General features: G+C 51.2%; 3 protein-coding genes and 1 long non-coding RNA gene across 4 annotated transcripts in view; all 4 read right to left on the reverse strand.

Moving 5' to 3' along the window:
• Nucleotides 1-2,762, reverse strand: part of LOC119094678 (zinc finger protein 2) — a gene marked incomplete in the record, with an annotated part of 30,365 nt that extends 27,603 nt beyond the window's left edge. Inside the window, 3 exon segments of the mRNA XM_037217736.1 lie at nucleotides 1,032-1,156; nucleotides 1,848-2,034; nucleotides 2,544-2,762. Of these exon segments, the coding sequence (XP_037073631.1) occupies nucleotides 1,032-1,156; nucleotides 1,848-1,982 (260 nt within the window).
• A 6,169-nt stretch (nucleotides 2,763-8,931) lies between these two features.
• On the reverse strand, nucleotides 8,932-15,302 carry LOC119090858 (uncharacterized). The gene is made up of 2 exons (XR_005093315.1): nucleotides 15,244-15,302; nucleotides 8,932-9,418 (listed from the first exon to the last, which is right to left on the reverse strand). It is a non-coding gene; the product is annotated as an uncharacterized LOC119090858 (long non-coding RNA).
• On the reverse strand, nucleotides 9,317-31,370 carry LOC119093222 (mucin-5AC). Its single transcript, XM_037216140.1, has 12 exons — nucleotides 31,162-31,370; nucleotides 27,460-27,556; nucleotides 26,954-27,030; nucleotides 26,498-26,595; nucleotides 25,975-26,052; nucleotides 25,415-25,483; nucleotides 25,096-25,149; nucleotides 19,287-20,654; nucleotides 18,470-18,622; nucleotides 17,650-17,709; nucleotides 15,244-15,383; nucleotides 9,317-9,418 (listed from the first exon to the last, which is right to left on the reverse strand). Exons 2-12 carry the CDS (start codon nucleotides 27,526-27,528, stop codon nucleotides 9,317-9,319), a joined length of 2,268 nt encoding a protein of 755 aa, XP_037072035.1. The 5' UTR covers nucleotides 27,529-27,556; nucleotides 31,162-31,370.
• Nucleotides 31,371-32,994: 1,624 nt separating this feature from the next.
• Nucleotides 32,995-53,979, reverse strand: LOC119091647 (fibroblast growth factor receptor 2). Its single transcript, XM_037214462.1, has 11 exons — nucleotides 52,184-53,979; nucleotides 50,873-50,986; nucleotides 43,220-43,270; nucleotides 42,987-43,028; nucleotides 41,803-41,901; nucleotides 41,097-41,181; nucleotides 38,710-38,891; nucleotides 37,874-38,002; nucleotides 37,275-37,386; nucleotides 35,006-35,181; nucleotides 32,995-33,615 (listed from the first exon to the last, which is right to left on the reverse strand). Exons 1-11 carry the CDS (start codon nucleotides 53,111-53,113, stop codon nucleotides 33,517-33,519), a joined length of 2,019 nt encoding a protein of 672 aa, XP_037070357.1. The 5' UTR covers nucleotides 53,114-53,979; the 3' UTR covers nucleotides 32,995-33,516.
• Between the last annotated feature and the right edge of the window lie 12,430 nt (nucleotides 53,980-66,409).

Here is a 66,409-nt window from a genome sequence, read left to right on the forward strand (position 1 = left end):
CAGGGGAACAATACAAAATTTCCACTTTTCAAGCTTCATTACATTCACCAACGCACGAAGTGGCGCTCGTAACAAAGCCCTGATCCCTCAAGTTCACCATTTAGGTCAAGTTAAAGCTCAAATGGTTGTGAGCTACATCCCACCAAAAAAATACCCGGTCAATTTTGATTTTCAAGCACCACAACAATCCAGAGAGGTTGGACAGAACAATGATTGAGAGTCAATTGACGGCCGTTGTCTGGAAGTGGCGCTCACGAACGCCAGATGTGAACGCCTCGGCAATTATATTTTTAATGGCCTTTACCGGCACATGACTAGAAATGACAGGATTTGAGTGACGCTATGGAGGCATCATGAATGCCAAGGTGACTTTAAAATACCCTCTCTGAAATACTCCCGCACATTTTTGCAGGCGCGTGGCTCGGAAATTACAAGGGTTTAAGACCTTTCAGACGTCTGTTTGACTTCAAAACTGCACATTTTTTTAGAACTCCCTTTATGCGCTATTGATCATTCTGGTGCTTAAAAGTCCGAAATCAGTTGGTAATTTGAAAGTCACAACGAGCCTCCCGACGTTTAAGCGTTAATTTGACCATGAAAAAGTCCTGAGCGTTGGGTCCTTTGAACGGACACTGGGCCTTGAGCTGTTAAGTAGCCTAATACTTAAAAACAGTTACCATCAAATTCTGAATTTTCAAACATTAGAATGTGCACCAAAGCAGCGAACGGCGTCACCCAGTTATTTTCGGTGTTCTTGTCCCGTATCTGATCACCAGACCCGTTTTCAGTGAAATGAGAACTTGTCACTGAAAAATGAGCTGAAAAAAATCGCCAACTTCACAGACATGCACAACATGCACACATTGTTTCTGGTTCAGCAATGAGGTTTTTGCATTCCTCAGTTTTTCTGTTTTTTCTGTTTCTCTGTTTTTGCATTACATTGAAATCGTGGTCTGATCCTACATCTTTTCACCATTGCCACTTTTCAAAAGGGAATAAACAGAAAAAGGAGCAGTATGATTTTTACTCACTTAAAGATTTCCTGGCTTTTGAATCCTGGAAAGTCATATGGTGGTGAAGGTGGGCGATCACAAAGATGTGTTGCTTCTTGGGCATTTAGACAGTGGGCAGCACAGCTTCTCCATGATGCAGTCTCCTGTGGAAAAGCAACCATTCTGAGAGTAATTGGGGGGCAATGAACATGTGGTGAGCCCACAAACCATGCTTACCTTCGCACACCCTGCATTTGTCATAATGATCCTTATTTTTAGAGACCCTGCTTGGTGCAATGCTGAAATATTTTGAATATAATAGATAAATAATATAAATATATGAACAAAAAATATAAAAAACAAATTACAAAAAATAAAAAATTCATGAGCATGGTACATTTTGTATTTGATGTTACCTATCTATTGGTGTGCAACATCTTTCCTTGCATGGTCATCATACATACATGGGAATTCTCTGACATACATGAAAGTGCTGGAGCCTCCAGCCTGGACAATAATTATAAATAAGAAGACACAAACAACAACATGTGTGTCATTGCGAAATGTTTAGGATGTATGCAGTGCATCGATGATATACTCTCAGGTAGATGAACTGAAAGCATCAATAATACCAGTGTTGACTGCAGTTCAATGATATCTTGCTTGCCTGAATTACCTATCCTAAAAGCACATCATATAAAACTAAGATTTACACCCTGGACAAAAGCAATGCATCATTATTTTCTAAGAATCAGTTTTTCATATTTCAAAATATTCTTACAGCAAATCTCCAGACACATACCAAACAGTGTGAAGTATTCCACACAAAATATCTGGCACAAAAGTACAACACACCTTTAGACACATGGACGCTGGCAATGGTGTGAGCACCACTGAGCATCTCTTGATCTGACTGGTGCCTGTATATTGGCCTGTATGCTGGGCACGGTTCTTCAAGCGTGGCTTGCTCAGGTCCTCGGAGCCAGCCATTCCCTTGAACTCTTGTCGATCAGTGCCTAACTTCAAAACTTTTCAACCATAGCTGGATCAAGCAGACAATTTGTCAATATTCCATTCAACCACACTCAGTTGACAGTCGCATACCCATGTGCACCTCCACACACAAGAGGCATGAAGAAGTATCTTTTATTTAAAGTCCAACCAATATAATTGCCAGAGCTGGCTTTTGTGAATGCAAACTTATACACCTCATAGTTAGGGTGATGGAACATAACCATAAGCACTGGGGCAAAAGGAAGCAGAAGCCATGCTACATAGTGTTATGCTGAGAAAAACGGAACTACATGAAAGATGCACTGATAATGGCTGCTGTGAAGTCCTTCAGCATTTGGCCACTTCGGTGGGAGATGTGTCAAGTACTTTCTTCATGTTTTTACACTCCTGACTTGAGGTTTACTGCCTGTAGACACTGCCTCTCGGTCAGGGTGTACTTTCCTACCTCATGTTACAAAAGAGCATTGTACATCAATCGTTGTTTTCAAGGCAGAAAATATCATAATTAATCGTAAAACAGATCATCTATACTCTTACCTTGGAACTTAACCAATTACGACACCGAACATCCAACCGCCGCAAACACACAGCACCCGCGACACCGGCGCCATTACTGTGCGCGGTCACATTACTGCGCATCAAGCAGCATCAAGAACCATAAAAATGTACGGGGCCAAGGTAAAAAGAATCACGGCACTCGGCGAAAGAATTCAGTCATATCTCCGAAGCACCAGACGGACTGAAAACTACACCCACAGATCACCACTTTTTTGCATGAAGGCTGCCGCTATCCGCGGAATTTACCCCAATCGAGGCTTTCGAGCTTTTGGGCCCCAGTAGGCACTTAGACTGGGCTCCGGCCCGGGTGATCGCATGACAGGAAAAAATGATCGCCTCAGGGTAGCCTAGGACGGTGAACCGAAGCTAGCGCGTTTACATCTCTCACTTACCTGACTGAGGTATCTTTGAGGAACGGTCGGGTAAAACAGCGCAGGAAGCTAAGGTCCTCAAGCTCCTCGGCCGGGGCTCCCGATCAAAACATGGCCAGGCTCATTCACGCGGCTCCACCTAACAGGAACAGTCAAGTCAATGCACACTGAGGCCAGGCCACTTACCAGAGTTCGGCTCATCACAAGCCTTCACAGAGCGGTAAAGACATGGTCAGATTAAACAGAAACAGATTTCTCTTTTGTTTAACATGAACATATTTATGTTCAAATCGAGCTGAATCATGACTCGGCTGACGAGTCAATCGCTTTGTGGAGCTGCGTCGATCACCAGGAAAAAATTCGCTTTGTGTTATGAACAGAATCACATGCCTCGTAAGTTTCATGGATTGAATCAAGAGCCGATCTAACAACGTTGCGTCAGTGAGCCCTATCGCCCGTACAAAAATGGTAGCACGAGGGAGCACAGCAAACCCCAGATAAATTGCTACAGACAGTTTCAAATTTTAAAAAGAGCGGCATCCAACATTCCTTATAAAGCTTTTTGGCAACCTTAGCTTTAAGTTTGCTAGTGCAGTTTCTAAACAAGAACCACAATATTGCTGATCCGAAACGAAAGCTTGCCATATTTCAGCCATGAATCAGAGGCGTGTATATAAAAGCTAGATATATGCATATACATATAAGCTATATATATATATATGCATATATATATATATATATATATATATATATATACATATATATATATATATATATATATATATATATCAATATCCCTTTCTAGTTAAGCCAGTTTGAAATTAGATGTAATAGATGTAGTAAATTAATACTCAAAGTCAACGCTGTTATCGTTGCCACCGTTTCACCCTTACGACGTCGCAGAACGCGTTCATTTGGCTACACCACTGCTCGTAGATCGTGCAAATTTACGTTCATTCATGGTCATCATGGCGCCTCACATGATATGTCAGATCGCTTAGGCACGTTTGCTAAAATTACTAGCATTTCCACTAGGGTAGCGATTCACACTTCCACAAGTACTTAAGAACATTGACACGGCGTTCGCATCCGCATCACTGCTAGATGCTGCGCAGGTGAAACACTGGATGCATCACGGCTATACCGCGATTTATTTTGCCACCTCACCGTTACAGGTCACCACCAGAAACCAGGTGACCAAAGCTAACTATGAGTGCACTCATGTCGTTTCAGCCTGCCTCATTAAGTAATCGATCACTTACGCTGTGCAGTGGTAGCAGAAACGATACTGCTACGCCAACGTTACGGCAGGTTTTATGTTTTATTTCTTGCGAAACACGCAAACGGATTCCACACGCGCTGCGCCCACCGCGGACATTCAGAGCAGAATGTACACAAAGTAGCCTTGACACGCGATCGGGCGGGGGTCAAATTGACCCCCCCCCCCCGAAGGCTTTCCAGAATGGTTTCCGAACGGCGCGGCGTAGCCGCGCCAAATTTTGCATGGCTGTAGACAATTGAATAGTAGATCGTTCGGTACAAAATGTATAATTTCGGGCGAATGAGAAGAATCCGGAGAAGGTCCCTGATTAACAGGGGCGCCTCGGCAAGCTAGCAGGAAGAACCTAGTAACAGTGCAGGACCCTCCGAGCAAATGCAAAAAATTAGGTGCAACGCGGAAGGCTTTTGAACGACCGCATTGACCTTGCCAGCGGGCATATATTCTTACCCGGAAACAGCGTAGGAGCCTTTGAACAACCTACTGAGCCTCAAAATCTCCCAACGATCACCCTCCCAATTAGTAAATTATTATTTTTGTCTGCTCGTGGGCCATTCACTTTCGCCTGCGACTGTTCTTGGTCGCCTCGGAGTACAAAAACAAACAATTTTGTTGTATTTTGTGCTAAAAGACTGCGTCTGGTCGGCCGGCTTTGGACGGCTTCGGCTTGGGCGGCCCTATGGACTCCTACGGCACCCAAGGGGGAGCATGACGCCGTGCCACCTCCCCCCCCCCCTCCGGATCCCCCTGGTTTTGCGAATTAGGAAAAGCTGGTACCAGAAACCTAGAGCTGTTCCCAATAATATCTGATATGTTCAATACATATCTGACTTCCAATACATGTCTGATATAGTCAAGTTTGGATATTTGAGAGTGCCCTTGAATAAATGTCCTGAGAAAAAACCGAGAGCGTTAATTTCAGGCATATTTTTGCGTTTAAGGTTTCCGAAATGTTCTAGATGCACTCGAAGTTGCAGGTGTTTCAAGTGGTTCATGGTGGATCATATGCTGAAGCATGTTAGGTAATGCAGAACCATAGCTTAGGGATAAGACCTGCCCCATTTGGTGCCAGATTCAGGATGTCTTTATGCTTAAGATCTCGCTGACATCTTTGCCATGGCTTGTAGAGTGGTCGAGTGCTTGGAAGCAATTACACTCGGTAGATTGAGATGGTTTTTCATAAAAAGAAAGCCATATGCATTCTTTGGTAAGCCATTTCGGTACAATGTGGATACCCGGAGCATGTGACATCAACATACCATTGGGGTGTTGCGTATATGAGGAAGAGGGTGGTCTGCCACACGCTTTTTCAGTGGCATAAATAACAGGAAACCCTCGGAACCATTCGATTCTGTAGTAGTATCATAGGGTTATTGACTGACATAATCAGGAAATGCAGTTTAATTCCCCAACAAGGCCATGATACAGTTATTACAAGTTTGCCATACAAGGTCATGAGGAGCGTGCCAACTGTCTGAATGTGTGTTTTGCTCGTAAGTTTTTCGACCCTGACGTTCGTATATTGCCTGACCCACCTCTACTCGATGCGCCTGGACTAGACAGCTTTGCCGTACCACATGGCCGTATAGCACGTTTGTTACGCAATATCAGTACACACAAGGTCTGTGGTCCTGACGGGCTCAGTGCCCGGATTCTCAGGGAAATGTGCCGAGGAGCTGTTCCGGTAGAAATAATATGCAAGCTTTCTGTGAACACTGGCGTCTTCCCCGCCATGTGGAAGCAAGCGATTGAGATACCGGTGCATAAGAAGGGGTCCACGTGAACATTCTTTTGATGAATTTATGTACGACTTTGTGTGATGTGTATGTGTGTGTTTGTGTGTGTGTGTGTGTGTGTGTGTGCGTGTGTGTGCGTGTGTGTGTGTGTGTGCGTGTGTGTGTGTGTGTGTGTGTGTGTGTGTGTGTGTGTGGTGTGTGTGTGTGTGTGTGTGTGTGTGTGTGTGTGTGTGTGTGTGTGTGTGTGTGTGTGTGTGTGTGTGTGTGTGCGTGTGTGTGTGTGTGTGTTTGATTAGGTTTTTGTTTGTGTGTGTATCGTAAATTTATTGGTTTCAAAACTCGACTACTTCCGTAATTGGGCTTTCGCCTGTGGAATGCTTATGTCCCAAATAAACATTAAACAATAAACGAAATCTAGGATGTACTTGAATATAAAAATCAACGAGCTGCACACATGAGATCTGGCTTGCTTTTTCTGGGTACAAGTCATAGTAACCCTCGACTTGGTAAGGGGAGGAGGTGACCCAACATCCTTGTAAGATTTTTTGAAGGATATCTTGCAATTGCTTCCAAACATTTTGCAGTCTACGGGACGTCCATTGCCCGTGTTTTGTCACAAGAAACGTGCTCGTGGCTTTATGGTTTCGGGGCAGTGGCGGTTTGTGCGGAACACTGCACGGCGACCTACGGGCGGCGTGGGCGGCGGGCGGCAACCGACCATACCGCGGAACGCGGGCGGGCCGGCACTGTTACAAGAGTGAAGCATTTATCATATATATATTTTCAAAAAAAAATATACTGTTGTACTTAGAATTATACAAGGAAAATGCCTGTTTCAATTTCGTTAACCTACACGGCACGGTCCTGTAGGCATGCTGAAAAGCTAAAAAAGTACCATTTTCTGGAAAATTCGCCCTTTTGATACGCCATAATGGGGTCAACTATTGAACTAACAACATGAGAGCTGCTACCAATCGCGAGAACTCATCGACGCAAACCTGCCAGTGGTTTCCGCTAAGCCATGTGTTCATTAATTTGAAAACGCCAGGAGGTGGGGTTGCATTGCCTCTCTCTTTATCAGTCCGCGTCATGGAAAATGGCGAATCAGGGTAACTGTTAAGGGGGCAGATCAGGCCAGTTATGACCAGATCAGACCAGTAATGACGAGATCAGGCGAGTTATGACCAGATCAGACCAGTTATGAACAGATCAGGCCAGTTATGTTTTGTGGGAGACAGGCGCAAACCTTTTGACCCCTGCACGCGGGGACTCATCTGTGCTGTACATGTGGGGCCCAGTCGGGGCCCTCTCTTGGGGGCCTCTCGGCCCACTTGCGACAGGCGTATGCAGCCTACCGCGTACAAGCGGGGCGTCGCGGAGATTCAGGATAAAGCAAGAGAGGATACAAGGGTCGAATCGGCCAAAGGCGCCACATAACGACCAGAACGGTCCTGATCAGCTGTCATTATCACTTTTTACGTCAGATGCGGTACAACGGTCTCATCACGAGCACAACAGGGCCAAGGTCTGCCCCAGGGAAGTGTAAGGTGTGGTATTTTTGTTTGATGAATGCGTAGACTGTGGCGTTCACTCTTTGCGCCCCCCCCCCCCCGGGAGTGTACACTCGCCATCACTACTCCTCACCATGATCAACAGCATGTTCAAGGACTGTGCCACCAAACGCCTTAATTACTTACTTTTCGCGGACGATGTGGCCATTTGGCCATATTTGGCTGCCCTATCAGGGCTGAAAGAATGGTACAGAAAGGCCTTGAGCACACTGAATCGCGGTGACAACAGCGGGGCTTCGCCTCGTCCACAGGCAAATCCGCCACAACCGCTTACCCCAAGTCGACCGTCCAGCACCGTCGTCTTCAAACCAACGATAAAGCTACGAAGCAGCTTAAAAGCTTTGAACTCAGATTCAACACTGACGTCAGAGAAGTCTCCGCCGGGTGAGAAAAACGCACCAACATCCTCCGTACACTCGGCGCCGTGGACTGGGGAGGCGGCCGCAAAACGGTTCTTCAGCTCTACACGGCAGCCATCAGGTGGGTTATATCCCGTACAACTTTGCTTCTGCAACGGCGAATAATCAAGCAACGAAAATGTGAACACCCCACATCATTTCTCCCGCAAGTATAGATGATAAGGACAGCGGCAGTCCTCCGGCCTCTCGTAACCCACCCTCGGGAACAGTCCGGCGCACTCGTCGGGGGTGCGGCTCCAGGCAACCGACCGAAGATCAGAAACCTGAGCCCGGGTGCAGCAGCGCACTTTGCGAACTTGCTGTTCGGTTTGTACAGCGTCATCCACTCCTTTGCTGTTTGGCCGCTGTCACTGCCCTGTAGCCCACCTCCGCATCTTGTGTGAACACTTAATGTCACGTAAACAACTGACTTGCTTACAATATGATACACCTAACGTGAAGTGCTCACTTACCGCTCAAGCACATAGGATGTAGACTAAACAATCTTATCTTCTTTACAGGTGGCTGAAATGACTGATGGTCTGGAACGCCTTAACGCCTTAACGCCTGATACAGGCACCCACACATACGCACACGTCACCGTTTATATTCAAAGTTTCGGTCGACTTGAAAACGTGAGATCACTGTTGGCGTATGCGTTGACACTGATGTGGAGTGGGTGTTGGTGTGCATGCCACGTGTGTTCACTACTGGCAAACAGGAGCTCTAGCCTGACAAGATTTATCTTGGCTTGACTCGCAAGGAGACTGACACGGATGGGACTGATTTATCTTGGCTTGACTCGCAAGGAGACTGGCACGGATGGGACTGCTTTGAGTAACACTGCGACGCAACCAGTTGGCAGTCTGCTCCAGATATACCAAAGGTCGAAAACTCAGCACAAGAACTCTGAACCCACAGTTGCTCTCCTAGCCCAACCACTGATCGTTCTGACCGTGTTGCCACGCTTCACGGCTGTAGTTCACACCAGTGCAGTTCACACCGAGGCAGATGAAGAATCGCCGGCATATCTGGCCGTGTATTTCGAAAATTCGTGCCCTGCACTGTCCTAAAGTCTTTCCTGTTTAGATGACAAATGCAGATTCAGTTGTCGATGCAGAGAGGATAAAGAGATACGGTAAGCCAGTTTTCTCCCGCAATTCACGGACTTGATGAACTTTCACAATGCCACAATTTTACGACTTGAAGGAAGCCGGAGCAACGTTTATGTGCCATGCGCAGCGCTTACGTCTGCTCTTTGAAGCGGCGCCTGCGAACAGCCCCGTCTCGCCCTTCTTCTGATGGACCAGTGGCAGCACGCCACCCACGGCTGAACTCGCCGCTGATTGGCTGCCCGCAGGCTGGGGGCTGACGCAGCAGGGGGGCTCAGCTGGCCTTCACGAGCGTGACGTATGAGCGTACGCAGGTGCCTTGCAGACGAACGGCCGCTTCACCCTCTCGCAGTCGATGTCGTTCCACTCACCGAAACCGAACACCACCTGTCGGTAGAGCGGAGAATCAAAGGGAATGTTTCACGTTCGAAGATATTAAAGCAACCATCAGATATGATGAAACAAGGTCACTTATAACTATTGGCAACTTTTTAAGTGAAAACTGCTTTAGACAGCACAATTCTCTTTTTTGGAAACATGCTCCCAAATGCGTCATGATTTGATTGCGTCATCGTACCTTGCACAACATTGATTAAGAGCCAATTGACGCAAACATCAGGTATAAACGCCCCGACAGTTATACTTTTCTTGGCCTTGATCACCGTATGGCTTATGACATGGCAGAACCCGAATGACGTTGTTATGACGCCACGAATGCCAAAGTGACTTTAACATGCTCCCCCCGATATACCTCTCTCCATTTTGCTGGCACGTAGCTCAGAAACTAGATGGGCTTTGGTGTTAAGAAGGACCTGATTACCCACAGCGCCGAAAGGTCATTCAAGATGACTAATTTAGTTCAAAGCACCATATGAGTGTGGAACACGCCCTTTAATGCTGCCCAGTTGTCCTAGTGCCTTCCCACACATCAGTGGCACTATGTAGCGCACCAATCCTCTCGAGGGGTATTTCATGGGCCTGTCGGGAGTGAGGATGAGAGCAGACAAATGTCCCCCTGCGGCTCCCCAACACTCACGAAATTGTCTCTGCATGTGGCATGTCAGTGAGCAAGCTTTAACTGCGCTTTACTTGACTGAGAATGGTGCTTGACTGTTCGCCCCTCCCTCATCTCAGGAAATCTTGCCCTGATTCACGTCACGTCATACTGACGTGAATCAGGACAAGTGACGTCACGTACATACAGACATAATGACGTCACGGCATACTGCAGTGTGAGGCACCAGATCCTGCGTAAAGTCGGGAGTGTCTGGGGAAAACGTAGATCCTGCGTAAAGTCACGCGTGTCTGGGGAAAACGCAGATCCTATGTAAAGTCACGCGTGTCTGGGGAAAACGTAGAGCCTGCGCAAAGTCACGTGTGTCTGGGGAAAACACAGATCCTGCGTAAAGTCAAGCGTGTCTGGGGAAGACGCAGTGACAGCGATTCCAAGAGAGAAAGAAACACCCGTGTGAGTTAGAAGTGCTGTTTTCGGGAAGTCCAGTCCCGAAGTCAAAATACGGCCGCGTTGTCCGTTCAAAAAGTGCTTAAGGAACCAGGCTATGCAACAGTTCCCACGTCAGAAACAACTACTAGCTATGACTTACAACCTCAGCCGCTATCAGCGCCGCCGTAACTCAATCAAAACAATCGACAATCAGTCGAACAAAATAAAAACAAATCAAAATGATCGTAGTTCAGGTGTGTATCACAGGTTTGTGTGGAACATTTGCAAGTACGATTCACATCGATATCCGCTAATCTTGGCATCACTAAGCGCGACGAAGGCCACCTGGTCGGATGGTAAGCGGAAACGAATTGCAACATGGTAACTCATGAGCATCGCAGGGTCGTCTGAAGACTTTTACATCGATTCCCTTTCAATCTTCTATCGATGTTTTGCAGGATAGAAACTTTCTATCTCATGTTTGAAAAAGTACTTTCTGGTGTGCTCCATCAACAGCCTGTTAATGTTCCAGAATTAAGCTTTTTTTTAAATCTGCGCCCGGTTGGGAGTTTGAGACAACTACGTCCGGCCGGGGGGGGGGGGGGGGGGGGGGGGTTGATTTCCCGCTGGGATCTCCCACTTCTAGACGTTGTACGGGAAAACACAAAGATAGTCGACCGTAAGTGCACCAGAAGTCACAAAAGGAAAACAGGTTGTCCTGAAAGATGAAGTTAAACATATGTTAAAGGAAATGTTTTACATTTGAAGATATTACAGGAAGGGTAAAGTATGATGCAACAACCTCCTTTATAACTATTAGTATACTTTAAGTGGAAAAGGTTGCTCTTGACAACACAATTTCTCTTTCGTAGATATCCTCCCCGATACGTCACTGTTTGATTGCATCATCGTACCTTGCACAGCAGTGATTGATATTCGGTTGGCGGTCGTTAGATCTCGAAATCGTGCCCACCAAGCAAGATATGAATGACTAGACCACTATTTTTCATCATCTTGATCGTCGCATGGCTTGTGGAATTGAAAGATTTGAATGCCATAATTATGACGTCATTAATGTCAATATGACCTTGAGATACCCCCCTCGAAACAGTCTCCCCATCTTCGCGGCGTGCGGCTCAGAACCCAGTGGGGTTAAGGTCTTAAGAAGGGCCGTTAACGTTCTTAACGGCACGTTAACGTTCGTAACGGCACGAACCGAACGGCGGTGAACTGCACCAAATGATCTTCCAAATGGCCACATATCATTTCAAAACCCAGTAAAAGTGTGGAACACTTCCTTTAATGCGTCAAGACGGATACTGAAGGCACATAAGTTAGCGTTAATAATGTGGGGGTCCGTTTTGGCGCTTTTCGTTCCTCACAGTGGTCAGGTCAAGTTACGCCATCGTTCAAAACCGACAAACAAGCCAAACAGTGCCATGAAACGGGACAAATGTACGAGCGACAGCGGTAGGATGTTCCCCGCTCGTAACGCGGAGTCGGACGGCGATGGGGTCATATCCGCATAGCGAATGTAGCCACGTTTTGTGTTGACACTCATATTGAATCATTCATTTCCAGCAGCGTATAACTACATTTGACTCATACTGAGCAAGACACGCTTTCAGAAACGCGTGGAATGTGGGTCAAAATTCGCCAGCTCTCTTGCCTGAGCTATGCAAAAACGAATATTCAGTTCGGCAGCTAACGCTGATGGTGCAACCGTATCTATATAACCCATGTACGCGCTTACCTGGAATTAATTTTTAACAAGCATTGACGTAGAAAAAGCACGTCTTCGAGTGAGGGTCAATTTGACCTACAAATGTTTTTTTCCGAAAGAACTTCTGCACTAAAACCTTATCCAGCTTTGGACAATTTAATCGCTGGTCTTTTGACAAAAAATCATCGATATGTTCTTGGCCTATAGGTGGTCAGTTAGGTTTTTCCGGAAGGAAATTTCTATGGAAACTCACCATATGATGCGACAAAGAACTGTTAGACGAGTTCATGCAACTTTGGAATGTTTTCTTACGCAATGAAACAGTTACTGTTGATTGAGGTCATAGCTCTTTATCAATATGACACATATTTTTATACGCAACTAACCCCTCTTGTAGATCTTTGCAATACTGATCGATGCACCATCGTTACCTGACATCCATGTTCTGACAGTGACCTGCAACGAAACCAACTCCTTTTCTGGAGCCCGAGTTCAAATCTTGCACGAAGCGTAACTGTTTCAGTGGAGCTGTTGTGAACGGGAGTGTTCAACATTTGTATGAGGTTTTTAATGGAAATAGCCATCTTGAAGAACATTCGGTGTACTTCGAAGCCCTGCCCTTCTCAAGAACTAAAATCCCCCGGTTTCTGAACTACAAGCCTGCGAAAATATGCAGACAATTTCAAATTCACTTAGACATGCATAACACCGCATAATCATCCTTCAAATACTGCCATCCCATTCCGCACGCATCGCTCAAGGCTAAGAAGAATATAATCTCGAGTCATTCATGTCTGACGTTCGTGATCGCGCTTTACCAGATATAACAAACTTTAAATGGATCTCGATCAATGTTGTGCAGGCAATGCAGTTCAAACACGAATCAGTCACGGTACAGATTTAAACAGCACGTTTTGCACTACATGATAAAGATGTTACGGAAATACGACTTGAAATCGAACAAGAATAACGCCATAAGCGTGTATGTGAACATAAGCAGAAATTCAAACTCCCCGGCAAGTTTTCAAGAACACAACGAGGGCCAAAACACGAGCCCATAACGATACTTGTTTCAGCAAACACGTTCAGCACCACCACTGCCATCTCGTGGTGAGCTAAAATGCTACGAGTGAGTGTTAGGGTGGCAATTTTGCACGGCCAGTTTGGCCGTACCCCTGATATTATGCAAACGTTCCGTGACGCGATCAAACGATGATGGATTAAGAGGCATATTTGCTAAATGGAGAAATTATGTAGCTTAGAGCAGTCTTTCCCACCTCCAGGTATACCTATGGTTAGGAGTGGGCTCAGTTCATCAAATATGATGCTTTCTTCAATGAAATCAAATGTTGAATATTCCCTTTAAGACCGATGTGCGAGATCGACACGAAAATGACCTGTTGCAGCAATACAAATTACCCTTGAATATCTGTCTGAATTACCTGATGAATGACATCTGAACTGAACTGAACTGAATGCTTACCTGAACTGACCCGACGTCAGCCCACTCACTATCAGCCCATCAGCCCAGGTGCCATCCACCGCCGCTATCAGCCCATTAGGCCAGCGACCATCACCATCACCGCGACGTAAGCCCAGTACGCCCATCCATATCATATCATCCTACCGCATTCACCCAATCACCTACCGTCTGATCTATACACCAATCACCTGGTCATCTACCGTCTGATCTAAGCACCAATCACCCGATCACCTACCGTCTGATCTATACACCAATCACCTGGTCATTTACCGTCTGATCTATACACCAATCAGCCGATCACCTACCGTCTGATTTAAACACCAATCAGCCGATCACCTACCGTCTGATCTAAACACCAATCACCCGGTCACCTACCGTCTGATCTATACGCTAATCACCTGATCACCTACCGTCTGATCTGAACACCCATCACCCGATCACCTACCGTCTGATCTATACACCAATCACCTGATCACCTACCTTCTGATTTAAACACCAATCAGCGGATCACCTACCGTCTGATCTAAACACCAATCACCTGATCCCCTACCCTCTGATCTATACACCAATAACTCGATCACCTACCGTATGATCTATACACCAATCACCTGATCACCTACCGTCTGAATTAAACACCAATCAGCGGATCACCTACCGTCTGATCTAAACACCAATCACCTGATCCCCTATCCTCTGATCTATACACCAACAACTCGATCACCTACCGTCTGATCCATGCACCAATCACATGGCCTGTAAGTTACGTGCCAATGGCCTATACCTTTGGGGCACCGGTTGCCTGAACTCCCAGCGCAGATGACCTGAGTTGCGGTCGCGCCTGCCCTGAGCTCGGTGACCTGAGATGAGGCCACGCCTGCCCTGAGCGCGGTGACCTGAGGTGCAGCAGCGCCTGCTCTGAGCTCGGTGACCTGAGATGAGGCCGCACCTGCCCTGAGCTCGGTGACCTGAGATGAGGCCGCGCCTGCCCTGAGCTCGGTGACCTGAGATGCAGCCGCGCCTGCCCTGAGCTCGGTGACCTGAGGTGCAGCAGCGCCTGCCGTGAGCTCGGTGACCTGAGGTGCAGCAGCGCCTGCCCTGAGCTCGGTGACCTGAGGTGCAGCAGCGCCTACCCTGAGCTCGGTGACCTGAGGTGCAGCAGCGCCTGCCCTGAGCTCGGTGACCTGAGGTGCAGCAGCGCCTGCCCTGAGCTCGGTGACCTGAGATGCAGCCGCGCCTGCCCTGAGCTCGGTGACCTGAGATGCAGCAGCGCCTGCCCTGAGCTCGGTGACCTGAGGTGCAGCAGCGCCTGCCCTGAGCTCGGTGACCTGAGGTGCAGCCGCGCCTGCCCTGAGCTCGGTGACCTGAGGTGCAGCCGCGCCCACCCTGAGCTCGGTGACCTGAGATGCAGCAGCGCCTGCCCTGAGCTCGGTGACCTGAGATGCAGCAGCGCCTACCCTGAGCTCGGTGACCTGAGGTGCAGCAGCGCCTACCCTGAGCTCGGTGACCTGAGGTGCAGCCGCGCCTGCCCTGAGCTCGGTGACCTGAGGTGCAGCAGCGCCTACCCTGAGCTCGGCGCAGTCCTCGCCGTCCGGACCGCCGTAGAGGACCGAGTTGGTGGGCTCGCCAAGGCTCCACTTGACCAGGTTCAGTGGAGTGCCATCCGTCCAGACGAACTGACCCTCATGCGCCTTGTCGGTCAGCCCTGCTCGTGCAACCGGGAGACGGATACGGACAGAACGCACGCCGACAGAGAAAGCAGGGACCGACACTGCCAAGTCACTGGGTACAAGATCAAGAAAGTGAAGGGGCAAAGGAGTTAACGGATATCCGGGCAACGACCGTTACATCATGAGAAACTAGCGAGGGATGGACGAACCAGCAGACTAGTGGGCAAAAGAACAGAGCGTGAATAGTACAGACAGGCGCACGAACAGCACAGAAGCTCACAAAGAGCGAATGAACGACAAAACAGTGGGTCACAGGAGGTGGAGGAGAAAAGAGGACAAACGCACGGCGATTGATAAGAAGCGGGAACAACATCTGAGCAGGGACAACACAACGAAAAACAAATGTTACGTTTTGAATGATGAAGATGAGGAAAATCAGTATCGAGAAGCTCAAGAGGCGCGTCTGAGCCTGAACGACTTCATGAACTGGGAATGAACACGGACAACTGTAGAAAGAATAGAACTGCAAAAAGAAAGGCATTTATTAGATAAGGTGATGACATTGCAATAGCCGGAGTAGCCGGAGCATGCTTAATGGAGCATGCTTCGAGAGGACGTGCATCGCGTTATGGCCCCTACGCCAGCACAACAGAGCGCCCTTGAAGGCTTTTCTGAAGTCCGCTTTGCTTAAGTCGGCTTACTCGTCTGAAGTCGGCTTACTAGTCTGAAGTCGGCTTACTCGTGCTGGGTCCAGAGTAAGCTGAGCTCAAGCGCCGATAGCACACCATTGTGTTTCAGTGAAGCTGAGGCATGCATGTGCGGCTGTGCAGGTGGAAGCCCGGGCATGGTTATAAATTACGTATTGGTGCCGAAGCAATCAACCCCAACGGCTGGCTCCATTCATTTCGCAAGTGGCCGTAACGCTGGGCGTAAGTGGCAGTGGTTTCTAGGCCTGTATATAAAGCACGCAGAGCGATAATGTTCATGATTGGAGCATGCATTAATGAATCCCGACCATTGGTTAGTGGTAGGCGCCAGTGACAGCTAGAGTCTCTGGCACGATTGCATCTCTGTTATTTACGGCCATTTTGTCTGGCACGTATTATCAGTCACTTTCCATTTGATACATTTTGCGGGGCCGTATTGACCCTTCTTAGGGGCGTCGATTTGTGTTCTTTTGTTAGGGCCCTGTCCACATGTCGGTCTGTGGCACCCAGTGTTGGTTTGGGCTCTTCAACGTTGGCTTGCGGGCTCCAGTGTTGCTTTGCGCCCTCGACATCTTCATGGAATATTACAAAAAAGGATGGAGGAATCTTAACATCGCTCAAGGTCTACGCTCGTTAGACACTTTCTGCTAGCCATGACCACTTTGCTGACGCGATCACGTCAGGGTAAAATACCTCTTCACCGTGATTATTCGTGATTCAGCTCTGATTACAGTCTCCGTAGAGAATTACCTTGTAGACCAGATTAAACGCCGAAAATCACCTTTCTAGCTTTAGCTGGCCCTAACGTGCCCTAACCAATTCGGGTCTTAGTCGGCAAGTTTAGCTAGGACTCACGCGCTTAAACATCCGGCAAGCTTCGTTTTCTACTTGGAGTCACACAAATCATAAATTGGTATCTTTAACCTTTGTTTAAGGTGACGAAAGTCGCTGTTTTGTCTTCCATTGTTTTTGATGCTATTACCACTTACCGACCCGGGGCCCTTGCTACTCAATACTCAGGTCCTCTACGGTAAGAAGGTGGATGTGGTATTGCTTAAGTATTCGAACAAGGCCGGAAAGCCTAGAATGAAGCAGACGAAGCAGGGATGTTGATTGGTTTCCTGTTAATGAGAGCCATGGTGCATGCAATGCGCGTACTGGCTTCCGAAAGTCTTATTTTTGCACTGTTTTCTGCCTGTTTTAACAAATAAACTCATGTGAACACGAAAACTAAGGTATGCAACAGATGCTGAACGGGGACTATGAAAGTTGGCCTAAAATAACATCATGACAGTTATCATATCTGTATGCACCTGTTTCTCTCTATTTGGTTACTCAACTAACTGTACCAAACAAAAACTTCAAAGCTGTTCTTGGCCAAAATGAAGTATGCTGCATCCATAGAAACCCTACTTTGGACAAAAGTCAGTTGTCGGAATATCGGCTTGTCTCTCTCCCCCTTCCCCCGAATTATTTACACGAAACGACGCTCCTGATCATGCCCATGTCTGTCCCTGGCACTGTTCACCTGCGCATGGTCCTAAAGCGTCTTGTTCATAACAGAACATGCCCACAGCATTGGTCTCACTCTCACCTATGTGGATGCCGGTGATTACCTTGCACTGGCTCTTGTGGCAGATGGGCCCAAAGCGTCCTGTTAAAAACAAGCAAGCTGCCTCACCGTGGCGCCGAAGCCGCCGGGCCACCGGCAGCCAGCGAAGTCTGCCGCAAATGCAATGACGTTTCGCCGCTCCTCAGTTGACCAACGCGTACTGGCAGGGAGTGATTCAAGATAGGAGTTGGGGGCAAGGGTGTAGTCATTCTAAATGAGTGTGTGGGAGGGGAGGGGGGGGGGTATGGGAGTGTGGGGGACGTGGGTGGGAGGCTCAGCAGGAAAATGCCTAAAACTACCCAGAGTCTACACATCGAAAACGGGTACGGTATCGGTGCGGCAAAACGGTTATCATCTGGATTTGACCCACATTTCTCTCAAAACTGGGGTGAGGCGGTCGGCGCGGGACCCGTTCCCCATCTGAGTAAGAGGAAACACCCCTGAGACGGAGGACGTTGAAAATTAGGTGTAGCCAAGTGGCCTGATAATCTCACGGCCACAACCGATGTGACAGACTGCTGAAAATTGTAAAAAAAAGGAGACCATGGTAAGGCGAGGGCACGAGCAAGGCCATGGCAGATGCCTCAGTTGCAGCAGCAGCACCGGTATATTAGTCATATTACATTGGTCTTCGGCAGAGAAACTCTACACAAATGACAGATCCGTGTTTATCAGAAACATGGTAGCGCATAAACACAGCAGACCCAAAGCTCAAAATGCTGGAAGCACTGCTAGATCACTGCATTAGTTTCAGAGAAAATTTCACTGTTGATCAACATCCATTGATGCCTAGCACACTCACCGATAAGGAACATGCTCTCGGTGTTGCTGTGCACGCTGGCCAGATGAGAGTGGTAGTGGAGGCAGAGGCGGTTTGCCTGGTTCCAGGAGACCTGGTACGGGAACCGCCTGTAGCAGGAGTCCCCCCACGGAATCCAGCGACGGAGGCACGGCTCTAAGCAGAAGGAGGGGCCGGCCGGAGGGCAGGGAAGGCATGCAACGGTGAGGTGGATGCATGAAGGCTGATTGGTTGGTTAAAGGGGAAACGTGAGACAGATTTTCCAGAGAGCGAAAGCGAGAGAGAGAGAGAGAGAGAGAGAGAGAGAGAGAGAGAGAGAGAGAGAGAAGAGAGAGAGAGAGAGAGAGAGATAGAGAGAGAGAGAGAGAGAGGAAGAGAGAGAGAGAGAGAGAGAGAGAGAGAGAGAGAGAGAGAGAGAATAATGAAGGTCAGAACATGGAAAGTGATGGGAAGAAACAGATCTCAATAATGCAGACATAAACATACGGCAAACAACATAAATCACAAGGACAAAGGACTAGACATAGAAACGAGGAAAAGAGCAAGGCAGAGAGGAAATCGAAGGATGAGAAAGGAATGAATCAAAAAAGAGGATAGGTCTTGATGGGCAACGTGTTCAGTGAAGAGGGTATGCTGCAGGCTTCGCTAAGACCGGGAGAACATTTTAAAACGTGTTCTTATGAGTTATCTCGGACCATCAGAGGTATTCATAGTCCAGTTGCAAACTTGAAGAGAAAAGGCGTACGTAGACTGGACCGCTCAATGGACTTGCCAGTGTTCTCAAGAAGAACGAAACAAAATATATAAAGTTTGTTCTTACTCAACGGCACCTTCTCGGTGATGGTGCTTTTAGTGGTGGGGGTGGTTGCTTTGGTTGTCATTTGGTCGTTCATCGCCATGTCCGTGCTGGCGGTGGTTGTGTTGTTTGTCACTTGATCGATCATCGCCATGTTCGTGCTGGAGGAGGTTGTTTTGGTTGTCGCCTGGTCGATCATCGCCATGTTCGTGGTGGCGGTGGTTGTATTGGTTGTAGCTTGGTCGTTTATCACCATGTTCGTGCTGGCGGTGGTTGTTTTGGTTGTCGCCTGGTCGTTTATCACCATGTTCGTGGTGGCCGTGGTTGTGCTGATTGTCGTTTGGTCGTTCATCGCTTCTCTTGTCCTTCGTGTGCTTTGTTTATCCTTCAAAGGCCGGGTAGTTTTAATTATTCTGGTAGCGGAGGCCGTTGGCGTAGTTGCTTCCATTCCTGTGGTTACTTTTTCCTCCTCAGAAGTTTTCTTTGTAAACTTGACAGTGATTCTCGTTTTCGTGGTAATAGTTCTGGGCGTGCTGCTGGTGATGATGGTGGTAGTGGTGATGTTCGCTACGGCTGTCTTATTATTGCTGGAGGATTCTGGGGAACTGAGACCGATGCCGGCCATATTTGTTGCTAACGCTGGACTTGCCATTGGTTCTTTTGACGCCGGCACTGGAAGCCTCGATGGTGCCTTCGGAGACGCGAAAGGCCTCATTGTGAACGCAATGCGATTTTTTTTGGTGGTCTCCGACTGCTCTTGATCCGTTTGTCTCCTGGCCAGTGTCGATATTGCAGTTTTCGGTGCATGTACCCTTCGTGTCCTGGTGAGCATTACCAGGGGCGCCATGGTGATGCCACCAAAAAGGGCGCTAGCGTTCTGCCCCCACGCAAGCTTCGGCATACTGACACCAGGGAACTTGTTCCCTGGTCCATATTTCAGGTCGCCGGTCCTGCTGAGGCCCGGAGTGCTCGGCCCCAGGTCGATCTGAGACTTCTTACGGATAACCACCAGCACTTCATTCTGGGCTGCGGTTCTGTTCTTTACCAGTGTGTTCTCCTCGACGGCACCCACCATCAGTGCAGTCTGCTGGCTCTTCTGACCAGGATGAACGCCCAGCCGGCTTCTCCACCTGTCGGACGCACGCTGAGGCAGGAGTCGGGCCAGCAGACGAGACACTTGCCGAAGAATGCCGCTTCCGAACTTGGTCACGTTGCTTGAGCGCAGTTCGTTCTTGACGGCGGAGACGTCTGCGACATCCCTGGCGTGTCTTCTGGCGGCGCCGGTCTGCGGTGACAGCAGCGCGGGATCCATGGCCAGTGTGTCTTCGTAGTAATCCTGCTCCAAACTGTGTATATCGCTGATGTTGGAGTGCGTGCCGTAAGAGTCTGGCTCTGGGAAGATGACCAAGGGCACTGAAAGCACTGGGTCCGGGGTGGAAACCGCGGACAACGGATGAGCGGCCGGGAAAGGAGTACTACAAGAAACGCGGAGGGGACGGGACCGAGGAGCAGACCAGACGGCACGGAAGGAATCAGCCCAGCTGGAGGAACTAGGGGCTTATTAGGCCGAGATCCGATCGAACCCATATGAAACCGCAACATAACATGGGTTAGTGGAAGCTGCGATTAAGCAAAGCAGCCAGCCGACTCCCGTAATGGGCGCACATGAGCAAGCATGTGGCACCCACGATCAGGCTGATGTGTTCTGGTAAAGGATAGCTTTGGTCGGACGTCACTTTCAAGCAAGCACGGACGAAGCGCGTGTATTGTGCCGCAAATCAATTCACGAAAAAATAAACACGCATAATGACGAATTGGTGTAGTTAAACACGCCCTCCTGAAAATACACCCCGGCGGGGGGCAAACGATCTAAAACTGCCGTCTGCCACACTACGGATGGATTACGGACTGCGGGTAGTTTGGAAATCACCAGCAGGTCCGATCGGTCAAGTAGATCCGTAAAGTCCTAGGCCACGAGACGTTAGCTCCGCCCCGACTCCGCGGTCAATATTCAGTGCGGTAGCCAACGGGCGGATGAAAATAATGACGCATTTGAAAGAGGTGTCTGTGAGCCGGCTAGGACATCGATTTGTACATTTAGAAGTTTGTCCGGACTTACATTTCACCTGTGCAATTTCTACATTGATAATAAGAGCGAAATACCCTGTACAGCACCACGAGGTGGTGCTGGTGTCTGGTGGTGCTGGTGCTTGGAAGAGGAAAGGTAGAAGCTGTGTTTTTCGTGTTGCTGTAACTGTCGATTTGTACAGAGGACAGCCTCAAAACTGAAGAATGCACCCAAGTCTAATCTTTGAACGGTGCAAATTAGTTTTGAAAGACCTGCGCCGAAACAATATTTTACGAGCCCCCATCCAGCGCTCTTCCCATTCTTGCTTCCCAATGGGGGCTCTTCCCAGAGGCCCCATGCAGCACTAAAACCACCATCCACGATTGTCTCACAGCCCCACGGCTTCATGACAAGAGCTGGGCCCATGTCCGGGTAGAAACCCGTTTTTGGGGCATTTTTCCGGGGTCTGTTGAGCCATTTTTGGCTGTTCAAGCGCCTCCTCCCAGCTCATTTTGCGAGGCTTTGCCTCGTTGCTCGATCATTTCCCAGATTGAAAACCGGCGAGATTTCACATGTCTACTTCACGGATCGGACCTGCTGGGTTCTTCGTGCCTGCGCTCTGTCCGTAATCCACCGGAAGTGTGTCAGGCAGTCGTTTTAGACTGCTTGCGCCACGTCCTTGATGTATTTACAGGTGGTCGTGGTTAGCTAAATTAACGTTTCAATATTCGCGAGCTGAACATCTATTCTTGAACATCTATTTTTGTTTTCAAATTTTGACTCAGAAATGCAATGTGCTTTTCGCCCACTAGATACTCATTCATAATAGCACATAACAGTTCACCAGATCTTGCAAAGTGGTAAGTTATAAGATGAGCCTTCAGTTCAATGAGGGAAGTGATGCACCATATATATATGTACATATATATATATATATATATATATATATATATATATATATATATATATGTACATATATATATGGTGCATCACTTCCCTCATTGAACTAAAGGCTCATCTTATAACTTACCACTTTGCAAGATCTGGTGAACTATATATATATATATATATATATATATATATATATATATATATATATACATATATATATAAATATGCACATATATATACATATATATAAATATATATATATATATATATATATATATATATATATATATATATATATATATATATATATGTATATATGTGTGTGTGTGTGTGTGTGTGTGTGTGTGTGTGTGTGTGTGTGTGTGTGTGTGTGTGTGTGTGTGTGTGTGTGTGTGTGTGTGTGTGTGTGTGTGTGTGTGTGTGTGTGTGTGTGTGTGCGTGTGCGTATGCGCGTGCGCGGGTGCGTGTGAACCCCTGTCAACACGAAGGAGAGCAAAGTGAAGGGAGAAATTAAGACAGGCTTAATCCTGCAAGTCCTGGATTATTTCATCACCTTTGACCACCTTCTGGGCGAGAGGTAGGGGAGGAGGACTGCATTTCATGCAGCAGCAATGCTCAAATGCAATGATTTCAGCATTTGCAGCACATGCAATTATTTCAGCATTTCAGCATTTTCAGCATTCCAGCAATTATTTCAGTATTTCAGCATTTTCAGCATTCCAGCAATGATTTCAGCATTTCAGCATTTTCAGCATTCCAGCAGTGATTTCAGCATGTCAGGGTCTCCCCTTACAAATCACCGAAACAAATTACAAATTTTGCAAAAAACAAACAAATTTTAGGGCCGCTAGCTTGCATTTTGATGGTCGTAACGGCTCCACAGTGGCACCAAACGAAACAGCATGTTCCTGCACTTTAGAATCATATCATGATTTAACAAATACAGGGTTCAAGTACGGGCCAAGATCAGATCAAGGTCATATCAGATGAAAGTCATGCCAGGTCGTGGTCGGGTCATTTCACTGCACATTCTAAATCCACATGACGTTCAGTGGTAAGCGTGTTGCAAATGCGTCGGCTAATTTTTGTCATATAATCACATGGTCACGTGCCAGATAGACAAAGGCCATAGTTCATATCTCGTCTGTCTAGATTTTAGTGCGGCGTCTGATACGGTGTCACACGAACTTCTGCTGAATCATTAAAAATTATATGGCATTGAGGTAAAATTATCGGCTGGAGAAGGACTTAGCTGCTAGACAGGAGGCAAAGAGCAGTGCTCAATGGTACAAAACCGCAGTGGGAGTCAGTAGAGACTGGGATTCCACAGCGGTCGCTATTGGGTCCTTTCTTCTTTATTATTTTTGTGAATAATATTGGGGTAGGATTGGAGAGTAAAACGCCAAAATTTGCTGACGATATTCTATGGGCAGGAGTGTAGAAAAATACCGACCGGGTGAACGGAATGCACCTTGACGTAAAGGAACGAGTGAACCGGGCTCCTCTGTGGTAGATGTCATTCATTTATGATAAGTGTGCGGTGATGCATTTGGGTAGTTTTAGCAGCGAAGGCATTAGCTATAAAATGGGAGGCCGGGATTTAGACCAGACCGGGGAAGAACAGGACTAAGGGGTTTATTAAGGGATAGGGGATATATTATAGATTTATAGGGATTTAAAGGCTGAAACACTGATTTAAAGACTACACACCAAGACTACACCAAGAGCATCTTGAGCAGGCTTGGTCCCCATGCTTCCAAAAAGATATAGGAAGCCTAGAAAAATTACAGCGAAAAACTACTAGGATAATAAATGAAACTGGTGGTTTAAAATATAAGAATAGACTTAAGTCCTTAGATTCGTATTCACTGAAATACCGTGGACTTAGACGGAATCTGATAGAGGCATTCAATATTATGAAGGGGTAGACAGGGGAAATATACATGGGGCGCCGGGAATGAGGCCGACACAAAGAGAAAACCAGTCTTATTTAGCAAAAGGTAGGAGTACAACTATGAAAATGCAGATGTCATTTAGCCAAAGTGCACTGAACCTTTGGGATGGGCTGTTAAACGAAGCTGTAAGAAGTCCCTCTCCAGCAAAAGGTAAAAACTACTTGAACAAGCTCTTTTGGTCTAAATATCTCATTTATAGCTAACTTCGCGCGGATCAGGCTGGTAATATTAGTTTTGAGGATGTGCACCGAGCCTGAGGCAGGCCAACCTTGAGCGGCTCTTGTGACTCTTTGTTAGCTAGATTTTTATGTATTTATTTCTGTACGTCTTTAGGTATCGCCTGTTTCGTATATCGCACGAGTGTAATAAATCGCCCCGCTGCAACATTTGTGAATTAACATGACCTCTGATGACCTCTGATTGCTACCTTGTGTGAACTCTTGTAATACGACTTATCCTGCCTCATAGAAGGCCACGCCAATCGGCAAAAAAACATTTAAACAGCCCAAAACAAACTGCATGCATGGGCAAACAATGACCATGTACCCATTCACTTATAACAGCATAAACCATTGAACTGATCTGACTTTATAAGGTGTTGTAACCTAAAATACGCTTAAGTGAGTACCTATCAAGCAACGCAAGTTTAGGCATCTACCTTGTGCGGCTCAGCAAAGAAATTCCGAAACTCTGAGGGGTCACCTGCGATCAGATCAGATCAGATCACCAGGTGATACCCCTCCGGAACTCTGAGAGGTATCGCCTGTGTGTTGAAGTTATCGGTCGCCTGTCGTTACCACCTGCTGTTGTTTTAAACGAAGACCGAACAATGTGACATTAGTGGTCGTTAGAATAAGATCGTAGTCGTATCTGTGTTAGGTCATTTCCCTGAGCAGACTCAAACAAATACAATACGTACCCGTGTAAGGGACGAACACCCTGTTGGTTGTCAGCCTAGTGGTAGTGCTTGTTCCTGTGGAAGCCAAAAAACGCACTGAAAAATATGTACAGGCGCAAGCTCCATAGGCTCAGAAAACAGAAGATCTGAAATAAGTAAAAGAAGGCAACAGGTCACGGCAAGGTTTGCAAGGTTCCTTTTACAGATATGTGACCTTTCATATTGATGTAGCCACGGATGTGGAGCGAGCGACATCGTCATTCAGGGGTTCACAACTTACATTTGATGTAGCCACGGACGTCGAGCGAGCGACATCGCCATTCAGGGGTTCACAACTTACTTTTCCAGGAGGTTGCCTTGTGACCCTCGCGTGTGCTCGTAACGGGTTGTGTGCTCGTAACCGGGTTTTCTGGAACATGGAAATGAGGCGTATCTTGTCCCCACGGCACTGTTCCGTCCGTCAAAAGAGCTGTGTGCAGAGGCTGCTCAGAACGGGGAGGAGCGTAAATGTCGAATCGCTTATCTAAAAGATGGGCGATGCGCTGAAGGGACGGACATGGCAGACCTTTCGGTGAAGTAGCTATTCGTGGACACTTTGTGTTGCATGAGTTATAGAAGTTAGAAGTAACTTGTAGCGAGAAGGCTTTCATTAAGCAGACTTAGTAAGCAGCAATCTGATATACAATTTTGGCCGTTGAATGTTTGTTTATGTCTGTTTGTGTATGTTTCAACTATGTTTGTTATGTTTATGTTTCAATGTTTGTTTCATTCAATGTCCCTATGTTTCAACAGCCTCGCCATCAGTAGCAGAAGCTTAGCTGCCACTCTGTACGGTACGAGAGCGTGCACAAACTTTTTAATGCCGCATTTACAAGAAATATACGACAAAATATTTCCTACCGGTTGTAGACGAGGTAGAGTCAGTCTGTTCTCTTCCGATTCCAAAGACCAGGAAATGCTGTTTGGCACTGAGGATCTCTGAAACAAATTGGTTTATACGTTTAACGGATACCTTCTCGGTATCGCACGCGCGCTTTTATGACGTTTCTATAGCGGTGTATAATACCCGCACGATAAATCACTAAGTATGCGGGCAATCGTTATCTTCATAAAACGCGAAATGGTGCATTACACTGCCTCACAGTGTCCTAAAAAGACAACGAAAATTGCTTCAAGGGCTGAGAAGGTGGCCGCTGGTGGAAAGTCAGTGCAATGCATTCATACCGTGGCGCAAATAATCTGGGCCGAAAGCCAAGCTGCCCCTTTGGTGAACTACATGCAGATTACTTCATATACGAACGCCATCATCGCCTCAGCCGACCCAATGGCTGTGGCGATGCATTCATTCACGATGTGCAACTGATTGCAGCGATTGCTGTTTGAATCCAATCCACCGGGTTTGGCATGGTGATCTTTTACTCACCCCAAAGGAGGACAGCTGTCACTACAATCACCAAGAAGTTGAAGATCCATAGGATGCAGCACATGCAGCACCTCCTTCTTCTTTGTAATCGTTCATTGCTGACGGGCGAAGGAGAGGGCATGACCATTACTGATAACATAATGCCACGAGGCGACCTTCGTGCAAACTTTGTTTTCGGCGTCGTTGTGTGCGTTGTGTGAAGATTTCTGGCAAATGTCACTTTTTCTGGCCATTTGCTCGATCTGTTCACCCATGTAAAATCAAGTGGAAAGTGCTGACTGAAGTTGTAGATATGCCCTGTGATACAATTAATGTTCACGGCGTTGCTGGCACTAGTTAGAAGGCTGCATAACATCCGGTGGCAGCTCATACGTTAGTAAAGTGGTCAGCAAGACGAAAAATATGGTGTATATCTTCTGGTGGTATCATCTCCATTGGTGTAAATATCTGACATACTCGACAAGGGCGGCGCTCCAGTCAACTTCAGAGTTGTTGGCCGTCCAGCCTAGCTTCAGTCGACCGTTACCTGGCTCCTGGGCACCCGAAGGAAGCAAACATCAGGAGCGTCAGCAGGTGGGGTGATCAGCTCATGCGAACCCAGGCTCGGGAGGTAAGGCATGCGGTGGATACGGGTGCCAGTTTACAAAGCCTGTCATTTTCAAAACATCGCGTTGTTTTGAAACAATCGCCGCTGCTGCAAAGTGCTGGATACTGAACTAAATTGGGTTTGGACGCTGGCTGGGCCGTGTCGCAACTATTTTTCATCAAGAAAACACGCTAGCGATATGCTGAGATCATCACACACCGAGTTCAATTGCATTTTTACCACGAAGCTTAAGCGGAGTGGTGGCCCATGACAATGCTCTGTTATAAGTTCCAACAGACGCAAAGACGACAACCCTGTGCGCCTGTGTAGGCTGATACGTGCGCCTACGCGCCCGTGCGTCATTGATGGTGCATACCTCGGCCATCTCTAAGCTCCTCAACGAGCTCTGGGGTGCGGTGTACAATACATTGGTGTGTTGTGGCATTGTCAGCGTGGTTGTGGAGCCGCTTCAGCTGCAAAAAGCGAAAACACTCGGTCAAACCAGCTATGTGATTTTGTTTCGGACAGCGCTTGATTACGATGTTTTCTTTGCATTATAAAAATAATTGACCGAGCTGTGTATAGATTATCTTACAGGAAACAATTTGGGATCAAAGGTGCACCAAAGACGAAGGAAGCTGCGGAAAAACAAAAGCGGAAGGTAAGATGAAAACCTCATGCTCCAAACGCAAACAAAAATGACAAATGTGTCATGACCATATTTTCGGTATCAGAGATCATCGATATAAGACCAAAATAGAACCTACAATCTATTCGTCGTGATACGCGATTATGATGCTATGCGATGCAATGGCTCCACCGGCCTTGTACACAAAATAATGCGGGGGAAGTGAGGCAACGCACCCCGTCGAGGTAATGTATCCCGCACCCCATGTCCAAACAGATTGCCAGATGATTTGAACCTGTGCTGTGACGACTGCGTCGTTTGTGTTGGTACCTGGTGTCGATGGCGGACAAGAAGCAGAGAACGGTTTTTGCGCCAGATGGAGCTATTTTCAGTTAAGCTGAGCAGTATTTTTGCACTTTACCTACAAGCTTTATTTTCCAGATATGTCCGCTGGTAAACAAAACGGGGATTTGCTGGCATTGGCTTGGAAAGGATATAATCGATGCGCCTAGAATCTAAATAGTCTAGATATGGGGTACGGGGTGCATTACCTCGACGGGGTGCGTTGCCCCGCTCTCCTTGCATTATTTTGTGTATGAGGCCAATGGGGCTATTGCATCGCATTGCATCATAATCGCGTGTCACGACGAAAAGTCAGATTGCAGGCCCTATTTTGGGCTTATATCGATTATGCGCCCCGTTAACAAGGGGCCAGGCGTCCCGGGATTGCTTTGCCCGGTGAAAAGACCAGGCCTGCTAGACCAGAAATTATCACTCCTTAGCTTTATTACGTAGTTCCGCACCAGCGTAAGAATGGTTTGGGCATGCAGTTCTTGGTCTGATGATGTCCCCGAGAGCCACAAGGCTTACACCGTAGTCATGGTGTTATAGCTGATGTTGAATGCTACTAAAAGGAAGCTACTTACAGTGATGGTGGGGTGCGTACGATTTATATCTGGAGAGACCAAGTTGGATTTAGACGGTCGTTGGGAGATAAGGGAGTCCATGCACAGAACACAGAGCTGTTTTCAGCCCGCAGAAAGCTGACTCGATAATTCACCCCGAAACCTAATGTATGCCCGTACGTCGTCCTTTTTATTTTGCATTCTTGGATTTGGGCTGGTTTTGGAAGGTGACCTGACCCTGCCTCTGGCTCATAGGTGTCGCTTAAGTTTTATGATTTGGGGCACGCCGGCTGCCGGCAGCTTGCTGCTTGCTCTTGATGTTTGCTCGGATTTGAGCCCTTTGATATCGCGCTCAGCGAAAAATGTAAGACAAATTTAGAAAACCTTCGAATAGCTTGTTCCGAGTAAAAGTTTACCGCCTTCCACAATCCGTTTCATTTATCTTGCGACGCCAAAAAAAATCCGATCCGCATCACTCTCAGGGGTCCCATTTTGGCGTTTAGGAGTAAGGCTGGGCTGCTCCGTTACCCTTTCCTCGTCCCGAAAGCAATGCCCTGGTTACTGCTAGTAAGGGCAATTTGTCGACAGCACTTTTTAATAGAGAAACTCAAAATGCTGTGGCAAAAAACTGGTTTGTCTCCAACCGCGGCAAGCGAGTGGCGCTGCTCAAGATGGGCGACATTTTTGGCGCCACCTCAAACCGCGCGGCTGTCGCAGAAACCAGTCACGACGACTCCATAGTCAGCAGTGACCGAGGAGTTATAACCGGACCCGATATCGGGCAATGCCGGTGGCAGCGAGCTGCGGAGTGCTACAGAGGGCGCGGCAGAGGATGGTGCAAAGTCGGGACCGACTCCAGCCGCGCGGACAGTGGGGTCAGGAACAACATCCAGTTCAAACACACACACACACACACACACACACACACACACACACACACACACACACACACACACACACACACACACACACACACACACACACACACACACACACACACACACACACACACACACACACACACACACACACACACACACACACACACACACACACACACACACACACACACACACACACACACACACACACACACACACACACACACACACACACACACACACACACACACACAGACGAGTCTGTGGCCGGTCCTAGCGGTATTCAGAATCGTTCAGTCTTTCCCCGTTGCTCAGAACACCAAACCGCAACCGCACACGGCTACAGGAGAAATGGGCTGGGGTATGCTCTCCACCATGCAAACAGCCACTGCAGAGGGAAAGGCCCCGGCGAAAAGGCAGGGACGGGGAGAGAAATAGAAACGGTGCAGGAGAGAGCAGATTGGGGGCGTGGTGACGCAGAGGTGACGGAGAAACAAGACGACCTAGACCGCCAGGTGCTTCGTCTACTGTATTCAGTACCGCCTGTCTTGTCAGTCCTGGATTCAGTGCACGAAGTGCTCAAAATGGTCATGTGAACCGTGCACGGATGCTAGCAAAGGGCAAATATATTAGGTGTGTGGCTTCTGCCGGGAGTAAATGGAAGGCTGAACTGCCACGTGTGAGTACGGTTTTGTCAAAGTTTCGTTTTTTTTTTTTTGCTATGAAGTGTCAGTTTTGGTGCCCTGTGACCAGTGACGACTCGAGTGACATTTTGAAGCTTGTTGGAGATGTGACTTCAGGTACGTTTTGAGCTTTACGCTCTTAAGCTGAGCGTGTGAAACGCTGCGAAATAGATTACTCGAGCAGAAGGATGCATCACAGGCCTTTGCGGCGTGTTAGGTGGACATGATCAGACAACAGAGAACGGCCCGTGAACGAGAAAATTTTTCACCAGTGTGTATCATACGCTCATTGATTATATTGCACGCATGCATTAAACACATAATTCGTGGACTGGAAACGCTTCATTGGACGCTCTTCACTCATGTCTGTTTGTCCCAGAAGCTCCGCAGATATGGCCTCTTCTTTTTTATGGCATGGAGGCGTAACAAAATGCGTACATAAACATTTTAACAGGCGCTTTAATGGCTCGCGTCTTAAGGTTGTTACCTTGTGCGTTACGCGAAAAAAAATGAACCCTACAAGTGCCAAAATGAAACTTTCACAGGGGACAAGTTTTGCCTCAGTGCAGGGCGTGGTTTGCTCCGAGCTGGGGCAAAGGTTTCCTTTTTACGCCCTCGCTGAATTTAACAATTTTAGGCCCCAAAACGCCATCAATGCCTGCACGCTTTAGTGTTCAATGCAATAAAATACATTGACCCTGTCACTGACATCTAAGCTGGTCGGATTACGCGCCTCATTCCGAAGATTTAACCTTAAACGAAACTAGGGCTGTTTGGCACCACTCTACCACACGTTGATAGACCTCAGTGATCTGATTGGCACATAAGCACGCTCTCCATATGAAAGTGTTTTGCTATTATCGCTGTGCATATGTCACACACTTCTGGGGACATGCAACTTAACTATGTCATAAAACAACGACAGGACCTGTGCTCTAACATCATGCCATGTCATGGATTAAGTGATCCATTTCCACTGACCGTCCGTAGTCACATTGGTAGACTCTTGCGATTCCTCCGTGATGTCCCAGGAACCAGGAGAAGTTGTTTATATGCTGAAATTTGGCTTCCCAACCGTTCAGAGTCTGTTGATATCAGATGCATTTAAGTTATAACAGTTGTCAGTTTCAAACGTATCGCCATTATTTGTCACAAAAATTTCGTCTAGAACAGTGATAACGTTAGGTCGCTCTTCTCATCGTACGTGCTGATTGAAAAATAGAATAAAAATACGGCGCGTGTTTTAGAGCATAGTTTTTAGCCCACTTCTTTGACGCAGGCAGTTGCTTTACAGACTAGCAAACAACGCCATTCGGCCACGATTTTCCGCAAAATGGTTGAAGTAACTTGATTTTGCCATGTCAGTTTTTACTGATTCTACTGAAGGTTGGCGGAAAATTTTCAAACTACTACGCGTCTTTTTTCCTTCCAAATAACGTTTGTGAAGGCAATGCCACCTTCTGCAACTGAGCTGGCAAACAAAATCAAATCGCACATATGCGTATTTCAAACGGATGTCTCTGACAGCTCACGTTCAGAAGCCTTTGATGATTCATCATCACTATTTAGCTCTTATACGTCCAAAACGAAGACAAGCATCGGAGATGCGAAAATGTCGTCATTCACCGAGGATATCTCAAGCCCAAATAGACATCAGCAGAAACAGCTGGAAGCTGAAAACCAGGTGAAACATGAAACACCCATTTGTAAATCTCTTATGAGTAGATCAGCGGTCTCTGAGTCATCTTTTCCGTCGGCAACAAACACGACACCCTTTTCTGTGTCATCAACAGAAGCTTCACTGGTAAGTCGAGACACCAGTGGTACTACGGAGACCAGTAGCAAGTGGCTGAGGTACACAGTGATGGGTCTGCTTTGCCCATGCGTGACAGCAGGCGAATTTCCTATCGCCTCTCTGGCTCGAAGAGTAGTCGTCAAGAAGAAAATGTAGAGAATTTCTAAGTCCGTTCGCATTGTGCACGAACGATTATAAAGACTGCCTTTTTAATCCTCGTCGTTTTGTCACTGTTTGTATTCAGTAAAGAACTTGTGCTCTTGTGATCTATGACCAGCGCACAAACCAGAGTATATTTGTATATGTGTGCCAATTTGTCTTCATGGCTTCATGCGCTGGATGCAGTATGCTCAAGAAGAAAAATTGTCATCTGTGCTTGATGGTGCTATTCTGAGCCACACTTCAGTATAAGTGTACGCATTTAATATATGACGAATCGCTTGGCGCTGGCTCTAACATTCGTGTATACATAATATCCACACGTTTTGCTTGCATAAATGTAGTTAGGTGAGGTAAATGAAATGAATTTTCAGGGCCCTCGGTTAAATAATCGAATCCGAGTTCACTCAGAGCTTTGTAAATTTAACATTGGCTGAATTCGGAAAGTGCGATTCGCGGGAAGAGGCTCGCTAAACATGTACCATTGACGCATTTTCATTCATGCCAAAGTCCGTTGCGTTCATGGCTTGAAACGTCATACGAAAATGATTGATCGCGACACCTGGCAGTGGACTGAGCCTACCATTGCCGCGAAACCCGCGTCCGGTCCTGCACATTACCCAATCATTTAGCGTGCCACATCACGACAACCAGCGTGAGTGTTGTGCACCAGTTGTCGCAGCGCGGCTACGCGTCCCCCTAGGTCTCAGCGGGCTGCTATGAGTATTGTCACCGTTCTGCAGACGTTTTCTGTGTAGCGACACTGTGAAAGGTGATTGATGGAAGGCCTTCCTCATCCAGGGCACCACATAACGCTCGGCGGAAAACCGCTCGTGTCTAGTAAAAACAGCGGCTTTTTTATATAAAAATTCATTCAGCAAACAAGTCATCACACATAATACGGCATTGCATTGAGCGACAAAGACGATCTCACATGACCTCACAAAGATAATACGTCTAAAAACCATTAACAAACAAAGAAAGTGTATGATGAAAATACTGGACACATGGACATAACACGAGAGGCTCGGTTCACAAGGACGGAGCATGTACTGCAGCTCGCTCACTATTGCCAGCAGCATGGGTGAATATTCATCCTCAGAACGATATCAATCCGGCAGCCTACGACACGGCCAACTGCGGCAGTTATCGGACCAATCGCCCCAGTTTATATCGCTCGCTGGCTAAAAAAACGCGGTAATTTATCACAAGTTCATGTTCTTCAGAATAGCCTCCAGCATCGTGCAGCAGTTGCTGTCGCCGTCATTGCCATGCACATGCTCTAGCTCGGGTCCTACCCCAGACAACGGAATGTTGTGCCTTGGCTCTAAACAAAGCGTGGCCGTCCTTAGCGTCTTGCTTCAGTAGCGTTGCTTCACAAGCTAGACCTTTTCATCGCTAGATTTATGCAATGTGCCGTATATCTCCTCTTGGAACCGGTCCAGGTCCACATAGCCCTGGTTCTGATCCTCCAGCAGCACCTGTAAGTGAAGAGTCCAGTCAGGTCACCCAGTTGTAATGAAGGCGGCAGAGACACCGGACACCAGAAGAATGTGGGGGTTTACCAACGCTGATTTGGAAGCGTCGTGATCGAAGTAAAATGGAACCATCAGCCTAGATCCGCAAAAAAGCCGCCACATTCCCGTTCCAGAAAGTGCATTTTTTCGTACTGGTTGAGATCTGTTCAAATGTATACAGTGGTATCCATTATGCTGTGACACGTTTTCTGCCTTGATAGCAGCGACGTTCTGATAAAATGCATCCAATATCTGCTCTTTAAGCTTGTATGGAACAGATACGGCAAAAATCGCAGGCACACCACACATAATTCTCAACACAGGCCGAAAAGCAGAGTGGTGTCAAAGACACACAAGACGCAAATGTGTCCATAGAAAAACACTGGCCAAAAGTATATTGAATCAGGCAGGTAATCTCACTACCTGCTTTCAACGAATCACGACTGCAATGTTTTACTCAAACGGTCATTGGAGGAACTTCAGTTTTCCACCGGTTCTTCAACTTTTCATCGTGCACAAAGCGCAACACAACTCAGTTCTCGTCAAAAGTTGGGTGGGCGCTAGGCAGTGACACGAGTGCATTTATCTATCGTTTTGCAACGGAATGATAGACCTGATACCCTCCAGTTCCAGTTACCCTCTACAATTCCAGTTACCCTCTCCACCCATTGGTGTAGTCAGAGACTCTCCCCCTCCCTGGATCGCACAATCGGCTGTAGTCGTGTCTTCCCGGCCAGTGCGTCATCCTCGTGACGCCAGAGCGTCCGTCCCGGATCGCGTGGAGTAGGAGTGTCAAACGCAATCCAAGATGTCACTTGTCACGGACAAGAAGACGAACATTTGCCGCCGCTGTGTCCGGGCAATCTTTAACGGCATTGCGCAGCACGTTATAATTCTCGACCCTATTTCATTAACAGCCTGTGGTTAACTCACCCTTTTCTAACTATTCTGCTCACCATTCTACCGAACACCACCCCTCACCAGTGACCGTCTTCCCATGCCCATCTTCCTCAAGGTTGAATGGGCGTTTACTCTCTGTTTTAGAGGAGCGTAGATAAGCGAACATTGACAGCAGTCTATTTCTGACTGTAACGCAGCTGCTCCCTTACACATCCGCTCCCGTACCTTCTTTTCCTTACGCATCTCCACCCCGCCGTCACCCCATCCTCTCGGGCAGCACCCCTCCGAACGTCGCTCTCCCCTCAGCTGGCGTACCCATCCGAATGTTCCTTTCCCCTCCGCTGGCACACCCCTGCGAACGTCGCTCTCCCCTCCGCTGGCACACCCAACCGAATGTTCCTCTCCCCTTCGCTGGCACACCCCTCCGAACGTCGCTCCCCTCCGCTGGCCTGACCTCCAGGTCGTTGCGGAGTTCGGCGAAACTGGGCCGCCAGCTGGGCTCTGCAGCCCAGCAGCTGGCGGCCAGCTGGTACAGCTGCGGGTGACAGTGGTCGGGCCGCTCCAGCCGGTAGCCCTCTCGCACCGAGCGCATCACCTCCCGCGCTGAGAGGCCCGGGTACGGCGTCGAACCTGAGATGGAGGCGGGGCGTCAGATGGAGCCCACGACACACGAAGGGGTGGCGTGACACGGAACTGGACATCAGACGGAGCCCACGACACACGAAGGGGTGGCGTGACACGGAACTGGGCATCAGACGGAGCCCACGACACACGAAGGGGTGGCGTAACACGGAACTGGACATCAAACGGAGCCCACAACACACGAAGGGGTGGCGTGACGCGGAACTGGATATCAGACGGAGCCCACGACACACGAAGGGGTGGCGTGACACGGAACTGAACATCAGACGGAGCCCACGACACACGAAAGGGTGGCGGGACGCGGAACTGGACATCAGACGGAGCCCACGCCACACGAAGGGGTAGCGTGGCACGGAACTGGACATCAGACGGAGCCCACGACACACGGAGGGGTGGCATGACGCGGAACTGGACATCAGACGGAGCCCACGACACACGAAGAGGTGGCATGACGCGGAACTGGACATCAGACGGAGCCCACGACACACGAAGAGGTGGCACGACGCGGAACTGGACATCAGACGGAGCCAACGACAAACGAAAGGGTGGCATGACGCGGAACTGGACATCAGACGGAGCCAACGACACACGAAGGGGTGGCATGACGCGAAACTGGACATCAGACGGAGCCCACGGCACACGGAGTGGTACCGTGACATGGAACCACGCGTGACCTGACCTCCAGACAGAGCGACGTGAATGTGAATCTATAATGAACATGCAGTACAACTCTGGAAACTTACTGCATCGATGAGATTGTTGTCATCATATATATATATATATATATATATATATATATATATATATATATATATGTATATATGTACGGTAAAGTAAAAGCTGTACATGATGCACTGTATAGTGTATTATGCACTGAATACATTGGAAAAGGAAAATATGAAACAGGAACTAGCTGTCAGACCGCATATCCATCAAGGTGTCGTCGCTCTGCGGTCATTGAACCTCACCGTTAAACTGAGCACTGTACGCCACAGCTGGTGGACGGGGGGTGCATTGTTCGCTAGACCCCGATATGATGTAGTACTCGCAACAATGCGAGAGGGGCGGGGGGGGGGCAAGGCTGAGCAGAGCTTGGAGAATGGGCACGATCCGTGTTAGACTAAGGTTTTGCTTGTGCTAGCCTAAGCTTTAAGCGGCTTCGTTCACTAAGGCTTCCATGAGTACGCGCCCGATGGCCTTGTGTTACATATGTAAACGTTCATAGAGGTGCTTGTGCGATGAGGCTCTTTGTGACACTTTGTTCAAATGGAGAGTGCATAAACACTCTCCAATGTGGTATGGTCAAATGGAGAGTGTATAAACACTCTCCAATGTGGTATGGTCAAATGGAGAGTGTATAAACACTCTCCAATGTGGTATGGTCAAATGGAGAGTGTATAAACACTCTCCAATGTGGTATGGTCAAATGGAGAGTGTATAAACACTCTCCAATGTGGTATGGTCAAATGGAGAGTGTATAAACACTCTCCAATGTGGTATGGTCAAATGGAGAGTGTATAAACACTCTCCAATGTGGTATGGTCAAATGGAGAGTGTATAAGCACTCTCCAATGTGGTATGGTCAAATGGAGAGTGTATAAACACTCTCCAATGTGGTACGGTCAAATGGAGAGTGTATAAACACTCTCCAATGTGGTATGGTCAAATGGAGAGTGTATAAACACTCTCCAGTGTGGTATGGTCAAATGGAGAGTGTATAAACACTCTCCAATGTGGTATGGTCAAATGGAGAGTGTATAAACACTCTCCAGTGTGGTATGGTCAAATGGAGAGTGTATAAACACTCTCCAATGTGGTATGGTCAAATGGAGAGTGTACAAACACTCTCCAATGTGGTATGGTCAGACGGAGAGTGTATTATCAGTGGCTCTGACAGGGCCTCAGGGGACCACACCACCACATTCGTTATTGCGCACTCTCGTTCGATGCCTTAACACACTTGGAACTATTCTAATAACGAGTGTGACCGAGCCTAGCCGGTATACGATTGTGAGCGAGTCAGGCGATCACAAACGCGAATTGGACGACCCAGTCAAACGCTCATCACTTGAACCACGCACCCAGTGTGATGATCTCCCAGAGAAGGATGCCGAAGCTCCAACAGTCAGTCTTCTGGTTGAAGGTGTTGTGGTAGAGTGACTCGGGCGACATCCAACGTATCGGCAGAGCACCCTGGTGGAAGCACCGCAAAACTCTAGTTACACGGTAGCCCATAGAGGGCGGCTCAGACTCATGTGAGCCCAACGGCAAGCACGCCTACAGCTGGCCTCACACAACAATGGTGTTTGGAAGAACGACCGAACTCAAGTGAACGCTACTATTCATGTCAGTGAAGAAGACGCAAGCATGTCTGGTCCTTAATCAGCGCAACACGCAATGTGATGTTTATTACTTTTTTTGGTGAAATCGTGACTCATAACAGGAAATCTCCAAACAAAGATCTCGCGTAGTTCATGGGGACTGGATCGTTTTTCGTAATCAACCTTCCCACAGAGGATCAGCCCCCTACATTGGAAGTCTGAGTTAAATGAGCTTGACCGCGCTGCAGTGACGATAGTCACAGCAGCAGCGCGCGACGATCAGTGAGCGCGCGCGCCCTGCAACCCTGCGCGGACGCGGCGCTGCACGTTCCGAGCCGCCATTAACGCTGCAGCCTCACCCGGTGCTTCTGCTCGAACACCTCCGAACTGATCTCCTGCTGGCTCCTGGACATGCCGAAGTCGGACACCTTGCACACCTTGTTGTGGTCCACCAGGATGTTGCGAGCGGCCAGGTCACGGTGCACAATCTGAGGTCAGCGAGTGTAGCTCGGTGTCATCCGATGATGCTGAACGGGGCATCAAGTGACAAAACGGGGGAAATGTCCTATGTGAAAGTGGCGGAGAACTCCGAGGCATTCTGGCAACAAAAATTAAATTTGGGGCGCGACATGTATTTACTTCTTTTGGCGTTGTTTGTTTCACTTCGTATTGACCCAAATCTACCATACATGTTCATAAAAGAATATGAACATCTGTCTCAATTTATATGTTGTGCCATCACAAAGCTGGCAAACAGTGTCAGAGTGTGTCTGCTCGAGGATCTTGATTGTCGCGATAAACATCTCGTGACAGTGAAGGATATTCTTACACTTTAAACAAATTATTATGGTAGTACCCTCCATATATGAGCCGTAATCACTTGAATCAACACCTGCAAGTCGCAAAAGGCCTCCAATGTAAGGTATGTGGGCATTACCTAAATATAGCTAAGCGGTTGCATCGTCGATTTTTCTCAAGACATGTCGATATTTGCTCCAAAAAATCGCATAACCAGGACCTTGTGGAATATTAAAGGTGAGTTACTTTCAACAGAATGACTAATAGTGGTTATGCAACATGACCACTATTAGGAACACTTATACAGACTCGAGAGCGTTCATCCCGCCTGTCTTCCACTCCGCCACTGGCGGCCCAGCGCTAGCGCAGGCGGCGCGCGCCGGCGCCGGACACGCACCCCCTGCGCGGCGATGTACTCCATGCCGGCGGCCGCCTGGCACGCGAACAGGGTCAGGTCGCGGGAGGTCAGCACAGCCGAGTCGTGCGAGAAGTTGAAGTAGTTGTGGCGGCCGCGGTTCTCACGCAGGTACGTCAGCAGCTTGCCGAACACCACGTACTCCATCACGACCAGCACCGGGTCTGAAGTGGCAGAGAGGTGGCGTCAGTATCCCCATGAACTCTGTGCTCCGTGCGCTCTCTTCTGTGCCTTGGGCGTGACACCTTACCCTGTGCGCACGCACGCACGCACGCACGTGTGCGTGCGTGTAAAATAATTGCTTTGAGCGATTACGCATATAACCATACTCAGTGCGCTCAAGACACGAGCGGACGCCTAATCAACGTTCCTAATCATGTCATACGCATTCGTGTTCCCCATTGGGCTTCTAGGTGGGAGGCCGCACGACGCCCAGGTCTGTCGCTCCCGATCCCTCACCCCCCGCCGCCATCGCTACTGATCGCTCATCCCCGCCGCCATCGCTGCTGATCGCTCATCCCCGCCGCCATCGCTGCCGATCCCTCACCCCCCGCCGCCATCGCTGCCGATCCCTCACCCCCCGCCGCCATCGCTGCAGATCCCTCACCCCCGCCGCCATCGCTGCTGATCGCTCATCCCCGCCGCCATCTCTGCTGATCGCTCATCCCCGCCGCCATCGCTGCTGATCCCTCACCCCCGCCGCCACCGCTGCTGATTCCTCACCCCCGCCGCCATCGCTACTGATCGCTCATCCCCGCCGCCATCGCTGCTGATCCCTCATCCCCGCCGCCATCGCTGCTGATCCCTCATTCCCTGCCGCCATCGCTGCCTATCCCTCACCCCCGCCGCCATCGCTGCCGATCCCTCGCCCCCGCCGCCATCGCTGCTGATCGCTCACGAAACCACAGAAAGCAGAGCTCGGATACACGCCGCGGGTACCAAACAGATCGGCGCGAGCCCTCCACTGTGAAATGTGTCGTAGAGAGAACCGGTCAACTTAGGTCACTGCGTACACTGTTAGCAATAGCGGTCGTGGCTGCTAGCCTTGGCTCACATGGGTCATTAGTAACCAGTGTCCCCATAACATTGCACTTTGTTTTTCGTTGTCCATGGGGCAACGAGGCAATCAGTATCACTAATGAGTCCGCAACAGACATTGCTGACTCGAATGATGAGCCTAAACCGAGCGTTCTGACCGAGAGACTTTGACAAGCATGCCGAGAACTGACGGGTCGCTGATGAGATTGGGCATTGTCCGCCTTTCTGGACGCCCTGAGAGGCATCCAGACACTTCCCAGGATGCCACCAAGGTCGACAGAACAATGTTTGAAAGTGACATAGATGGCTGAATGGAAGGCGAATGAGCTCGACAGCAAGGTCTTGGCGCAGGGGGCCATCTAAGTACGCTCATTGAGCTGCAGGAACTGGGCTTATCCAGTATGTGTCACAGCTTTGTGTTCCTGGAGCGGGCAAAACGTATGATTTCAAGAAGCACGTTCCCACCCACAAGAAATCCCAAATCACTGGAACATTACACTTCGTGCCTTCTCTCCGGCCCAAACTATGGGCTCTGTATAAATCTCTGTATAAACCACCTAGGCTGGGTATATGTGACCTGATTTAAAGGATTCAGCAACTCAGTGCACCGCATGATAGCTGCCATTGCGTGAAACCAATTGATTTTCATCCGGGCTTGTTGGATTCATGGTATGGCTTTTTTGCGTAATATCCTGAGGAATTTAATTCAAGGGATCCAACAGGCTAGGCTCTGGAGCTCAGTGGATCCAACAGACTAAGCTCTGGAGTTCAGTGGATCCAACAGACTAGGCTCTGGAGTTCAGTGGATCCAACAGGCTAGGCCCTGGAGTTCAGTGGATCCGACAGACTAGGCTCTGGAGTTCAGTGGATCCAACAGACTAGGCTCTGGAGTTCAGTGGATCCAACAGGCTAGGCTCTGGAGTTCAGTGGATCCAACAGGTTAGGCTCTGGAGTTCAGTGGATCCAACAGGTTAGGCTCTGGAGTTCAGTGGATCCAACAGGCTAGACTCTGGAGTTCAGTGGATCCAACAGACTAGGCTCTGGAGTGCAGTGGATCCAACAGACTAGGCTCTGGAGTTAAGTGGCTTACAACATGCGTATAGTTATGCACCCCAAATACAATCAGGTATATCACGGCAATCTGTCCCAGGTGGTAATGATGGACTGTTCGGGATCCGCATTCCACGCACGCACGCACGCACGCACGCACGCACGCACGCGCGCACGCACGTACGCACTCAAGCACGCACGCACACACTCACGCACGCATGCACGCACACACAAAGTAGCTTTTTGCAGCTGCACGCGCAGTAGATCAATGAACTCATTACCTTCCTCTGTGCAGCAGCCGAGCAGTGTGACGACGTTCGGGTGGCTGCCCAGGTTCTGCATGATTCGCAACTCGCGGAGTAGGTCCTGTCGACCCCAGATCAGCCTCAGGTCAGCCCCAGGTCAGCTCCAGATCATCCTCGGATCAGCCACAGGTCAGCTCCAGACCAGTCCCAGACCAGCTCCAGACCAGCCCCAGACCAGCTCCAGATCAGCCCCAAGATCAATCCCAAAACGGTCCCAGGTCAACCCCAGGTCAGCCCCAAATTAGCCCCAGATCAGCCCCAGATCAGCCCCAGACCAGCCCAAGATCAGCCCTAGGTCAGCTCCAGATCGTCCCCAGATCAGCCCCAGATCAGCCCCAGATCGTCCCCAGATCAGCCCCAGACCGGCTCCAGATCAGCCCCAGATCAGCGCCAGGTCATCCCACGGCTGGCGAGAACACGCCAACACCAGAGGCGACCCAGCCGCAATCGGAGGGCTTCAGTTTCTCCCGCGGGCGTTTTGAAGTTGAAAGCGGCAGGGGTCAAATGCACAGCCATGACATAAAACATACACTTTATCTGAGAGAAAAAAGAGCTTAATGCTGCGTGTGCAGAGGTTACTGCTGCGTGTGCGTTGCGTTTCAATAAACTACCAATGCGATAAAATGACAAATAGCATGACATGGCTGCAGCCGTTATAGACCGCGATGCTGCGTAACATTACCTGCTTATCTTTGGCAGAAGCGCTGTCTTTGACGTTCTTAACAGCGACCAGGAGCGTGCCTTCGTGACCACGCACACCGTCCGCCTCCGCCCTCCAAACCTGAAGCAATAAGTCACGTGACCGCCTGCCCCTGTCCACCCAATCCGGGGCAACCGCTTGGATCATCTTACTGGAGAAGCCAGGCTGGGAAGGGAAGTCACGTGATTGTTAGCTTCGGTTATGGAAAGCTGCCAAGGGATTCATGAGATGAGCATCTTCGTCAAAGGTACCACTTTCCCCACTTTTGGGGAGATGAGCAGGCGCATTTCAAATGGTCGCAATGCATAACGTTAGCCTTATAGTTCAGAAATATCACACTCCCAAAAACTGCGGCTGTCATTCTCCGCGTCCTCCGAAATGATTGCAATGCATCGACATCTGACCTAACTGGATGGCATGAACGCGAAAGACAAACTGATGCTTCAGACAGTGTAGCATTGTTCTCTGGAAAACATGACGCAAGTGACGTAAGCAGAGTAACGTGGTGACATGCTCTTTCTGCCTGTTAGCCGTGGAACAACCGTCACTGATTCGTTCACCTCCAGACCTAGAGAAATAATCACATGATAAATCCAATCTGAAGACTTTTTAAGTTAAATCCCATAGAAAATCTGAATGAACTGGCAAGAATGTATCTACAATAATGGCATGCAGTGATCAATGATCTCGATCGGAAAAAAGATACATTCACTATAGGAGATGAGTGGTTGGTCAGACCTCCGCGATACCAATCACGGAGACATCGAGATACCACGTAACGCCTGAGTGCACGGGCAGCGGAAACATCTATAACAGTACATTCACAACACGCACTTCAGCGTCATGCTCCGGCCTCTGGGCAAACACTTCATGGAGATATAAGCAGCGGACCAGCACCCCACACAAGACCAAAACACCAGCACCTCGCACAGGACCAAAACACCAGCACCCCGCACAGGACCAAAATACCAGCACCCTGCACAGGACAAAAAAAAAAAACGCACAAACAAAACACAGTCATGCAAAGGGACGCCGCTTACTGCAGTTCAGGTCAGCAAACTCCTACCCTATTTCTACCAAAGCCGTGAAATAGTCGTGGCTCTCAAAAAAATCCCGTAGGCCAGTGCTACAGAGGCAGAGGGTCCTCGGCCCTGGCGGCACCTCACCTGGCCGAAGTGCCCCTCTCCCAGGACGGCCTGCAGGCGCAGGTGCTGCCGGTCGTGGCGGCATCTCACCTGGCCGAAGTGCCCCTCTCCCAGGACGGCCTGCGACTCCCCGGCCGTAGTGGCACCTCACCTGGCCGAAGTGCCCCTCTCCCAGGACGGCCTGCGACTCCCCGGCCGTAGTGGCACCTCACCTGGCCGAAGTGCCCCTCTCCCAGGACGGCCTGCAGGCGCAGGCGCTGCCGGTCGTGCTCCCACTTTCTGCGCCGCGCCAGCGTGTCCTGGATCTGAGGACGACCGAGAGCGCCGATGTGAACATCCCGCCGGCAGGCCACAGTGACATGCGACAGTGACACCACGGAAGGAAACGAGTCAAGATTCCTCTGAGCTCCCAATCCTAAACAATTCCCTGATTCCTGGGCCCGCGAAGGCATGACCGTGACGTCACAGGGGGGAGAAGGCAGGGGCCGTGACGTCACAGGGCACCGTATTGCCGGTGGACTGCTGTGAAGAAATGGATGAAACATAGTTTTATATTATATATATATATATATATATATATATATATATATATATATATATATATATATATATATATATATGAACATATATTTAAAACATACAAATAAAAGAAACATACATTTTCAGCGCAATACTGAAATGACAGCGTTTATCTAACTTAACAGACATCTTTTTAAACGCTTTTGACTACATCCTCGGAAGCGGTAAATCGCTATCTCGCCTTACGTGATGGTCTTTCTTCCGCTGAGTCATTCTAGCACCCCCATGGAACTATTTTTTGTGCGCAAAACCTTGGTTACGGAGAAACATTTATGGCAGAAAGGCGTAGAGACGCTGCGTGCCTTTGCCGATCAACTCGAAACTCTGCTCTTCCCGTTACTTTCAAGTGCATTCCCGCCCCAGAATGCGCAAAGAATGTTCTGCCTGACGTAGATTAGACAGTGCAGGCCAGCATCAGCCGAGCCGCATAGCGCCAGTGGAGTCTGCATTCTAGGCAAAAGGAACACCTCCAGCTCCTGGTTTTTCAGCATCGAGTTCAAAAGCATTATGTTAACTACCTTGGGGATACACACAGCTCATCCTGAGGATGATCCATCCGACTCTTAAGGACGAGCACAGCTCGAAACATCGAGTACAGGAGAGTAGTTTCCTATTTAGTTTTGAATGGGGCTTCAGCCCCCCCCCCCCCCCCCACACACATTCCACATGGGGTCCAACCCACCAACTTTGAGAGTGAAGCGGGCCAAATACGGGAAGAAACTCGTTTGCTGGCAGTTTTTTAAGGTTCAGCTCCCCTAACTCACTTCACGAAACTACGCCCCTGTTTAAGTACAACCAATATGACCGTTGTTTAGTGTTAAGTCCCTTAAGCAGTGCCTCCTGGTATCTTGAAGGTCGTTGACTCGACGTAACAACGTGGAACTCATAATGAAACTGCATTCTAGTAGGATAAGCATCACCATACGAGTGATACCGAAATACTGGCCGCACGAAACCAGGCTCTCCTCTAGTGCGTTAAGCGTAAGGGCTAGGAGTTTGTCTGATCATCGGTACAGCAGCAAGCTTGCTTCCAAACAGGTTTGTCATTCGCAGTCCCATGATTGTAATCACCCAAGTGCAACGGACAGGAACTCCAGAATGTAAAGGACTCGGCCAATAAGTAATGTGCGCCTATTCAAATTTCTTACAATGGATACAAGTGCCCAATGTCACGCTGACCGAAGGAAGATGAACATCGTCGTCCCAAGGTTCTCACTTGGCACAAGCCGACGCACCCAGCACCTCCACCCACCCAACACCTCCACCCACCCAACACCTCCACCCACCAAATGCCTCCACCCATCCAACACCTCCACCCACCCAATGCCTCCACCCACCCAATGCCTCCACCCACGCTCACGCCGCACTTGACCATCGGGTCTGCGGCCGAACGCCGCAGCTATCTCCACAATCCGCCAGTCACCATCGCAGGTCATCTCCACTCTCACCGCGGCATACCTATGCCGGCCGCGTTCATCGCATTCCCGCCGCACCGCGAAGACATCCCGCCGCGCCCAGCTGTTGCCACCGCCTGCCCACGCCCGGCGACGCCACGCTACGGCGAGCGCCGACTGCGACGTGGTCCCACATGTGCTCTCCTCTCGTGCACCATATGCCACGCACACTCAGAGCAGGCTCATTGCCGATTCAGAGCACCGCCGGCGCGCCGGCCGTAGCGCGTGCTGCCGCGCCGCAGTTCCGTCCTCGGGCCGGCGATGGCGGGGAAACACAGCGCCAGCTGACTGTGCCAGATGGCCGCGGGCGGTCAGGCGAGACTTCTCACTGGGCACCTCCGGCGAGCAGAGTCGGGGCTCTTTACACTGGGCACCTCCGGCGCGCAGAGGCGGAATTCTGTGCACTGGGCACCTCCGGCGCGCAAAGGCGGAATTCTGTACACTGGGCACCTCCGGCGCACGGAGTCGGGATTCCTTCCACCGGGCACCTCCGCCGCGCAGAGACAGAATTCTTTACACTGGGCACCTCCGGCGCGCAGAGGCGGAATTCTGTACACTGGGCACCTCCGGCGCGCAGAGGCGGAATTCTTTACACTGGGCACCTCCGGCGCACGGAGTCGGGATTCCTTCCACCGGGCACCTCCGCCGCGCAGACAGAATTCTTTACACTGGGCACCTCAGGCGCGGAGAGGCGGAATTCTTTGCATTGGGCACCTCCGGCGCACAGAGTCGGGACTTTTCCCCCCGGCTTGGCCCGCTTAACTTTTTCCTGATGTACTTCCTCTCAGACAAGCAGAAGAGTTCCATTCCAAGTTCATTGCAGCCACAAGTGCCGGAGAACCAAGAGAGTGTCAAACCTGATTCTATCGAAACGCTTCGCCAAATTCTGGTAAAGAGGCAGCTGCTAAGACCGCAGCTCTTCACAAATTGACCCCAAGCCAGCATGTCAACTGACGAATCTTAAATGGGAAAGCAACACAGCTTGCTCTAAAAAGCAAAAAAAAAAAAATTGGGACGTCCTAAAAACACGGCACTTCCTATGCGTGGAAAGCTCACCATCGCCACACAGGGTTGTTTTCACACGGCAGTGCATCAACATCAGAGGCACTTTGTAAATCGCCTAACGAGTGACGCCCTTCTTCACCGCCGAGCAACGCACTAATGTGATGCGCCGACCACGTATGTTTATGTGAGTTGTTTTTGTGGGTTGTTTACATAAGCTAATTTCAAGGACGCTGAGATATAATCGGCGTAGCCAGGAGGAGCGAGCGTCACAACACGGACTACCGGGCCGTGACACTGTGAGCAGCGACAACACGGACTACTGGGCCATGACATTGTGAGCAGTGACAGCACCACACCCCGGCACACGGCTCACGTGATCATTACGTCCAGGGCGGCCTTCTGAGCACGATGTTGAATGACGGAAAAAGCCGATGCATCCCCGCGTACTGCGTAGGACTCCTCGGGCGACAAGCGGTCCGCTGCAGACGCCCACCATCGCTGAAGAGCTTACAGCGTCTGTCAGGAATGCTCTAGTTCAAGAAATGACTGTCATGTTCTTGTCAGACCGTACTGCGCATGCGATATCGGTGGTGTGCCGTATCTCAGGCGTAGTGTTTTTTATTTCCATGAAATACGACACACCTAATGAGAATAGTAGCCATCTTTGGTGCGCTTATAGCGGAAGAAACGTACTCATGCCTTCCACTGAAACATCGCTTCCTGCAAATCGAAGACATTCCCGGGTGCCCACAATGTCCATAGGGATGATGAACTTGTTCGTATTACTGCACGTGTGTGCCATGCATGTTTATTTTAAAATATCCGATTGAGATTTTTCGAGCGTAACGTGGTATTGGGTTCTATACTAATGTTCATGGAAAAACGACCCATACGCGAGCCATTGTTCCTGCTGAATTTAGATTTTCGTGAATTTTCCAAAACACATCATCGCCGCCGAAACCAACTATGCAATCTACCACAGCCCTACTCAACCTATCACAGCCCTACCCAATCTACCGCAGCTAATTCTGCAGTGGGCATTTCTACCGGTCAATTAGATATACGTAAAGGCCGGAGATGGTGAGGGGGAGAGGGCAGCAGAGGGGGGGGGGGGGTCACCGGTGGCAGTAGTCCAGGCCCAGACACGAGATAGACAGCAGACCGCAGACACCAAAGCGACCCGCCGACTGACCCACGCCAAGGTGACTCGCCGGCTGACCCACGCCAAGGCGATGGTGGGTCTCTCAGTGACAGTGTTAAATGTTCTCTGGCCGCCCCCCCCCCCCAAAAAAAAACACTCACAAAAGATGGGGCAACTGCCTTAGACATGGATGTAGACATACTAATGAGGCGTTTGTGGAGCAAAGGCATGAGCCGCAGGCATTCGATAAGACACATCACGCTGCAACTTTTTCCGAGATACACGCCGTGTCCGCCCAATCGTGGCCCATGAGATACACACCGTGCCCGCCCGATCGTGGCCCATGAGATACACACCGTGTCCGCCCAATCATGGCCCATGAGATACACACCATGTCCGCCCAATCGTGGCCCATGAGATACACACCGTGTCCGCCCAATCATGGCCCGTGATTCATGCGTGCGAACTCGAGGTCCGCAGTGGCGCTAATCTGCTACTTTCCTGGCCAACCAATGTCTCCTTGGGACTCCGTCGCCGGACAGCGCACATATAACGCCAGGGTGGACGCAGGTCATGGCCGCGGACGTAGGTCATGGCGGTGGACGTAGGTCATGGCGGTGGACGTAGGCCACGGCGGTGGATGCAGGTCACAGCGGTGGACGTAGGCCACGGCGGTGGATGCAGGCCACAGCGGTGGACGCAGGTCACGGCTGCGTACGCAGGTCACGGCGGTGGACGTAGGTCACGGCGGCGGACGCAGGTCAGAGCGGTGGACGTAGGTCAGGGCGGTGGACGCAGGCCACGGCGGTGGACGTAGGCCACGGCGCTGGATGCAGGTCACGGCGGTGGACGCCGGTCAGGGCGGTGGACGCCGGTCAGGGCGGTGGACGCCGGTCAGGGCGGTAACCGGTACAAAGATCGCCAGGGTGGCCGGTACGCATATAACGCCAGGGTGAACACAGGGCAGGGCGGCGATCGCCACGCAGCTCCCCGTGATTGAACGGTCAGAGATAAGGGGCAAAGCCATCGCTTTCCGAAGGTCCGACCATCTTCTGACCTGTTTACTCCGAGCCAAGGTCATCGGTCATGAGCATCGGGAGATGATCAGCTGGCTTTCACTACGGGCCACAAATAGAACCACCTTGGTGAGACGACGGCTGTGGCTAAGTCGCTACGTGAACTTCGGTGGCGCCAAGTGATGAACAGCTCTGGTATGTCGTTCCTGCTGCCGACAGCTGATTCTCGAGTGTGTTTATAGCACGCTCCTGACGACGAGGAGGCACGCGCAATTTCAGTTCGCCGTGGAAGCGGTCTCGTCTCGACCACACTTACTCGATACTCGATTGCCAAAACGTGTATTTGGTTGCGCTCGGTGCTGAACGCCACAGTGATAGTGACATCCCTTCCGATTTCTGAACAAGAGCTGTGCACGCCTGTACGAGGAAAGAGAAGTTGCTGCTTGCGTTAGCAAAATATACGAGCCATGCCGGTGTGGAATATTATGGAATGCTATGTAAAAAATTAACTCCACGGAATGCAGATGTCACTGCTAAGGGCGTGATATGTCAATGCCCGAGAGCTCAGATCATGCGGCTGGAGCAACGACGCGTGTGCAACAGCGCCGCATCGTAGCTTGTTCCAAGCGATGCACGTGCTGGAGAACAACGCTGTTTGAAAATGACAGCTTATGAACGCCATGACAATGAGCATAACCCTATCACGTGTTTATGATCAGGTCGTAGCAACAGTGCCATCGGTGTTGACAACGAAGTTCGTGGCCGAATGGTCCACTAGCAGTCTGATAACGGACTGACAACGGTGCCGACCGTTCCCAAGTCACGCGTATCGCAATCTGCGGATGACTCATCCTTGCCTTTTCATGTAAAAGCACACGACTGGCCGCTATGCCGGTGCTGCCAACTGGGCTGCCAACCGGACCGATATGTGACTAATCGAAACGAACTGGTCGACTGTAACGTCTCGAAGGGACCATCGAATAGAGCTCATGGATATACAACAATCAGGACAGAGTTATAATAAATCTATTAGCGAATATAATTAGAATCAGGGTTAGCAGAGCCAGTAGAGTATCATTAGAGCTAGCAAGCCCGGCGTTGCCGACTACCCCGTCCTCGTTTTGAGTACAGATCTGTGCTTCCACATTCGAGTAGCGTCGCATTCGTCGTCGGTGCGAGCGGTCACTGACTGTAGGCCATTTACCACGCATTACAAAACGGCCATCTGGCAACTGTAGGGTATTTAGCACGCATTACAGAACGCCCATCTGGCAACCGTAGGGTATTTAGCACGCATTACAGAATGCCCATCTGACAAAGCCGTTCATCTTGTTCTGGGCCACTTTCACCTCGTGGCAGAGTCGTCTATAAGCATTCGACGTCACGCGGCGGCCTGGCAGACCAGCGTATGAGCGTTAAGCATGGCGAGAGTGTGGAGGGAAATACACAGATGGGTTCGCAACTTTGAGAAGCTTTACGGTTGCCCAGAGAGCAGCTCAAGGAACCTGTGAGATTCAAAATTTCATGAAGTAACTACAACGCTTAAAATGGATCTTTCCTATTGAATTGATCGTCAAAACGCTCTTTTCAGCTGGTAAATTTTTGCGCTTAATTTCCGTAGCATCCCAAATGCACGCTAACTGCGTGCCTTGCACACACAAGAGACGAGCGAGCAGGCCTTCTGCTGGTGCTGTATCTTACTGAAAACCGTTGTTCTTAGCGTTACATTGAAACTAAGACGGCCACATTGTTTTTTTTTCGATTCCGTGCAATGAAACAAGGCAATGCAGTATAACTTCATGTGATGGAACTGCCGCGAGTAGTGCGTCGCAATGAAAAACATGGATATTGCATCGTGATGCTATTCAGCTAGCAGTGCACCCGCTCTCATAGCGCCCATGGTTAAGCTCAAACTTCAGGGACCATATTGCATCGTAGCGGGGGCATATGGAGAACTTCACAATGAGAGGGCCAGGGGGCACAGCTAAAAGTTTTGCAGTGCGAATCCTGTTAAACGCCAGAAGTGCGTACGTTTGTTGCATTGCGTAAAGCAACGCGTTAAGCCACTATGCTTGCACGTCGCTGCAGTGTACACCAGCAGCAGATTTCGTCATATCTTCGTGCATCGTTCTCTTGGTTGCACACGTATTTAAAGCCGATTTGGCCATCGACCATTTACACGCCGCTCAACTCGCAGCTTTGAAGGCTCCAGGAGGTGCTCCAGAATAACTTCCAAATCGCTACACACGTCGTGCTGATCAGTCCTAGCTCGCATTCACGGGCCGGCTGACTTTTCAACCTGAAGGATCTGCCCTGATACACATTACGAAGGTTACACTAATTGTGGTGCTGCTATCTTATCATGGGCTGACGTCGTTTTCCTAGCTATCAAATGCCACAGCTCTGGAGACAACAGGGTCATAAATTAAGCAGCTGTGTATGGCCACTGGAGCGGACCCGGCGCTGCTGAAGCGTAACTGGTGCCCCCTGCCTACAGCAACCGCGACAAAAAGGAGGCTAACGAGGGCAACAAGCAGCGCGTTTTAAGTCACAATCCAGAAGCAGACAACCACACAGGTACTGGATACACCGAAGCATCCAGCACATGCACATGTAACCCCTTTTCCCGGCATATCTACGGCAAACTGACCCCTACGTTTGCCTGCCCCCCCCCCCTTGCCCTGGAGGCCAAGGACAACATCAGTGACTGACCAGCATCGTGGCGACCTTGCTGCTGGTCTCCTCTGTCGGCAGGTAGAAGTCATCCCTGGTGACGTCATCCCTGGTGACGTCAGACGAGTCGGGTCCCAACATCGACTTCAGACGCTGTCAGACACGAGCAAGAGTCACCAACAGATGGCGCTGAGTCGTGTGCCTAGAGCCCCCTCCCCCTCAAACATAGCAAACCAAACATTTCTGGATCCGATCCCAGGATCTCATGAACACGGAGTGCCATGGGACCCTGGATCCACATTTTGGATCCAACCACGTAGCTTTACTAGTACAGGTCACTAATCCATGCAGTAACATCGGTATTACTGCAAGCCAAACGTGAAATCGCACGAGAACTAGGTGTGTAAACGTCCAAAGCGTAGTGACCTACGCTTTGAACAAGCACACTTCGCCTCGGTCCCTGTTTCATACTTTTAAAGCATGAAACGGAGACCGATAACTGTGGCCACAAGCACGAGCAGCAAGAACAGGTGACCTGCAAGTCACACAGGGTTTAAATGAGAGTCGCACAAACTAACACGTGCCGGTGTACGAAGTGGGCAGACACAGGTCACAAGAAAAGCTCACCAGCACAGATCGTGTGCTAGTATACAATTGCATGCCCCAAACGTTTGCTTCAAGCTTACGCCGCCAACTTCAGCATCATACGCGTCTTATGCGTTCAGTGCAGAAACTAAGGCATGATCACAGGTAGCAGCATAGATCACAGGGTGTCAGTGTCACACGGAACGTTCGCAAACACAGTGCGGAAACACGCGTCACAGAGAGCTTTCACTTATGTTTGACACAAACACTTTACGTGCAAGCTCATCATGCTTGTAACATTACTGATGGAGTCAATCCAGTTACCACCGTGACCAACGATCGACAAAACACATGCTTCCACCACTAGTTATTACCTCGTGGTCACAAGTCACTGAACACAAGTACGAAATCATTTCTTGTGGGCACACTGGTGCCGAACAGCGATCTCATGCTATATACCTTTCCTTTAATGGCAAGACTACAGGAACGAACCCACTCGTAAATCAGAGCTTGCAAATCTAAAAAGACCACGTGTTGTTTGGATTGCTGGCTTCAGTAACAGCAAGAAATTGGAGCCCATTTCGTTTCAAAACAGCACGATTTTCCAGCGCAATGCCACCATTCCTCAGCAACTTTTACACATAACCAAGCTACTTTCATGCACAATAGCTATATCCTGTTAACGTGACGTTCATGACGCAGCTTGAGAACCTCTGAAGTCCTTCACACGACACCCCCTCAGTGGGATCGCCCGCGTCCACCCACCTGAGGCACCAGCTGCCGCATGTCCAGGTGGTTCTTCTTCAGGTACCACAGCGCCACGGCCACGACGGGCAGCACGAACAGCAGCGACACCAGGTAAAGCGGCCGACTCTCAGCCTCCTCCGTCAGCAGCACCTCCTCAGCGAACACCTCGCGCACCGCTGGCCGCCGCCGACCGACCGATGGCAGCGGCGAGCTCGCCGCGCTCGGCGGGGCTGTCGACGAGGTGGGCCCAGCATCCAGGACGCGCTGGACGAGCTCGTCCTCCTCCTGCCAGTGGGACGAGGCGGTGGAGGTCGGGCTGGTGTGCCGGGTCCTGTTGCTGGCATCGGCGGCCGCCGCGACCTCGGCCAGGCTCAGCCGCGGCGCGCGCACCGTGAACTGGTCGAAGCTCTGCTCCGGCGTGGGGCTGTACGTCTGCGTGGTGGAGGCGTTGCGCGATCTCTCGGTGGTCGTCGACGGAGCCGGCGGGTCGTCAAGCTCCGGCAGCGCGCTGCTCTCACCACTGGGACCACTTGTCCGCGCGGTGTCTCCCTCAGACACCTCTCCAGACGCCCGCCCGCCACCTGCCCGCTGTGCATCGCTTCCCTGCCGTTTCCCGGCCGCTACGCTGTCCCCGGCATCACGTCCCCTTGCCTCGTTCGCCGCCTGCGCCAGGCTGACCCGCTTCCGCAGCTTGAACTCCAGCGGCGAGACGGCGACCGACACGGACGTCTGCAGGGAGGTGCCGAGCACACGTCCGGCCGGCTGACCAGCCGACGTCACCGCCGCGCCGCCGCCACCCGGCGAGCGTCCCCCGGTGCGCACGGTCGTCTGCGATGTCGGCGGGAACGTGACGCTCACGGTGAAGTTGCGTCGGAGCGGCGGCGCCGTGATCAGGCCCGCCCGGAACGGCGCGGGCAACGTCGACAGCAGGATCGGCAGCGGTGCCATGGTGGGCAGCAGCGCGGCCGGCAGTGCGGCGGCCGTGGAGCCGCCGTCGTGCCCTGTCGACGCCGCCCTGTGGCCGCCATCGCCGCCCAAGGCGGAGAACACGTTCTGCCGCTGCCGTAGGCGGCGCGCCAGCAGGTTCTGGCTGCTCTTGTTCTCCACGGGATAGGCCCGGCGCAGCGACTCGAGGCGGCGACGGCGTTCGGCAGACGCGGTGTTCTCCGACGTCGAAGCTGCGCCTGCCCACACCGCTTCCGGGCGTCCACGGCGTCGGGCGTCTGAACTCTTCCGCGATGATGGTCCTCCCCGACCGGCGGTCTGCCTGGAGGTGCCCCGTTCCGTCGAGCTGCTAGACTGCGGGGTCGCGAGGACAGTTGTGAGGACATCAGCTGCTACCTCAGACGTGGTGGGGACATCAGCTGCTACCTCAGATGTGGTGGGGACATCAGCTGCTACCTCAGATGTGGGGGGGACATCAGCTGCTACCTCAGACGTGGTGGGGACATCAGCTGCCGCTTCAGACGGTGAGGCAGGGGATGGACCGGCTGCTGTTGACGACGTCGGCGGCCGCGAGCTGCCTTCCGGGGAATCGCTTGTCGCGTCAGCAGGCGTCGTGTCCGCTCGTCCTGCGGGTCTCGCGGCTGATGGTGCTGGTGAGGCTGCTCTCCCAGCAGGCGACTCTGTGCCATCTCCCACGCGGCTGCGTCCAGCACCTCCAGCTCTCGACCTCGAGCGTCCTCCGTTTCCGCCCGGAACGCCAGTGCGCGCCCCGCCCCGCGCGATGAGGGCTGGCGACACGCGCGTCCGGTTTCTGATCTTGGCCAGCAGACCGAGCACCTTGCTGACCTCCTGCTTCTCCTTGTGTTCTGGCGGCGGGTGGCGGGTGTGGTGCTGGTCCTCCGTCGTCCGCCGCGCACCCCCTGCAGGCGGCTGCGGTAGCGGCCCAGACGACCGCGGATCAGCGCCGATGGAGGTCGTCGTGACGGCGACGCCGACTCGACGCCGCCCGAGGTCGGCCGAGCCGGCCGCTCGCTCGGCCTGGGCTGGGGCGGGTGGGCTGAGGTTTCAGCCTCGGTCGAAACGGTCGCTGTGCTCGGGGATTCGACTGCCGCTACGTTCGAGTCACCCTCCGCCTTCCCCGAGGGGGCCGGCGCACTCACATGTTCGACCTCAGCGTGCGTCGGCGGCAACACTTCGTCCGCTGCCGCTGGGGCGACCTCTGTCGTGGTGGAGTCTGCCGATGTCAGCCCATCTACGGAGAAAGCTGCGAGGGATGGATGTGTGGTCGTCGCAGTTGCCTCGTCGGTGGTAGGTGTAACGTCAGCTGACGTTTTCACTGAAGTTGCTTCAGCATCCGGTGGTGTCGGGGTTGTCACGTTGTTCAGCTCTGTGGCGCTGACCTCGCCGTCAGCTAAGGGTAACTTCCGCGGACTGTCGATTTCATTCTCCACCGCCGGCGCCGTAGCATTTGTTCCCACACGTTTCACTGCAGCTGGCTTTGTCGTGATCGTCTCACTCACAAGCGGTGCCGCCTCCGGTGTGATGCCACCGCCTCCCCTCACTGCCTTCCGCCTGGCCTTCAGCCTGTCCTCACTGAGTCCCTGGGTGGCACCTCGACCCCGCCCGCGGCCGCGGGCGTCCTCTCCGGCGCCAGACACCACCTCACTGCGGGTTGAGCCCAGCGCCTGCGCGCCCTGCACCTCGCCTGACCCTAGCCGCCGGCCAAACCCTATGAAGGGCTGGAGCTGATGCTCGCCGACCAGCCCCTGTGCCAGCAGGAACTCCGGCTGCAGGCTGAAGTGTGAGTCATTCAACAGCGCCAGGAACGGCGGTTCCAGGTAGGCGCCGAAACTGCGCTCAGTGGTCGTCGGTGCTGCCACCTTGCGGCGGCGGATGACCTTGAGCGAGCCTCGCCGGCCGCCGCTAGATGACTCCGGCCGTGTGACGTGTCGCTTGAGGGCGGCATTGCGACGTGACTGGGAGGGGGCCACCACGCGGAGGAGGCGGGCGGAGGCCGCGCCCACCGCGTCCGGCGACGACGAGTCTAGAAAAAAGAGGACGCACGCGGTCAGCCAACTGTCTGACGCAAATCGCAGAGGGCGTTTGAGTGCGAGAATGCGCGAGAGGTTAGTTTCAAACGAGAGGACACGTACGAGACGCGAGGAATCTTCGCAATAAATGACGAAAACAGGATAGACGATGAAGCCCAGAAGTCAAGATAGGTCTGAAGCAGGCCGCAAATAGAAATGAAGCCTTTCACGGGTGTGTGACAGTCTTAATTTATACTTGTCAAGTCTAAGTCTTGATTTTTCTCTCACGGTTTGTGAAGGTCTTGAAAGACTCGACGAGCCGCAGTCAATACGCGTTGGGGTGGGTGGGTTGGGGGATGGGGTAAGATTGACTGCCCAAAGATTTTTACAGAATAATTTCCAAACGGCGCGGCGTAGCCCCACCAAACTTTGCTTAGCTGTAGAGAATTAGATACCGGACATTGTTATGTAAAAGGGATGATGCACCTGGTAAGGTCGCTAACCCATGGGCGGTAAAACCCAGGCCATGGCTGTCGGCGAAGGACATTTGTGGGGAATCGTTCAATGTGATGCAGCAACATAGTGTGAGATGAAGCCATACATATCTTGGATAGTTTCTTAGGCAACACAAGATTAAATTCAGAATGGTAACAAATTTAACTCACCTAGGGGCAAGTATGTAGGCCAGAGCAAGGTAAAAACTGACCTTAAGTTTTAGTCGAGAGCTTGGTTTAATGGGGTAGTCTTTGGCGCTGATTTCGAGTTGGTTAGCGACAGGGACTGCAACAAAGATGTTCTACTGACCTTTTAAAGGCCAGAGTACGTGACTGACCTAAAATGACCCCGATCAACGTTTTGTTTTTAGGAACATATCGCCTCTAGCGTGGTCCCAAATACTGATTCGAATAGCAAAATCAGGGTCATTGTGTAGATATTTGGTCACCTTGACCTTATGAAGGTCAAACAATGTCACTGGCCTCATTAAGCTCTTGCCTGGAACAGGCATTCACGGCGGTTGCATAAGAAAGTCTGGGGGCACCTGGGGCACCAACCTGGATTTTGACCTTGTCTGACCATATTGAATCCCAAGGACATCACGTGGGAATACACAATTTTTACACATGTAAGTTCGCGCAAATTTGAATCTATAATGTGAACATTACGTGTCCGGCTATCTTAATTTTTGAGATATCAGGGAGTCAGTCACCCCTACTGGAGCAAAGGGCATTCAGCCGACCACCCGGGCGCGTGTTGAGAGTTGTTACATACCAAAGAACATCCGGTTGGCAGAGTATGATGTTAATGATCGCGATCAATTGACTACAGAGGGAGAAGGATGCCGCCTAACGTAATGTCTGGGGTTTGTCTTGGCAACTTACGTAATGTCCAGGGTGTTTAGGGCAACCAGCGAGTGCAAGGAAAAAGCTTGTAGAGCGCTCCGGCAAAGCACTTCTGCATCGATACTTTGACCAAATACAGATACAGACAGCGAACACGTTCATATATATATATATATATATATATATATATATATATATATATATATATATATATGTGTGTGTGTGTGTGTGTGTGTGTGTGTGTGTATGTGTGTGTGTGTATGTATGCCCCGAGCTTCGCAAGAATGGTGCCTCCAAAAGCCGGATGCTTTGGAGAGAAAACGGCGATGAAAAGCTTCGAAAGGCTCCGAAAGCAAGCAGTGTTCTGAATACTGCGCGTGCCCACTGCAGGGAAAGAACCCATCAATGAACTAATCTGACGATATTTTTGCCATTGGCGATCACGAACGCAACTCCCGTTGCGGTCTTCCACAACTCTCGCCATTAACAGCACAGCTCATGCGTGAGATCATTGAGTTTTAGTGCAGCTGGCGCATCTCATTCTGTCCAATCTGCCTTATTTGCCCATTGGAGAGAGGGGCTGGATGAGCCAGCACGACCGGTTCGGTGAACAGTCAACAGCACGTGACCGACATATGGGTGAGCCAGCGAAAAGCCGCTTAAAGCCTTCTCAATTGCGAAATGAGTTTATGACAACGTCTTTATCAGCGCGCATGCTCCCAATACTTCCCTCACATGTCCTGGGTCGTAGATTTAGCGCTGTTCTGTGGCGTCGTGCGCTGTACTGTGTTTGTCCGAACCGTGTCAAGGCAGCTTTGCAGATAACGCAGTAGTGGTTCAGATGATCTAGTGTGTTCTTCTCAAGGATGGATGTGTTTGTCATGAAACTTGTTCACCCACAACGGCGTGCGCAACCCAAATCGCTGAAATTGAGCGCGGCCAAAGGGAGGCGTCCGCAACCCATTGCAACACCGCGAGGTGTTAATGCACCTCGAAAGTTTCGTAAAACCGTGAGAGACGACAGTACGACCGACGCGCCGCGAGCCGTGACAAACCAATCAGCGGGATGACGAACGGAATTTGTCACGGCCCAGCACTAGTGTGTCATCCGTCGGTTCGGCGGGCGTGACTGACGGAGCCGCCGGACCGGTCCGTCACGGCGGCCCGCAAGTCACAGTCATCGCGGTCCGCTGATGCCGATGTTCCGGGTTTTGGTCCGTGCTGGCCACGTGAACCAGCTGCCGCAGCTGCCGCACGGCTGCTAGCTGACGCGTGGAGTGGCAAGATTGCCAGCGTGTCATACTATGCATCCATCATGATTACTCAGGTTAATTCCATCAGCCCACTTCTCCACTAGGATACAGATGAAATAATCATCTCCCTACTTCTTTAAGAAAAATGGGCGAACTTCCCACACAAATGGTCATTAGAGAGCACTCTTTGCTCACCGTTGATTGTTGTCAAGGTTCCCAATCCACCGCCCCGGCCGAACACTGCGTCCAAATCAAGTAACAGTTTTGTTTGTACTGTAGGCCAAACACCGCCGAACTACGCATCGGTGCAACACGTCACCACGACACGGTCACTCGGTGTCAATCTGACCCCCTCATGGCCAGGTGCCAGTTGTTCATCCCTGACGATAGATCCAGAACGTTGTCTCTGGGACGGGAGTAAGAGTGAGTAAGTACGTAGCTGAGAGTTTCTTAGTCTGCCGCCTAGTGATCAGCTGTCCGTCGCGATGTTTTCAACTCAGCTACGGGTCCTTGATCGTAGGCTTCGTGGGTTAAGGCGCCGGCTAAGCGCGCATAAGTTTGTCATGCTGGGAACACAAGGATACAGGCAACCCAACCGCGTTACGCGTTCTTTCTTGTACGCAATGACGGAAGAAAATCAACTAAAAATGAAAGTTTCACGATACTTTTGAGACGCAAGTGCCAATAAACCATTTGGTCTGAAGAGCGTGCGCTGCGTGCCCCTGGCAGATCACTGCAGCTGGCGCCGGTGAAGCCTGGGATCGGTGGGACGTGGGGCCCGCCCGTGGGACCCGCCCGTGGGACCCGTGGGGCCCGCCCTAAGTCGCCAGAGGAGACGGACTTCCCCGCGGAAAGTTTTGCCCCTCTGTTGGTGCCGAGCGTGCGTGAGTCCGGAATGAGAAGTAATTGGACGTAATGCGCCCCTTGCTTGGTTTTCCTAATTTGGACGCGGCCAACCGTACTTTGGATCGCACGTCACTTTCATCCTCGGTTATTACGCCGATGAGTCTGACTTCTTTTCATGAAAGGACCCATTACGTCTCGGTGGCAGACTTTCGAATGGACGTTGTCGACGTTACGCTACAGTTTCCTGGTAAAGAGAGCTAATGATATTTGGCACCCGCGTTTCCTTGCTTTGTTTAATTTTCAAAACATTGCTGATTCATAAAAGCATGTCTTAAGATGGAAATGCTGAGATGCGCGCCTTGTGTTTCTCGATGTGTTGGGGCGAGATTGATTCATGTTTACATCTTCCGCAAGACGCCTCAGAGGCGCAGCGATGTGTCCACACACGTCCGGTCTCCAATCCCAACATGGCCATTAGGCGGCATGACGTGGGCTTTCAGACGAAGCATAATTGGCCAAACCGTCTCATGTCTCAACCAATGACATAACGAGCGCTGGCGCTGCCGGCGGCATTCGTGGGAGGTGCAGCAACGTCGCTCCCACGGGTCAGTTTACCGGCCGTTCGCTCCCGAAACAAGGTCGGCGGCGGGGCCGGCGACTGGGACCAGGATAGCCAAACACATCGTGACGTTGGCGAGTGTGAGCCCCAGCCTGCGCTGGACAGCACGTTACGGCGCTGGGGCCGACAGAAGACTGCGTCATCCCACGCAGAAAACGGAGGGCGCGCGCCGTACAACGCCCCTTGGGACGCAACAGCGAGGGCTGGTTTGGTACGAGAATCAGTGGTGAGATCGTGGAGAGTTGGCTCGCAAAGTACGTGGACCACCGATAATCGACGTGTCTGGTAAAAGTTGAAAGATGTCACCTCATCCCTCTCGGCCCAGGCAGAGCGGGCAGAGGCGGGCCAGCGGGCAAACAATCAATCAATCAACCAGTCAATCAATCAATCAATCGATGCAGGCGGGTGAACAATCCTATGTGACGCTTGAAGTTGGTGTCAACTGTAGGATATGATCGACGACAAGTGCAAAAGGGCACGAGAGGAGCCGCTGGCATTCGCCTGACTGAAATAAAGTTGCAATGTCATCAAACATTCCAAATGAACTGCCAAATCGCCTTACACACACATTTGCCCGGTCAAAACCATTCCGGGGCAAACAAATGGTGTGTAATGAATGGTCTTACCCCGCACCCCCGCCGGTTGTACGCCGTCATCTAGCGCCGCAATCAAAGGTTTTGTTCAAGCCGTGTCGCAAATCCGTGTCTAGCTGCTCACTGTTGCCTTATCTAGCTGCCAGTGCAATATACGCCGCATTGCAACTCAATGGCATGCACCGAATCAACAGCAGCGCTTTGTGTTGCCGGCTCAGCTGAGAGTGAGCACCTAGCTGCTGCTGGGAGTGATCACCCGGCTGCTGCTGGGAGTGAGGACCCGGCTGCTGCTGGGAGTGATCACCCGGCTGCTGCTGAGAGTGAGCACCCAGCTGCTGCTGGGAGTGATCACCCGGCCGCTGCTGGGAGTGATCACCCGGCTGCTGCTGGGAGTGATCACCCGGCTGCTGCTGAGAGTGATCACCCAGCTGCTGCTGGGAGTGATCACCCGGCTGCTGCTGAGAGTGAGCACCCGGCTGCTGCTGGAAGTGAGCACCCGGCTGCTGCTGAGAGTGAGCACCCAGCTGCTGCTGGGAGTGATCACCCGCTGCTGCTGAGAGTGAGCACCCCAGCTGCTGCTGGGAGTGATCACCCGGCTGCTGCTGGGAGTGATCACCCGGCTGCTGCTGAGAGTGATCACCCGGCTGCTGCTGAGAGTGAGCACCCGGCTGCTGCTGGGAGTGAGCACCCGGCTGCTGCTGGGAGTGATCACCCGGCTGCTGCTGGCAGTGATCACCCGGCTGCTGGCTCCCAAGTGGGGCTTCCACGAGACGTGTCCTAAACACCGTTGCCGTACGCTGATCGACCAAGGCTACGGCCACTAACAGCGTGGATATCCCGGGCTCATTCGTTTTGCTCCAGTGAGCAGGAACACAAACCGCACTAGCCGAACTGAGATGTGCTGAGATATTTCGCCGCAAATTGCTTCCGGTGTTCACAGCGCATGAGTGTCATCAAGTGGCCTCAGAGGATCCTCGGAGGAAATGCGGGTGACGGGGGGGGGGGGGGGAGGGGGAGGGGCAAGACGAAGTATAAGCCGTTTCAAGTTTTAGTTGCCCATCATGCTTTTCCATTTCTGTTTGATTTCTAGTTGATGCACACCATGACTTTTATAAGTGCTTTTTACCAAGTTTGAATTGAAGTTTTCATTATAAGCCAAATGTGGAGGTAGGAGCGTATACATTTAAGATCTTAGCCTGAAGATCTCAGCCCAGAAGTGGCCTTATTTTTACAGCTTTTTTATTATAGGGGGCTCAACCCACGTCTCTATCTTACCCGGTTGGCATCGCACTTGCACACGATCTCGATTCAAGAAGATAAAGACCCTATACAGGAAATTATTTTGGTGTCTCTCAACTTAAGCATTTCGCTAGTTGCACACGAAGCTTACTTTGAAATGAGAAAAACGCGTGAATTCTACTTTAGACCGACTCACTGCATATTCACGTCGCCAGATCAGCCAGATCCCGCGGCTATCCTTCTCTGAGATCGTCACACGATGTCACATCAGCCAGATCCCGTGACTATCCTTCTCTGAGATCGTCACACGATGCCAGATCAGCCAGATCCCGCGGCTAGCCTTCTCTGAGATCGTCACACGATGCCACATCAGCCAGATCCCGCGACTATCCTTCTCTGAGATCGTCACACGATGCCACATCAGCCAGATCCCGCGGCTATCCTTCTCTGAGATCGTCACACGATGCCACATCAGCCAGATCCCGCGACTATCCTTCTCTGAGATTGTCACACGATGCCACGTCACTGATGGTTAACGAAAATATGGGTGAAGCACTTTACATTCGTTCAATGTCCGAGCTTCTCCCGCCTTCACCTGGGCCGAGCTGAAGCCGACCGTGGCAGGCTACCGGCCGTAGCAGGCTGCCGGCCGTAGCAGACTGCCGGCCGTAGCAGGCTGCCGGCCGTAGCAGGCTGCCGGCCGTAGCAGGCTGCCGGCCGTAGCAGGCTGCCGGCCATAGCAGGCTGTCGGGCATAGCATTCTGCCAGCCGTAGCAGGCTACCGGCCATAGCAGGCTGCCGGCCGTAGCAGGCTGCCGGCCGTAGCAGGCTGACGGGCATAGCAGGCTGCCGGCCCGCGCGCCAGGTCACACGGCACCGGCTGAGTGGGACGAACACCGGCTGGGTGTTCTGCGGTCTGACGAACACCGGCTGGGTGTGTGTCGCGAGGGGGAGGGGAAGGGGAGGGAGAGCCGGGAGCGTCTCGCTTTCTCGGACCGACTGATAAGCATCCGAGTCTACACACCCAATCAACCGTGCCTTGAATGATTGGTGAGTTCCAGATAGAAGCACGAGTGAGCACTGTGTGCCGCAGACAATGCAGCCATCAGTGAGCTCTTCCGTACCTTTCTTGTCCTTCGTAAATATCAGTGTATCATCAGATTGGTTTCCTTAATTGGGACTCTTGTTTTCACTTCTCCGTTAGGCATGCGTTTCTCCACTTAGATGAAACGAGACATGCATCGGGAAGATGGGAAAGCGGTTATCAGCTAGCATTTTGTCTTCTAAATCTGTATGTGGGAAAAGCTGGAGGCATCCTCATATCTTAATTCAACCAGACGTGTTCTTTCATCAAGCTTATGCCTCCACGAGAGGCCTTTTGCACAGCTACCAAACTTCAGCCATCTGACGTCAGACATCCCAGGAGAGACAAACACCTTAGACGCCTTCGCAATCTCACCAGTGTAATAGCTGCACTAAATCAACGTTTCCTGTTTTTTTTCGTTTCCGCCGACTGTTTGGTGTGCTGTGTTCGATAAACTAGTTTGCATCTTACCAACAAGCATATTGTATCTGATTCCATTCCATCCATTACCGGTCCACTTCATCTTCAACACGCCAAACGCGTGTTGCTGCCGCTCCGACCGTCAGCTGTCCACATCCCAAGACGCCGGCAGTGCGCCGCGCCACTTTCGTGATCGGGCCGCAGAAAGGCCGTGCGCGGCGCCGGCGGCCGCGCGCCCCGGCGGCCGGCAGCTGGCGCTTTCACCATTGTGGCGCAGCTGACGCGCGGCGCGGCAGGCTGGGGCGGGCCGCGGGCCGCGGTTGTGGGGGCGGTCAGCGCCCGCTGGCGGCTCTCATGGCTTCGGCAGCTCAGGGACGCTGTCTGGCGCAGGGACGGCAGCCCGGGGACGCTGTCTGGTGCGGGGACGGCAGGTTCAGGGTACGCTGTCTGGTGCAGGGACGGCAGCTCAGGGACGCTGTCTGATGCCGGGACGACAGCTGAGGGGCGCTGTCTGATGCAGGGATGGCAGCCCTGAGGCGCTGTCTGATGCCGGGACGACAGCTCAAGGACGCTGTCTGGTGCAGGGACGGCAGGTCAGGGACACTGTCTGATGCTGGGACGGCAGCTCAAGGACGCTGTCTGGTGCAGGGTCGGCAGGTCGGGACACTGTCTGATGCTGGGACGGCAGCTCAGGGACGCGTCTGGTGCAGGGACGACAGCCCAGGGACACTGTCTGGTGCAGGGACGGCAGCTCCGGGACGCTGTCTGGTGCAGGGACGGCAGCTCAGGGACGCTGTCTGGTGCCGAAACTGCCGTTGCCGTCCGAGTGGCTTCCTCTGGCGACCTTGGATCATTTGGCCAGTTCGCATGTGCTGTTCTGGTTCTTAACCTGCACGACCTTTGTGGGGTTTATGCGAATAAAGAGGCAGCGTCGGGAAAGGTTAGGATGAACGATGACGGGAGGACAGCTCAGGCTAGGACGCGGCCTTATGCTGGAGACAATCTGTCCCGGAACATTAAGCCTTGCAGCCTAGCTTAGAAACCAGTCCCTGCCATAGGCTCGGCACTATGAGTGCTTGGCCAGGCATGGATGCCGGGGCGGCTCGCCTCAAAACCGAACTCTGTCAGTGGGTAGCCGCTGTACACGCTTGCGTGGAGAGACGCACACAACAATTAGAATATTTCGTGAAGACCAGGGTGCCAAGGGAGGGCGCCAAGGTGAGCTTTACTACCGAAATTCCGATGCTTGTTTCGTCATCTAGGAATCGGTGCCTCGGCTCGCTCTCCCCTCAGTGTATCGCCGTACTTTAGTGTTCCACGCTATCATGACGGGCTTTGGGTCTTCTCTTCTCGTCTCTTCAACGGATCTCATGCGATTGTCTCCAGAACGGTGGCATCCGCGACTTCCCTCCCCTGGCCATGCTGCTTTCTCAGCCGAAGTCGCACGAAGACTCTGACGCTCCGATCTCAACGTGCATCTACACTCCCAGTCTCCGACCGACGCCACACGCCAGAGCCTCCGCCATGTCCGCCAGGGCGAGCAGCGAAAACCCGGTGACCAGGCCGAGGAAGCCGCCTATGTTGGCCAGCAGCGTGCTCTGCGTGAAGGCGACCGCCTCCTGAACCTGGTCGGCAGCCAGGTCGAGCGTCAAGAACGCTTCCGTAAAGCACGGGGACACGGTGCTGCCGTGGTCGTCGCATCCTCCCGTCAGACTCTCCTGGTTCAGGTTATAGGCGACTCCGCGGCAGGCGCTGGGACAGTCGCAGCCTCGCAGGTCCTCCGCCAGAGCTGGGCACGTACTGATGCGCTGCCGGTCTTCTTACTAGGTATGGGGCCGGCGGAGGTGGAGCGCGCCTGGTTCTAAGCGCGTCGCTGGCTGTTGCCGGGGGCTCTATTCGCGGCCTGCCCTCCGGCCGCCGCCGTCGGGTATGAGTGGTATTCCAGCTGGGGCCGGCTCCATGAGATGTTCAGGTCCAGGCAGAGCGAACCCCGGAACGGCCAGGGAAGGATCTTGTCTTCCTCTGCCACCTCCGACTGCACGAGCCGTTCGCACACGGGCAGGTGGTCGAGCGGGCCCCGCATCTCGGGCAGGAATACGCCAGCCGACACCATGTGCGGCAGCCGGCAGCCGATGCGCGCCGCCAGCCGCCGCCACTGGCACCCCTTCAGACATTGTGCCACTGAGTAGCCTGGCTTATCGCGACAGGGCCGCCGGCGCACGTTGACCAGCCGCCGCAGCCGCGCCGTCACGTGGTAGCCGGTGACCTTCCCAGCCCGCAGCTCGCGTCCCGGCGTCACCGGCATGGGCATGTCGGAGAGCGGCGCCGGCAGGTCGCCCACGCTCGGCTCCTCCGGACCGTGCACGTACAGCCGGTAGGCCACCTGGCTGGCCTTGCTGGTGAAGAGGACGGGCACGTGCAGCAGCAGTCGGACTGAGAGTGGGCTGTGGCAGCTTCGGTGCAGTGCCGCGCCCGGCTCGAGCGTTAGACAGCGCATCGGCTGCCACCGCCGCCTTCCCAGATGCAGAAAGAAGCGCTGCCGCCAGACCCCCAGCGGCCCCGGCAGAGGCACGGTACTGATTCTGCGGTGGCCCCTGATGATCTGCAGCTGGTCATAGCCGGTTGGCAGGATCTCCAGCGTGGTCCGGTTGTAGAACTCGACGACCGAGAGCGAGCCGTTGATCAGTTGGTGGTACAGGTCGATGATCAGATCCTCCTCGAGTCGATGGCCGGGGCAGAGCGTGAGCCGCGGGAACGGCGCCACCGTTCGCACCGTTGTCGAGCTGACCGGCTCAGCGCGGTACTCCAGCACCTGCGCCCACACCAGGGCCAGCAGCAGCAGCAGGAGCGTCGTGCGCGCTGTCCAGCGCAGAAGGGTACGGACGCTCCCGCACCGGCGGGCTCCGCCTGCACCAGCACCCATCCTGGCCACTGAAACGCCACTGAAAACCCCCCAGGGGTGGTACCATCCCGCTGCCGCATGGTGTTCTCCGGTATCGATCAGCGACGCTCCTGTTGAGGCATGCCTTTGCATGGCGATTCCGTCGGTTACTTAAATGGAGCGCGACGGCTAAGTGGATGCGTCGAGGTCAATGCTACGGATAGGGTGTCCCGACAGCACTGTTATGCCTACCACGGTGAAGTATGGTAGCTCGCCGACCATCAATGGAAGCCGTTAACTAAGGTCCGGTGATTGGTTGCACGGAGCGCGACGATCCAGCGGAGGTCGATGCCATGGATACTGGGAAACCGCCACCCATGTACATGGCAGGGTGACGTGTGGTGGCTCCAGATCATCAGCGGAAGCCAAAGTGGGCTGATGGGAGATGGTGGTGGCCAAAGACGCTTGAACTGGTGGAGTGATCGGGTGATTTGTCATCCTTTGCTGTTGAAGGCTTAAGTATTGGAGACAGGAAATCGATTTGTTTGAGGTTTCTCCAGAATTGATCGCTACATGCTTGATTACATGCTCACATGCTAACATGACCGCATGTTTAATTGCTTGCATCACATGCTTAGAGCTTACAGGCAGTGTCCAACCTGTGTGGCATATTTCATTTGCATACTTAAGTGAAACTTTAAGACGACTGGCATCTAATAAAAGCACTAGGTAGTGTCATTGCAGCCCGAAAGACCTAACAAGGACATCAATTCTAATCACGAGTCGAAGTTATGATGGGAATGAGGACAACTAGAAAACAGGGCGAAAGGGGCGGTTGATGTACCAGGAGGTCATCACGAAAGCATGGGAGGGTACAGATGATGACTTCAGTTCTAACAGGAGAACGCTGCCGCCACGTCCGATATAACTCCGTCTCGTAAGTTGTTTCAAGACTGATTAAGTGAACAGGCTTAAGAAAACATGGCAAACGCCA

This window comes from Pollicipes pollicipes, unplaced genomic scaffold, assembly GCF_011947565.3.
Source record: "Pollicipes pollicipes isolate AB1234 unplaced genomic scaffold, Ppol_2.1 Scaffold_1600;HRSCAF=1878_pilon_pilon_pilon, whole genome shotgun sequence".
NCBI classification, from domain to species: domain Eukaryota; kingdom Metazoa; phylum Arthropoda; class Thecostraca; order Pollicipedomorpha; family Pollicipedidae; genus Pollicipes; species Pollicipes pollicipes.

Excerpts from the sequence above, each read along its gene's own strand:
- LOC119093222 (XM_037216140.1), bottom strand. The coding sequence starts at position 27,528 with ATGCCACAACACACCAATGTATTGTACACCGCACCCCAGAGCTCGTTG. Across the intron at positions 26,053-26,497 it reads GACAGCTGTCCTCCTTTGGG|AGATCCTCAGTGCCAAACAG; the intron begins GTGAGTAAAAGA and ends AATTTGTTTCAG. Across the intron at positions 17,710-18,469 it reads CGAGAGCATGTTCCTTATCG|GACGCTTTGGGCCCATCTGC; the intron begins GTGAGTGTGCTA and ends TGTTTTTAACAG.
- LOC119091647 (XM_037214462.1), bottom strand. The coding sequence starts at position 53,113 with ATGGCACCGCTGCCGATCCTGCTGTCGACGTTGCCCGCGCCGTTCCGG. Across the intron at positions 41,902-42,986 it reads GAGAGGGGCACTTCGGCCAG|GTTTGGAGGGCGGAGGCGGA; the intron begins GTGAGGTGCCGC and ends TTATTGCTTCAG. Across the intron at positions 41,182-41,802 it reads CTTCTGCCAAAGATAAGCAG|GACCTACTCCGCGAGTTGCG; the intron begins GTAATGTTACGC and ends TGGGGTCGACAG.